The following is a 72,089-nucleotide window of genomic DNA, read 5'->3' on the forward strand; positions in this document are numbered from 1 at the left end:
TTGGTCTTTCGAAGAGCAGTACGATCTCGAAGGAAGAGCTATTTTTCATACTGTACGAAGGGGGACGTAAAGAATTTATGGTAAGGTCTGACGAAATAAGAAGTATATGTAGCAGATCCTCGTTTGTGACTGTTCTTGAAGGTTTCGGAGTGAAAGTACAGCGATAACTTTTAATCCCTTTGCTTCTGGCTTGAGCTTCCTTCGGTAATTAGTCTGTAGGCAGTTCGTGAACGAGTACTTTGTAAATAGATGGAGGCGAGCAAAAATGAAAATAATCTTTTAGGTGAATTTTGACTATTTGATGGCAATAACAGTTTCTCAGCTAGAAGAGCTTGAGTTAAATTATTTTAGTCACGTATTGGGAATTTTATTCCTCTCTACGATACCTTGAGTACAATCAATCGCAAAGTACACTGATCCCCGGTTATACGAGGCAATTTTTCTTAGACTGGAAGGAATGAAATCATCCCCACCATTGTTTCAGTTTCTTCGATCTATGTTTCCAGTTAAAAAATTGGTCCATTTCTATACGTTTTCCTTGTAACAATAAATCCTAACACGACCTTGTTCGGACGTTTTTTATTCTATGTAATTTAAAGATTTTTTACACATGATGCGAGTAACATAAAATTCTCATTCTACAGTTCTCAAGATATACCGATCGATACAAGAATTTATATTTTCAGCAGTAAATGATTTTCATCTTGCGCGCGAATTTTATCGCTTTTAAGTCACCAAACCTCGGATAATGTGAATCTCATTGGTCGTTGCTCTGTCTCGCTCACTCTCGACAAATCCCATTCACTTTTCTCGTCGAACGATACACACGAGGCTCTATTTCGACTCGAAATAAAAAAAGTCAAGTCATCAAATAAAAATGCTGCCCTTCTCTATTATATGCAATCGGTTGGTTCAACTTTATTGCATATAATCTAGGACTACTGTACACCACCTTTACGAGATTTGCCTTAAAAATTATTAACCAGACTAACCGAAGTGACGCAATGGTTTGCACCGATCTGTTCACGTACAAACGTAATGAAAATAAACTAACGAAAATACGATCGCGAGAGAAGATGGCCATCTGCAAAAATTGTACAGCGATCAATGCTCTCTACTCAAGAATCGAGAATAAAAAAAATTCGCGTGTTCGATTCTAAGCCAGCTTGAAAATATTTATTCCTTTCATGAATTTCACTTTGGTTGCTTTTATTCGACAGTCGTGGATTACTCTGTACTTTCCCTCTTTCTATTGACCGTGTACCATCTTTCTTCATTAATTTTTCATCATTTTCGTTACGTTTCCAGAGGGTGTTTCAAAATTGGATGATAGCGTTGACGTTATTTTTAAACGAATTTTTCTCGTTGCGAGTCGTTTCATTCTAGCATAGTCCGAGCAAACTCATTTTAAATAGTACTAACCTTAAAACGTAGGAACCGTTTAGTATAAAGAAGTTATAGAGTATTAGAGATTTCCAATCACTCAATAGTTATTTTGGAAGAATTTGTTTGGATATTTGCAATTCAAATAATCCATACGCGGTTTCGAATGACAAAACGCGTAATCTATTGCTCACAATTTATCCAGATTGCCGTCGCCCGTTAGAATACCGCATTGTTGATTAGAATGCTTAGTTTCAGTGATAATGATCTTCGTGCAAATTAGCGCTAGGATTAAGGAGTTTGCGAATGCGAACATTGTCTGCCGCGTGGGAAACAACCTATCTGATTAAACTTCGATTTCCCAGTGGATGCTATGGACTGCGAACTATATTTAAAAATGTATTAATCCCGTGACACGACCTAATAAAGTGCGACATCGTTGCAAACCAGCTTGTCAATTATGGAAACCAAAGTACAAACGTGTCACTTTTTGTTGGTGTAACTTTTATTTGAGACGATTTCATGCAGATAAAAGGTTCGTATCAACTGTTTGTTAACTCACTTTCATAATTGTAAGTATACTAAGCGATTGCAAAAGATCTGTTCTCAGAAGAAGATCAGAAAATGAACTGTACGTGTACACACTAACATAAATTTACGACCATATGTACACGAAATACAATCATTTCTCGATAATGGAAAGAAAATCAAATACAGAGTTGTTCAGTTACCTGAGGAATTTTCGTTTCGGTAATGAAAAGTAAAATTTGAAGATTTTTTATATCCTTGTACGAGTATTACTAATGAAACTAACTTTTAATTAGGTCTAATTAAAATCACTCCGAATATAGGTGTGTTTAAACTTATTTTTATCAGGAACATCTTACCAATCCAATGACAGTATTTACACGAAATCACAATAACAAAATATAAAAATTAAAATTTTCATCAGTGAGAAGAAACGTGAACAGTGATGGGGATAATTTCGTATCAGATATCTGGACAAAAGTTGTTTGTATTGTCCATAGGTTACTAGAATTAATGCCCACCTAGTAAAAGGTTTGAAGTTTACTGTTAAAAAGAAACTTATAAAGCAAACAGTATGTGCATGAAATATTTTTCTTGTCTTTTCTTGATACCATCACCAAATGACGAAACGAATTTTTTAAAAGACATTCAGGAATAAGTATGTACTAGACAAGTTAAAAACCATAAAAGTCTCAGGCTATTAAATATATAGCGTCTGTCTTATTAGAGAAAATTATAGCATATCTTCAATATATGATTCATTCCCTAAAGAAGATGCCGTTCAATTATTTCGAACGGTAAATATTCATTTGGATTATATAACCTCTGAACTACGTTTACAGTATTATTATCATAAAAACGATTAGATTTGTAACATTTATTACTTGACGTTGAAGTAGAACAGATTCTTCCATTTATCGATGTCCATATATATACATACACATGTCATAAATTCCAAAACTGTTTAAAGTACTAAATAACATAAATATACACAATTTTTAGAAACTTGATATGCTTATGGTACTTCTATTAGCCATTGTATTTTATTTTATCGTATCGTTGAAATAATAAGTCCTTAAGTATATTTTGCAATTTATGAAATACAGATAGAAGTACTGCTACGTCTGAGAAGTTGTGGTCACCACATTTTTGGCGAGTAATTGAATATTCCATTTACATTGTGGTCAACGATCATTGTCTGTATACTTAAATACATTGCAATATGAAAACAATGTATTTTTAAGTATCATAATTTTTCATTAAGTATCCAATTCGTTATTTGGCAATATTATAATTATAGTAATCAAATTCTGGTCAGATTCATTCATTCTCCAATTCCATTTTTCTAAAAATGTCGCTAATTCCACGAAATTAAGGAATAATAGATCTTTCGACATCGTAAAACTCGATTTTCTGAATTTGTATCTTTGAACTACTTGGATTCTTTCTTTTTAAAATATATGTTTAATGTGCCTCTAGATGGTTATTAGCGACGATAGTTTAATACTTGAGTTGACGATAAGAAAGTGTTTGAACATTCCATACTATGAAAATAATATATTTTGTAATATACTGTGATCTGTGTAGTTTTTTATTCGGAGATATACTTCGTATATTTATTTTACAAACACACTCACACACACACACACACAAATGCGCGTGCGCGTGCGCGTGTATATACACATATGTGTTTTGCTCTATAACTTTTTGCAGTGTCGATGACTTCCGCCGATACAACTGCCAACCTCATCTGGCAAGCGTATGTACGTTATATTTCGCCACAAATAATGAGTCATTAGCGATCGTGTTCTTGACCATTAAATATCATCGCGCCACATACGAAACAGAAAGGAGCGTTCGTTTATTTCTGTGAGATTTTTATCTGTGACGTTTTCACTCGATTAAACATAAAATTCCCCTGAGTGCAGAAATTGATGAATTTATCTTACACGAACTATCTCTGCATAATTGATAAAAATGCGGACGATTATCTTGTGAACATATATCGTTACTTCGAAATACAAATCTTTTAGATCGACACATCGCCCTTTAATGAAAAAATATTATTCAATTCTTCGAAGTTTTCATTACGAAATATATATTTAAATCGAGTAAGGCTTTGCGAATGTCTGAAAAAAATTTTCCCTTTTTGTTGTATAAAAACCAGGTCTAGCTCTACGAACTAATATTTAACTCGTTTCTTAACAAGTAACAGTATTGTATTAATAACTTGAAAAATACACATTAGTAGTTTAAAGTTCAAGGAATAGATTTCTACTTTTAACGACAGAGCGATGTTCTCTTTTTTACGATTAAATATGAATCCGTGTAGATTGACGAACCGATAAAGTTAACCGACGATTATTCTACGGCGAGAGAATTAGACGAATTATGCTACTATTTTTTCACGAGCCGTTGTAAATGATGTCTTGAGAGGAAGACATGAACCGTAATTAAAAAAAAATGTGCGGTGAAAGTTAAGTGAGAAAATTTTCCGGTCAATTACCTTCTAATCGACGTATTTAGAAGTTCGTCAGGTTTTTTCAAACTTTGAGTTTCAAGGAAAATCGTCTTTATGCCATACTTAAAGATGAACGCGCTAATATATTTTTAATGTCAGCGTGGCAATTTTAATTTCATGGGGACTGACGAGAGCTGAAGTTCCCAGGTGTTACATCTCTGGTTTCACTTGATTTATAAACATGATTATAGCATTAATATTTATGCGGGTATTATTATTATTATTATTATTATTATTATTATTATTATTATTATTAATGCAGCAATGGATCACGAATTCCTGAGAATTTCGAGGTTTCTCACGCTGAAAATTGCAGGCCAACGAATTTCTTAATTTTTAAGAATTTCGTTTACCAAAATACTGACATCAATTCGCATAAAACTCATAAAACAAATAATGAACAACATAGAGAAAAAATATTGAAATTCCTATACCGACACACGATACTGAAGTTAATATTGCAAGTGTTACAATGTAACGTTTTTGAGTACTACTCACTTCAAATTTACGAACACATCGGAAATATGTAAATCTACTATTTCATAATAATAATAAAATCGAAATTTTTAGGCGATAGTAAGAAACTTGTCAATATTTAGATATTGCTTATACTTTTAGTTTGGTATTTAAATTACTACATGAACAATCATTCGCTCGTAATAAAACAACAAGATTTTCCACATCTCGTGTAAAAAGTTCATTAATCGTAACTTCAAAAATTTTCAAAAATTTCATCACGGTAGCAGCTCTTTAATATTCAATTGATTAAAAAATATATATATATATATAATACTTATCAGTGACAAAAACGAAATAAATGATAGAAGTAACGTAGTGTACAAAATTAATTTTAAACAATGGAACGAGTCATGTATAAGCTAGATAGGAAAATAAGTTAAAAAAGAAGTTTCTTAAACGCAAATATTTTCAAATCAGATAATTAACGCTAGAAAAATTAGTCAAATTTTAATTTTGATAAAATAGACAAGGAGGAGAACTTTTAAAAATTATTTTCGAATGCTTTTAATAACAAAATAAATCATAGTGTTATACGTTAGAGTCTACATGCCACAGTTTATAGAATACGAAACTTAGGATAAGAACTTTCGGGTTTACTTTATATTTAGAATTAAAATAAAACGGAAATATTAATCAAATGAAGCATTTTATGAGTAGTGAGCGTAGAAATTGGGTAAATTTCTGACTAGTTATATCTGACTATAAATTCTACCTAAGCTATACGAAGCAATCTCGAAGGAATCGCAGTTGGGTCGCTTATCATTAGTAACCTCCATTCTACATTCTTTTCTCGAAAATACGAGAAACGAGGTTCTTAGGACAGTATGAACGCGACCGTGAAATAATTCACACACTCTGGTTTATAAAGTTTAATTGTGAGGAGCGTACAACTGTTGTCCAATTATTGGCGAATGAATTATTACCACAATACTTGTCGATACATATGAAATTAGTTTCTTATTTCATAAAAAATTTTTGAATGTGACTTAAAAGAAAAAGTAATCGAAATAAAATACATTTTGTTCACAATTAATATATTAATGAAACATCCAATAATCGGTACTTTTGTTTCTAAGTTTGATACGTAGGTGAGAGTGATAACAAGTTTACGAAGCAGAATTTAAGTGACAATTCGTAATTTAACCTTTAAGTAAGTAGGCGCGCTCATGATTGTAACGTAAATAGGTTTCGGAGTTTGTCATGTTCTCAAATTATTTTTTTTCAAAATATTAAAGAATGTAATTTTTACCTTATTTTTGGATGTATGTAGTGTCTGTAATTCTTTTCGAATTAATTAAAAAATAGTAAATCTGTGTTAAATAACAGTACATTATGTGTACCAGTGAGAGCCTACTAGAACTCAGCGCGTCTACTTTAGAATTAATAAATAGAGTTAGTAAAAGAATTCAATCAAGTAGTGGATCGAATTCAAGTAATGGTAAATTAAAATTTTAATATTCGAAGATTGCAAATGTCTACATATATTTGAAGATCATTTTCTGATGCTTTTAAGTTTTAATGACTTTATTGCATAATTCCTATGTACAATTCATATTTTCAACTTTACAATGCAACGAGAAGACTATCTGTTACAGTAGTATCTATTATAATAGCTGTAATTATATGAAAACAATATTTTATAAGAATGCGATGAGTCGAAAAATACAGAAGAGAACGCATTAGAGTTAAAAAAGAGAGAATTCTTACCAAAGCATAACTTCAGCGGTGAATCGGTCATGTTTTGGGCTTGTTTTTCGGTATATGAAAAATTTCCAAGATCTTATATTTAATGACAACAACAAGTACTCTTCTTTGACATTGATCTGCACGTTGAACCCAATTGAGCATTTATGGAAAAGGTTAGTTGAGCGAATATTTGCCAAAATCGTCGGTTTGAAAACGTACAAGAACTACGAATCACAATTATCGAAGCTTGAAAATAGCATTGAAAAAAATACAATTAAAACTCTTCAAGAAAGTATAAAAAAAACATAGTTTCTTATTTCATAAAAAATTTTTGAATGTGACTTAAAAGAAAAAGTAATCGAAATAAAATACATTTTGTTCACAATTAATATATCAATGAAACATCCAATAATCGGTACTTTTGTTTCCAAGTTTGATACGTAGGTTAAATTTTTCTTCACATCGACTTTCTTGGCATTATGTAAGACGACAGAACGAAATTCTATTACATTTCTTCACCTGAAGCACGGAACGTTTAAACTTCAGAGGGTTGGTATATTTTTGTGATACGCAGTGTGTAATCACCGAGAGCGGAATTTCACCGTTAATGATGATGACGAAGAGCTCATCGCGATCTAGGTGAAATGGTGTCTGTTCATCTCCGAGGGGACTGGCCTACGCGACGGGTTACAGGTACTGATCGATGTTAACGTTAATTGCACGCAAACGTACTTACGTGGCTGCGGAAATGCGGCGCGTACTCGCGGACCTCAACCGCATTCCCGCTAAACCGAGCCAATTTTCTAAACTCGTTACATATCGACGGTAATAAATTGTAACCAGCTTGTTTCATGGCTGAATATCATTTAGCCAATTAGCGAATTCGTTTCTTTTCTTTTCTATTTCGTTTTTATCCATAAGCCACGCACACCGAGTATTTGCGCCGATCGTTTCCGATACCGGTTCGACGAGTCCGACAGTCCTATCGTGACATCATTTTTGCGTTCCCAGTCACTGAGATCCTGGTTTTAATCCGTATCGAGATACCCGAAGCGTACATTAGCGATCGATTCCTAGTCTCTGACCCGTTAGAAGGAAGGGATGTAGATTCTCGATGTATTTTCATCGTGCGAATATTATCTTGCCCTTTGGCTTTTCCTTGGTGTATTTGTAACGTTGTATAGCAGGACGAAGAATTTCTATAGAATTTTAAAGCAATTTTTGTAGAGATACAACAAAAATTTACTGTGTTAGGTGGAACCAATAACAGTAAAAAAGTCTAAATAAATTCTAAATTCTAAAGTCTAAATTCTCCATGTATTTTCATCGTGCGAATATTATCTTGCCCTTTGGCTTTTCCTTGGTGTATTTGTAACGTTGTATAGCAGGACGAAGAATTTCTATAGAATTTTAAAGCAATTTTTTTAGAGAAACAACAAAAATTTACTGTGTTAGGTGGAACCAATAATAATAAAAAAGTCTAAATAAATTCTAAATTCTAAAGTCTAAATTCTCGATGTATTTTCATCGTGCGAATATTATCTTGCCCTTTGGCTTTTCCTTGGTGTATTTGTAACGTTGTATAGCAGGACGAAGAATTTCTATAGAATTTTAAAGCAATTTTTTTAGAGAAACAACAAAAATTTACTGTGTTAGGTGGAACCAATAACAGTAAAAAAGTCTAAATAAATTCTAAATTCTAAAGTCTAAATTCTCGATGTATTTTCATCGTGCGAATATTATCTTGCCCTTTGGCTTTTCCTTGGTGTATTTGTAACGTTGTATAGCAGAACGAAGAATTTCTATAGAATTTTAAAGCAATTTTTGTAGAGATACAACAAAAATTTACTGTGTTAGGTGGAACCAATAACAGTAAAAAAGTCTAAATAAATTCTAAATTCTAAAGTCTAAATTCTCGATGTATTTTCATCGTGCGAATATTATCTTGCCCTTTGGCTTTTCCTTGGTGTATTTGTAACGTTGTATAGCAGAACGAAGAATTTCTATAGAATTTTAAAGCAATTTTTTTAGAGAAACAACAAAAATTTACTGTGTTAGGTGGAACCAATAATAATAAAAAAGTCTAAATATTGGCTTCTCCAGAGTAGTAGTATATTTCTTTGGTTAAATAGATACTTTAATCTTTATAAATTTGAAAGTTTTGGCTCGTGGTTACGGATTCTCCTTGGGAGTTTATGATTAGTAGAGAAACAACAAAAATTTACTGTATTAGGTGGAACCAATAATAATAAAAAAGTCTAAATATTGGCTTCCCCATAGTAGTAGTATATTTCTTTGGTTAAATAGATACTTTAATCTTTATAAATTTGAAAGTTTTGGCTCGTGGTTACGGATTCTCCTTGGGAGTTTATGATTTGGGTTAGGATATACGCATTCAACGCAAAAAAAAAAGGAATTTGTTACTCGTTTTAAAACAAATTGAATGGAGAACAAATAATTTTTTTATAAATTGAAGTTTATAAGAATTAAATTGTTTGTTTGTCGAAAACGTACATACATTGTTCTACAGAGCTCAATGAAATGTTTTAGTTCTTTTTTAATGATGCTTGTATTCCAGATTAATCGTAATCGATTGGAGATATGTAAATATATAATAATATGCATATAATAAATTATACGCAAAGTAAGAAGGAACTGTGTATTTAATACATCAACATTTTGATAGACATCGTTAATAATGGTTTAATAGCTCTCTAGTTTTATACGAAGAGAATGACTCATAAAACAAACTAATTGATCTTGGTAGCACTATTAAAGTGTAAGTTAGTTAATTAAATAATAAAGGTTAAGACATCGATTGCCAAGATGATTACTGGTTATCAGTGTTTCAAACTTACGTCTCTTTGAAGCGTATACAATAATAAACCTTGATACCTGTAAATTTTTAAATAATGTTACCGTCATTAAGAGTGCTGTACAATATCAATTACATCGTTGAATTATTGAATATTTCCACTTTTTACATTATAATTTAAATAAGTCTCGAGGAGATCCCTAGGTGTGGAAAACTGATAGTCAACGTATTAATGGTATAGTAATTTACATAAACAATATGAAAAATAATTATTACTTATTGCGAGTGTAAAATAGCTGGAGTTAAATAACAAAATCGCTTTTTCATTCGAACTGCCTAAATCATTGAGTGTATTTTAGAAACATAATAATATACTTTATTTGTACCGATTTTTCATAAATTGGTACATTTCTAAGGCCTTGTTCCAATTTGTACCATTTACTTTGCACAAATAAATGGAAGTCTCTACTCGAAATCGTCTTCAATCGTTGTTCTCGTGCGTGTCATTCGTGCCAGGATTTTATCTTTGTCATGCCCCATTGCAATAATAGAGTTGAATGAATGGGGAAGTGTCCTCACGTTACGACCATGGATGTGTAAGATAATTGCAACAGCTTGCTAATTGGATATTCGAGATACTCGTATAAGCGTCATCTGTTTAATTATCGCAATGTAACCATGATTTACGCGACACGTCTACGGATAGGTGTGTATTCCCGCGATGAAAAGTGAAAACTGAAAAGTGAAAACTGAAGAATGAAAAGTGAATACGCAAAACGTATCGTGGTACCAGATCCAACAGCGTGATCTATGAAAACTGTTTCCCCTTTGCTAACTAAACGTATGATTAATGTCTATGTTACTAACGAAGCAGTAATGTTGCCTGTTGTAAGAGACTGACAGACATTTATGAAATTTAAATTTTTAAGTATTCTACAAAAAATAACGCCAGACCCTCGATTTTAGCATGTATTTAAGGAATGATTCATATATTAGATTGTTCAATAAGTTTTGTCGTTTTCTCCATTATAAAAAAATACTATGACGCTTCGACTTTGAACAACTGTAAACATACGAACGAGTCGACAGATCTACATGAAACTTCGCACATGTTCATCAAACAGTAGTATCATCTTTAGAAAAGTAAAACGACGAACTTTAATAGCTCCATTTCTTATCGAACGACAAAACTTATTCAGCAGCCTATTATGTATACCGAAAATGAAATACGGTAAGATTTCGATAAATATAACTTTAACGATTGTCTGAAACAACGTTGGATGTTAACAGGTTACAGGGGTAATCATTTTCAAGTGAAAGATGGATTGAACGTGGTAGATCAGTTCCATGGATGGTTTTCTTGATCATCCGATTCAAATCCTCTTAAATTTTTTCCTACGAGGACATTTTTAAATTTATGATATCTTCACCGTTAAATAACATAGATGAATTACACGAGCGAATAGATGTCTGCCGAAAGGTGCAAACAAAACTAGGGATTTTTTAAATAATTTGAAATTCTTCTGCACGAAGGTGCGAAGTGTGTGCAGAAATAAGAGAACACTTAAAAAACTTTTAGTAAATATCAACTGAAGAAATAGTTAGGTAACCGTTTGTGTTGATTCTAAGCGGGAAGTGTGTTACTAGATATAACGTACAATGTTTCCAAATAAAAATGCGATACGTTGCAAGTGGTGGTTTATATTGTAAATTGAAAAAAAAGATAGCAGTTGCCAACGTGTTCGCAGAAAAGCCAAGACGTTTCAAAAGTTAATTAGCAACGAAAGAAGATGGACTTCTGTTTCTTTCTCCTTCTGACGTATCAGCTCACTTTACAAGAGATGTCTTAAAATGAACAGTGTAAAATAAATATTATTTTCTTTCTTCTAATGGCTGCTCATATGGAAGTAAAAAAAAATTAAATCGCGTAGTTGGACTTAGTCGCTAAAAATAAATCGTCTTATGAAAAGTTAAGTGAAAGCACCCTGTACGTGAACTTAACACGAACACAGATTTGTTCCAACTAGTAAATAATGTTAAATAATAGACACCTTGGGGCGACGCAAAACCAGGTCAACTTTTATTATCGCATGCATTTGTGTAACGACTCGGTTTACAGACAAAATAATTAGATGAAATGAAAGTTAATGGGATTGCGTTTGCCATAACTCGACGGTGATTTTCGTAGAAATGAATATGTAACGTAACCCAGCGTGGTCAACGGCTTGGTGTATTGTCCGAGATACTATGTAATTATGTGCAAATTTATGACTCACCGTGAACCTTGGGTTTAGGATAACGGAATTACCACGCGTAGCGGCAGTACTCTGTAAAAAATAGTGTTCGACTCCTTATACAGGGCGTACGAAACGTACGAGAGTTTGAGAAGTAACTGTAATGTGTGTGATTGACTTTCAAATGATTTACGTTTTACGAGAGTGGGTTTGAATACCTATATCAAACAAGGTTTGAGCAATTAGCGTGATAGGCTATATTTAAAGTGATTTTTTATATCAATTTTTGACCAACGAAGATCATGTTTAATATTTTAAACGATTTAGACAATTTCGTTGAAAAATTAAATAAATGAGATTCATTGTTATTACGAACAACGTTGAATGCTATTAAATAAAATTTTGTAATTGGACATCCGATAAAAATTATTAAGGATAAAGCTAATATAGTAAAATCGATAAGTTGTAACAGACAGTTTGTTATTTCTATTTAATGTTTCGTAGTCGTAACAAGCCATTTGTTATTTCTATTTAATGTTTCTGGCCAACAGTTTATGGTAATATTTTTAAAACTATCGAAAAAGGATACTTTAAATTACAAAATAGAGAAACATAAATTAGATAGTGAAGAACTATCGTATTTTACTTATTTAGATAAGTAAAAACCTGTTGGGTGTTATGAGAGGTTAGCAATCATATATATAGGTAACAGAACAAGCATTGTTTAAATATATTTTACTTAAACGTTCCGATCATAATATGTTTCACTTCTTTTCGGTAAATTGATATAATTTTAATCCCATGTATCGCAAAATACTCAATACAAGCGTAAGTGGACTTTATAGAGTAATATTAATAAAATTCGAGCATAGAAAAGAAAAATATGCGAACCAATACTAATATTCAAAATCCTCCTGAATCGTAATGAATACATCTTAATATTAATGTTGCGTCTAATACATTAGTGGGTAATATTTCTATTAATATTCAACTTATCCCATATGTAGGAAAAAAAGGAAAGAATTGTACGATAGAATTTGAATGTAGATAAAAATAGAATGCAAAACAACTATATAAGAGTTACAGAAATGAACAATTAATAAATAAACGAGAAATAAGAAGCAAATAAATGACAGTTACTGCAATTAATAAAATTGGCTGCTTGTCTGTGCGCGACACATGCTCATCTAAAATGTTGTAATGGTACCAACAAGTCGTTTACTCTTATTCGGTATCAATTAGTGACGTGATAAATAAACTACGTTTGAACAATGATTGCTTTGTTACGTATGCGATCGTTAATTAGAAACAATAAATGGACGTTATTAATTTGGTAAAAATATTATTACATTAAAAGACACGAACGGAAAAAGTGTCACAACAATTGTTGAATAGCTCTGAAAGGAAAATGGGTGAAAGTTCAATAGGTACTTTATTTCAAAGTTTCGTTTCAAGTTAAAAACTTCATCCCTCCGAACTATGGAGAGAAACAATTCCGACACTGGTTTTTGGTATATTATCTAATCGTTGAAAGAAGTGTAAGTTGTATATTCGTCGCAAACGCGAGCTACATAAGCACTGCACAGGAGTGGAGTTTTTCATCGAGTCGAGAATGACACAAATTACTCGTACAAGGAACTCGCCTTCGATCGCGTCCATTTACGTAATTCTTCCATTAGAAGCGTGGCAAACATTTTTACGGAAAGAACAATGATCTACGAGAAGGTAGGTGAACAACTGGAATTCCCCGCTGGCCTACAAAAAGTTCCGCGTTTGAAGTGCTTGATGGAGGCCCGCGCGAGTAGACGTAGGAGGCGCAACAATTAAAGACTTCATTCGTGAAACATTGTTGCACCGCAATGTCGACGAGAACACGTGGTTATCTGCACGTGTGCGGTCGCGAGACATACGGGGAAAACTACACAGTGTACGGTAGTCGGTGTTCAATTATTTCGTTTCGTGGCTTTCACACGGTGGGTATCCAGAATCGAGAAAGTAGCGATTCGCTACTGGTTTTCGATGTGTCATTGCGATCGTCTATGAGAATTTCACTGCGAACGAGGTGATTCCTACAAAGAATTCGTGCGTAGTTTCTTCGGATATTGCATCCTGGCCGATTTAGTTTTACCACGTTCGCTGACAACTTTATTGATTCAGTTGTTCATAATACATATTCACTGCACGCCGAGGACACTGATTCTTGAAGAAGATTTTAAACGTCTTACTATAATAAGTGGCTCTAGATTTATGATTAGGCCTTTAACGGTTTAAGGCATGGAATACCGAAGATTAATAAATGTTGCTAATAATTTATACATATTATGTATAAATATGTATAATAGTAACGATTTAATTACTGATATATTATTAAAGCTGAATTTTCTAGTTATTTTAACGTTGTTGATTCAATTAACGAAGTCTTAGGATTTCCGAAGCGATTCTCGGTGGATTTTCAAAATTATTATTTTTTTGGAATATCGTGTCATGACATGCAATAGAAAGTTAGTTACTTTTTGGAAAAACTTCACCAGAAATTATTAATATTTGTTGCAAAGGTCCTATCGTAATTGTGGACAGATACCACAAGAATTTTGAACGTAGATTACGACTAATCTATTGTATCTTTCTGTAACAATTAATCGCATAGTATAATGTCCACAAATTTTTGAATTAACTCACTTCCTTGTGCAATTTTTCAGATAAATCTATATATATATATATATATATATATATTCAACTAATGATACAATAATCTAGTCAATACGATAGAGCAAAGTAATCGTGAGTTTTGTCAAATGTATCATTATACAGATATGTCATTAACATTTCTTTAAATTTAAATTATTTTAAATATTACCGTTCAATTGTCAATGAACATTATATATTATTATACAATATGTCATGAAAGAAAGTTCCTATTATAACAAAAGAAAAGTCGTTATTTTAAAAGACTCATAGAGGACGAGTTTATCGTTCAACAGGATAATGCATTTCTGTAAACGTTTTAGAATAGCTTCCACGAAACTCCAACCTGTTGTCGATAAAAAATATATGGATAATTTTAAAATTGAAAATCACAGCAAATAAACTACACAATTTGAAGAAGTTAACTTAATTCCAAAAACCACTTAATTTCTATTAGAAACAAAGTGGCAATTATTTACAATAGACGAATGTAAAAAATACACGCTTTCTGTACCCGATAAATTGGCCAAAATGTCTTTAAACAATGGACGTTATTGTGGATATTAATTTGTTGATAAAGAAACATGTTTACTTATTTTTGTAATATGCTATCTGGACATTAGTTACGTTTTTATTGTTTCTGCAAAGAGATTCTAAATTATTGAAAGTTTCAGTAACATATTTGTTGAAATATCATTACAAAGTGTAAATAAATTTTCGTTCGTTTGTATAAAATTAGATACATACTTTACTTCTACTAAAAAGTGAATTGTTCAACTTTTGTTACACACTGTACATGTATAATATTTATTTTAGTTTTCCTTCGCGCATTAACGAGCACTACAAACGATCTTTTCATAAATGTTTAATTTTAATTTTCATCGCATTTCCGTCGAATCGTTCAAAAGAAATATAACGATCGATATCGAAATCAATTAATCTATGAAAGAATTTCAAAAACGTATATCAATCCCGAATACAAGTCGTCGTTTAGTCTTTTAGCAAAACTCGATGCCTCTTGTGTTTTTCAAAAATAAAAGAACTGCATTTTTTTCTCCAGTGAAAAATGTTTCGACGAAATTTCAACGGGACAGGTAACTTTCTCGCGCTGTAAAATTATTGTTTAATCGAAGAGATTTGTTACTCGCAACTTCCGAGCCAAGAGCGATTCGTATCCACAGTGTCGAATCGACAGTCGCGATTTTTTAGTGGAACGTCGATGCTCGATTCGAACCAGACAAGAATTTCACTAGTCCTCTCGTGGAATTTCGATGGCATCGGCTTAGTAATCCACGCAGGCTTTCGAGTCTGGTTCTGAATACAATTTCATGTCCGGCCAATGATTTTTGGATGGTTAGTCTGGCAAGGGTCAACGATCCTCTTCCTAATGCAAGAATGCCATCCGACACATTCGTAATTGCGAGCCATATGATATAACACGATGCTAATAGATTATTCAAATTATTCCTCAAGGCAATTAGACGCGGAGATGAATTCGATCTTTACATAACACCAAGATTAAAAATACTTGATACAATTTTCAACATTTAACGTCTTTAAAAATAGTAAATTCTTTATTTATTTACTTCCAATTCTAATTCGATATAAAACTGGAAGTTTAAATATTATTAATGCAATAGTTACGAACTGAAGATATTCAAAATTGTATTTTTATGTTATATAAAATATATTTTGTATAATACAACGTCCGAAGTTGTGTCAGTAGATGAGAAATACTAATTGTATAATATAATCTGTCGTTCGAACTTATGATCTTTGTTTCTTAAATGAAATCTAAAACATCTCAGAAGGAGTATGCTTCAAAATCGTTAATCTAATATTTAGGAAACAGCGATCTTGAAAGTAATAAATCCTTTACTTAGGATATAGATCATTTACAATTTTAAATTTATTTTAAATTTAATTAAATTCATATTTATAAAGTAGCAAGTGTATTTGTTTTTGTAACGTTTAGCAAACAAAAAGGTAGAAATTTGTTAATTGATTATTAGATAAAAAATAAGTTCGGAAATCAGTAATCTTATTTTAAACGAGTGATAACATCAAACAATTATTGACGTAATACTATATTAATGTAGATGAAATAGTATTCTAAAAAGCAAATAAATATACAAAGTGTTTAAGAAAAGAGTTCAGAATATTCAGGGCAGCTAGTACTCGACAAATGGAGAAAAAAAATTCTAATAAACATAGATTGAAAGGTTCGAATTATACTATAAACAATTTTCTGTTTCGGAAGACTACTATTTCTACTATTTCTCTATGGATATTCATAAACAGTTTACCACATGTCCTCCTATTTCCACACACTCTTTTCATCTTTCCATGAGAAAATTTCAAACTCTTTAAAGAATCCTTGAATTTGTTCCAATCACGTGTATTTCACCTATGTTACTTACCAATCAAGAGTACAACATACATTTAAGGAATTCAACTATGGAATGTAAACTACCACGTGCAATCTATCTGTCATTGAAATTTCAATTTAAATACTGCTAAGTACTAAATGAAAAATGAGTTGGAATACCGTCGTGCATTAACTATAGATTCAAGCTAAAAAACAGTTACTAAACAAGATAGTGCGAGCAATCGATGTTGTTAAAAGATTGCAGTAGCATGTTCATTAGGAATTAAAATGTTGCACCTAATAATCGGTTTGATAAAATAACAGGTTCTGGTAACTGATCGTCTACAATGTCTACCCAAATATATGTTCGTTAAAAAACGATTTATCTGAATAACTGCGCAAGGATTTTCTTCTGCTCGCACGTAGTTATTATGAAAATTTATGATGTCGTCTCTTATGTACGCAGTTATGTCGGCGAGTAAAATATGTGAAATAAACCATGAATTTACTACACGCTTTGCGAGAATCTACTACGAAAACTCTGCTCTGGTTGGATAATCCAATGGAGCGAAGGTCTGTACTTGAACATGGTACGAGTATGGCAACCGATCGTGAAGAATTCTCCACAGAAGAGAATGATTCGTTTCTATCGCTGTTTAAATTCCTCTTGCCCTTGTTACTGTAAAATTATGCAAAATGAGCAAAATTAAAAGATGTATCAATTAGACATGGTCTGTTTAATTATCTCCCATTTAATCATGTCCCATCGTGTAACTTGTGTCGAATTGTTTCAATTTTTCACGATAGGTTGAGAAATATCCCACCATGCACATCATTATTAAAAAGATAGGACATTTTTCAATCCATTACGTCCTACAGACTTAATACTAGAACTACTTAAGGTGAACGTATTACTAGTTGTATTAGACCATAAATGTATGGTTGACGTTAGATAGGGAAAGGGCAAATTAATATACGAGTACCATTAGTTGTCTATTTTGATAATTGTTCACAAATATTGTAGACAAAGTCACCGTTAATAACTAAATAATTTTAAAAAGAAGTTTGAAATAAGTCAAATTGATCCCCTTTGGTACTTTTACTGTTAAGGTACGAAGTTCCTTATCTGGAGTTGAAACAGACCTTTTCCTTTAGAAACATTTTTATCTCAATGAAAAGATTTACCTCAATGTCGTGCTTCAAATGAACCTAATAGAGACATTGAGAAAGTGTCTTAGACAATTTATGAGATATTTCTCAACTCGCCCAATTTCATAGTTAACATACTCTGAAACCTTTACGATAGCTCCTTACAATTGTTAACACACATGCGACCTCAATTTATCAAATATGGTGTATTAGAATTTGTAATTTTAAAATATGTCATCTCTCAAGTTTGTTTCATTACGATAATGCTGTTTTCCTTTTTCCATTCGCAGATACAAACGAATTTGAGAATTTTAGCCAAAGCATGCTCGAAAAGACTGTATATGTTTAAATTATTATAATATTTCCTTCATTACGTATCAATTTTGAAAGACACGTTCATACAGAAATAAAAGCTTCGTAATTGGATAAAAATTCGTAGTACTTTAAAAACGTAACGAAGCCCTATTTCAATCCGAATAGTTTACTAATTTAATTACACGTCATTTTCTATGACTCAAGGAACTCTTGAAAATATCGGTACAAACAATTCTTAAATTTTAACCGATGAAAGTCTCTTCTGTACCATCTAATGAATACAAGTTTCTCAGTTCTAAAGCAAGTAATCAATTTTAAATAAAACATTCGGCAATAAACTGTAATTAATATACGGAATAAACAAATTGAATTTTATTCGACAAAAAAAAATAATAATAATAATTCTACTAAACCTAAGAGATATTCAAACCCGGACACGGCATTTTCACAATACCTTTTCCGCTTTGTTCAAGTTTGGATAATTCAGAAATTTACTACGAGTATCATCGTTTCTTTCTCTCAAACATAACTCAATCGTGTGTGTGTTTTTTCTATAAGTTATTGTCCATAGAAATCTGAAAATAATCCTAAAGCAGGGAATCAAAATATACGCTTCTTCTTAGATCACACTTTTCTTCTTAATTTTATATCTATCGAAATATTTATGCTAAAGTTTAAAATATCTGACCTTAAAAAATTGTGTCTCATTGCTGTAAAACGACGATGAATGCGGAATGAAACGAAAACGTCCATCGATACGAAACGTCGAAGATTTATAATTCCAAACGTAACTGGTTACGTAGATGCATGTAACACGTCCTTGTATACGTTCCATTGGGAGCTCGATAAATTATTAGAGCAATTTTATTACCCCGGAGAGCGCAAAGAAAGAGAAACCTATAGCGATCCGGTTACTTCATTACGAACATTCCGTGACTTATATCCGAGAAAAATCTGGGGAGTGTATATATCCGCTAAACGTTTTAATTGAGACACCTGTCCGATCCTCGCGCCGCTTAATTACGAAATGAATAGCGAAATCATGGAAAGGATTCCGGAAATAACGAATTCGAACGGCGGACTACTTGCCGCTCCTCCCAGGGGAAAGTAGTACGTAGGTTGTTACGAATACGCGTGCATGCACATCAATCATCGACTTTTTTTTTTTTCCTTCCTCTCTCCCCTAGCATGGCACGTATCAGTGAATTCGAAAATAAGAAACTAAAAATATCCAAAAACAGGGAAGAAACAGTTTAATCGAATACTTTCCGGTTTTTGTAAACTCTCCCCGGAGAAGAAAGTAATTTCGCACGACGAAAGAGACTTCTTTGTTTCCTGTTCTTCTTTCTGTTAGTTCCAGTTTTCTTTTTTTTTTTATCGCGAGACACGTATCTCTTCAATTAGTCACGCTAATTGAAATTTGTAAATATTTATGTTCAGAATCTTAAAACATATTTGGATGCAAGGAACGTTTCCAACTTAACATCTTGTCGTACAATCACGTGTCCGACTCGTTTCTTTCAATGCACCATACAGCTAGTTAAGAACTGGAATAACCAAATTGACGTTGCGTTTGTTCGTTTTATTTAAATATATTAGTTGCATGCTGGAGTCGGCACTTTTTTGCCACCTCGACGTATACGAATATATCGAACAAAAATGAAAAAGTATGCGAATTATTCGTTTAAAATCTGTTTGTCACGTTCATAGTCGATCATCGATACAAGAATAGTTCAAATAATATTATGTTTAAGCCTCGTGCTTCGATTTAAGCCTCCTTCGATCAAATGGATAATTTAAAAATACAGAAAATATCACAAGAGACGAAAGTAGAACGAGAAAGTTGTAGAAAAATATAAATGAACGATCGATCTAGTTACTTGCTATAAGAAAAGTTAAAAAATAATAGTCCAATATACTGAAATTGTAAGTTAGAAGTTTTTGTTAAATCTATAAGATAGATTAATAGTCACGAACATTGAAACAAAGATTTTTTCCTTTTCGTAGAAATATGGTCGTGTATAAATACTTGAGTTCTTCTTGCCTATTACAAAAGTGCAACATTTAATAATCATATGTCACATGTGAAAGTAAAATGCAATGTCATAAATTCAATAGGAAAAGAGCGATAATCGTGGAAGAACTTCGTCGTTTTGATTACAGTTATCGAGTATATAGCAAGACTAGAAATTAACGTAGAAATATTATTGTAAAATACTCGTTCGAGTTTAGGTGAAAGCGAGCAAAATTATAACCGATAAGAGTTATATTACTGTTTAGCCGGAACTGATACAATTTTAATATTTTGCTTCTACTTTTCGACTTTCGCGTAGTAAATAATTCAAAGCATCGATAATTCGTAGTTTTACATTTTTACATAACTGGTTCGCCCTGTACTACTCTCTCCTTTCGTTATATCTTTTATATTTTAAAACTATCAATTTTATCGCCAACCACCCAAAACGTTTAAATATAGTAGTTCCATTTAAACTATGCTCGCACCAAGCATTATCATTTTTATATCGACGTTTGATAGTATACATTCGAAAAATTACTCGTGATTTAATCACACGAAAAGAGATTAAATAATTTGTAATGCTCGACTTTATCCAATAAGAAGAGAAGTGAAATTTTACCCGACATCTAAAAGGGATCCTTTATAATTTATAAAAGGAACTTGCTGCACCCGATTGTATTTGCCATCGGTATGTTACAATTCGTCCAGATGATTTGGTATTATTTACTGTAACGGGCGGTACAATTCCATAATGACGATAACGAACAAAAGAATTTCGTGCAAACCCGAGAGACATCGACTCGTGACGAAATCGAGATTCCTGCGAAATTCGAGCGTCGATCAAAGAGAGAGATTTCGCCTTCGCTTAAGTTAATTGCCCGGTGGAATTCGGTCGTTGCGAAAATATTTTCGGAAATCGTGGAAACTTTCGCGCGAGAAGCCCAGCCCGCGATCGAGTCGATTAAAAAATAAATACCGTGGCGTGGAATATCGCGAGAGGGGTACAGGAAACCGGCGAGACCGGCAAGACCAGCGTTCCAGGCCCTCGTCCAAGGGGAAAGCAGGTTTGCACACGCATGTTACATTGTCCGTGTGTGTACAATGTACTGGCTAATGAGCGTAATGATTCCGTGGAATGTGCGTCTAAGCTGCTATCTGCGCTTCGACGCGTGCACGTAAGGTTCTTCGCGCGAATCGACGAGCATGCGGTAACAGTGACAGCTGGTTATGTTCAAGTGTCAAGCATTCACCATTAACTGATTTTTAATTCGTGGTGGAACGAAACGATGAGAAACGGGTTAACAAATGCGTGATATCTCTTTATGTTTTACATTATCGGGCCGTTTCGTAAGTCTGCGTGTTTTTGCTCGTGTAAATAACCGTATTCGATACCGATACGCAAAGAATGTTAATCGCCCACGAAGTGACCATCTTTTGCGCGATTCCATCTTATCGTTAAATTAAATTATCGATGTTTCTTTCGTGGCAAGTGATCGGTATTTACAGAAACTCGGGCAACGTCAATTCCAATAATGATTTCGATTTTCAAACGATTGTCTCGATTTTGGAACACACTGGAACCTCCATTATCCGATCTAATAGATCGACCGAATTTTCGGATAATGAAATAATAAGAAAAAGTACGAATAAATAGTAGAAATGAACGATTCCCTTAAAGGATCAGGAATCCTACATTTTTTTGGCTTCTGAATTCTAAGAGATATTTTTAAAACGCTTACGTGCACAGAACTAGGTACCATTTACGCTTCGAAGCACCTAAGCTCTTTCGTTAACTCGATAAAGATATTTTTAATACCGGTAATTGCATCATTCCCGATATCGTTGACGCTATTATTCATATTAAACATTTGTATTGATCGTTTCGCATCATTATGAAAGAATATTTCGATACGAAGAAGATTATTCTGTAAGAGTACATTCTATTTGAATATTTCGATAATAGAGGTTTATATAATGGAGGTATCACTGTTAATTTTGTTGCTGCTCATAACAGACTGCAGAGTTTTCTTTTATCGCGTTCAAAAATCAGAGTATGCTTAATACAAATTTTTCTTGCTTTCACCGCTGATTGAAAAATATTAACTGTATTGCTTAAACTCGCTTTAATCAATGGTAGAAGACTAAATGGAACAGTCTTAAAAATAAATCAGTGGTTAACGTCTTACGATTTGAAATTGCGTATTTTTACATTGGGCTAAAAGTTCGTACAATTAAATACGCAAAGTTTATAAAAAAATACTTTCGTTTATAACGAAGAATTAAAAAGGACACATTTTACACGTAGCTTTTTTAATCTTATCGCGTTAACGTGTTCACTGATACATCGCGCATACGTTCTGTCGCTTAAAAATTTAGAGTACTCTTTATTTTGAAAATAAATGAACCTTTTTCGTAGATACACAAACAATTCAAATTGAAAATCGTAATTGTCTATCTCTCTTTTTGAACTTCTTCGAAGAAGTGGAAATTTACCGACATAAATTCTTATTCAATAGAGGAAGGTTATTGCTACTTAACTACAGTAACAGTATTGAAATTAAAACAACTGGATCATCGACGAAGGCGTGTTCGAAGAAAGTAATTGAATTCGATATTTCCTTCTCCCTCGAGAAAGTGTAGTTTGTAAACTTCTCGTGTTTTTCTACAGATTACTCAGGATATAAAATCTTTATCGTATATCGTACCTAAGTAACGTCCTCTTGGTACAAAAGAGCAAAATTTAACGCAAAAATCGTATATGGGTAAAGAAATTGAATTTTTACAAAACCCAAAACGTGCTGCTCGAAACTTTTAAACATATCGCGATTACTGCAGCCTGATTTCTTAAGGTAACGCTGCATTTTGCAACGTTTCCTGGTTTACACGCTAATATTACGTATCTCGCTAATTCTAAAGAAAAGTGACATACTGTATGTTTACCTGTATTCCATCTTAATCGAACTAACCGTATTTAAAAATAAAATTTTCGAATCGTAATAACAAATGCGCACGACGCTTCGAGGTTTAAGATTAATCCAGACACGAGTTTCGAACACAACGAATAACACGGTTTAATTGAAAATTAATATTCCCCGATAATTGAATGTTTGCGAAGGTAATACGTATATGTCGTTTAAAATGAATGTGACTTTCTTTTCGCGTTTTTGCTTTCACGCTGGCTCGCGTGCAGTGGCAATGCTGTTATTACTCGATTACGAAATTAATGATTACATCTGATCCATCCATTCGAGTGTCCCATCGAAGAATTAACTTCGCGCCGTAAGTTAAAGTATTCGTATTATCCGCCTCTCGCCTCGTCCCGTGCTTTATCGGTTTGTAATTCACGAAAGTATCGCCTCGGAAAATAAATCGAACTCTTAAAACAGGGCCGAAAATTACGTTGTGATTTATAAAAGTCCGAAGCGTTGCGAAACAACGAGCGTAATCGCTTTGGCAATGAGAATCTTAATTGCTGTAATATCGAGCCAATTGCGTTCCGTGTCCAAGTTTCATTTGTACCATTAACGTTCCGTGATTCTTTTTCTTCTGCGAGTGATTATGTAACTTTTATCTACCTTGTAGTTTTAAACAAGCCTGGCAAGAAAGATACAATTCGTCACAATCGCGCGAGAATTTTATACAGACGACACGATTCGACACACGACGTTTGCCTGTGAACGAATAAAGCGCTTGTTCCGTTTTGATGAACGTTTGCAATTTTAACAAGCTCGGTGGTTTATAAGCTCGTGGAGGATCGATGATACCATTCAATTGGATTTCGAGAGATCGATACAAAATTCGATCGGATGTACCGAACAACCTTACATTGAACGTACATATCTGGTCTTAGCCAGTGATTATTTCAATGATTAATCGTCTCTGATTAATCTCCAAGAATTTCAGAACCATGTACACTATCGCTCCAAAACTTGAAGCACCCTTCGATCTTCGAAACGGATAAATCTTTTTTCGTATATATTTTCATCCGTCTTGTTATAAATTTTAGTTTCATTTAATCCTGATGTCCAATACCAGCCTGAATCATTGCATTGCTCGAAAACTATTATTCTTTCCTTAAACCACGATAATAGTAACTAAGATCGTCTATGATCCTTCGTCATTTCGTTCCTACATTTATATACTTTTCTATACTACAAAACATATTTATTACTTTTGGATAATAAGTATAAATTTAACACGTTTATTTATTTTTGAGAAGTTAAGACAGTTAGTCCTTCAGGTTTATTATATGTATATATAACTCTCGTTTATTTGATAATTTAGGATGAAAACAGTATTGCGTTTCTCGAGGAATTAGAAGAAATTTATTTCAGTTTTGTGTTTCGATATCAACCGCCCGAGATAATAGGTTTGGAAAACTTTCAATCATTTTCCACGAGCTTTTGAGTAATTCTGTTTTCATTTTTGTTTATCTTCCTGGTTCTGAAACAAGAAAATATTATTACATTGAAAAATATAAGATTACTTTCCTCCTCGTCCTTATTAAACATTTTGTTTATGCGAGTATGTTTTACGCTTTCACAAAGACCGATTCTCATACTTTTAGTCTCCGGTATAATTAGAGCGTCGGAGCATCCCACGATAACAAAACTGTTTCAAATGAAACGGTGGAACGTTCGTTTAAGAATGTCTAATATTCTCAGAAATTGAAACAGTTACACAATTGATGCATAACGTACGAAGTGTGCAAAAAAAAAACTCGATATTCGATGTTCTCTGAACTCTACGTAACCATGTACAAATGTGTATACATAACTGTTCGAGATGATTCAGTTTATCGTCGCTTAAACAATATTTGACCGAAAGAATTCTAAATTCCTTTATTCAAATCTTCGTACTTGTTAAACTCCTCGAAGAAAAGCTGGACAAGTTGGAGAAAAACGAAACGCTAATATTTATCGAGCGCGCGGTGCTAAATGTTGTCGTTCGTAATCGCTCAGTTGTATATTTACACGGCAGAGCTGAAACTTCGCATCGGCAACGTATCGTTAATCGATCCCGACCGCGACGAGCGTAAACGAAAATCCGTGTACCCCTTTTTAAAAGCGGCTGGAATCGATTCATTCCGCTGAAACTTTCTCTCCAACTCGCTCGCCAGGAGCGATTAATATTTGCTCGCGAAATGGGACGTGCGCTCGAATCCGGTGTACAGAGAATGCAGAAATCGAACAAAAGAGGTTGAACAGGAATTTCGACTTTCGCGCGTAATGATCCCGTCATAAATTAACCGAAACGATCGCAGGGACCTTCGACGAAAGAAAGGACCCAACGATTCCTCGAAACAAGGTAAGCAGGTCGCGTGATTCGAAGTAACGCGAACCCTTGCCGCAGACAACGTTCGGAGAAAAAAGTTTTAGTCCACTTTTCACCGCGCGTACTACCAATGCCAGTATGCCTCCATTTTACATCGCGACGACCGATACAGCTGGCCTTTTTCTCCACGCGCATTCAAATCACCCGCATCGTTTATCGCCCGCGATTCTTCCCATTAAATGAAATTAATTCCCAAACGGGTACTTATCAAGCGTCGACTGCTATAATTTTCCACACGATGCAAAATTTCCATCGTATACGTGTTCTCGTGATTATGTTGGGCGGTACAGAAAATTTACGGTTCTGTTCTATTAATTAGGAAGCGTGTACGAGTTCAAGTTTTCGAATAGAAATTGCATCAAGAATTGTATTCCGTGCTCGATCGTGTGGTATCTGTATCAACTTTCAATCGATTCCAAGCTCCGATTACTTACAGAATGAAAATACGAATTTTACAAAGTATAAAAAGAAAAGTTTGAAATTGAAAAAGAATTTTATATACCTACTTGCTTCCGGATTACGGAGGTGTAATCAATTTACAGCTGAAAAACCTGTCAATTTCAGGTTTCGAAAGCTCGCCGATTTCGAAATTTCGAAAGATCTGATTTCGAAGATTCGACGAACGCAGAATCCGATTCGATAACGAGTTGTACCCGAGTTTCAGAGTTTGATGCTTGTTGAAATTGATTAGAAATGATCGTTAATCCGACGAGAAAATTTAAATCGCGAGAGAAAGGCCGTTAGACACCATCGAATTGTACGTTTTCCAATTACTAGAATCGATCGAACGAGTTGAAAATAAAAGTCTGTGTTAGTGGAACGTTCGTTCGGTGCTGTAAATTTATCTCTAGCGGTGGATCGGTATTCGTAATACGTTGTTCTTCGCAGATTGGGCGTTGGTGATAGGTTTTCGTTCCTCGAGCTAATATCCAGGTGTAATAGTTTCTTATTCGAGTTAAGGAACTCGAAAGAGCAAGAACAAAGACACGTATCGACGGTGGACTATCATAGAAACCGTTCTCTAGTATCAGCTTTTAAAGAGTTTACCTGGCGGAGAAACCTTTCGTGAAACCATTGTCTACATTTACCCTGCGCCGGCTCGGTTGATCATCGACGATGACCTCGTCTGACTCGCGGGGTCATCGCAGCTATGCGCAAACGTTTCTATAGAAGCCACGTAGGTCGAAAAGTTCGATACAAACAATCAGATATTAGTGTCATCGGAACGATATATGTATTTCCGGAAATTTCCAACACACTCGTACAAACTATCTCGAGGATTTTAATCGTAACAGTTAACAGTTCCTTTTTTTTTTTAATTGGAAGCATTTTCCGATTAGAAATCGCTTAGATTTGGAGCATTCTTAAGAAGTAGATCAGTTTACCTCTTGGAGTAAAATTGCTAAAATTATTTAAGAATTCATTGTGATCTCAGTGAGTAACGGTACGGGAACTTAATTTCTTAAGTAGTAGTAATCGTTTGTTAATATTGAATAAATCAACCGATCGGTGGTTCTGAATATTACTTTTCGATACTCGAACGTAGCGATCGAGCTCAAAAAACAGGTTTGCGAATAATTATTAAACAATTGATCCGATAAGAGGCACAATGTATTACTCGTTACCAAAGATCGATAATCGTACTCATTTGAAAGTATAAAGTTTCGTTTGTTTTGTTTTCTGTTCTGTGAGAAACGTTTACGCTTCCAGTTACTTATTTTTTATTTCCTGTACGTCTAACGAGTTTGACGGGAAAATTAGTCGCTCGATAACTTGAATAGTTGGTATTGGATAAGGTAGTTTAAAATTCATAAATAATGCAAGCAACAAAGCTACCTCGGTATTTTGATACGCGTTATTTCTAAATATCGCCTATAAACTCTGAAATGTATCACTTATTCGATGAGTATGAATGTTAACGATGACGATTCTGAATAAATATTACAACTTACAAGACACGAGTATCGCGCGCTATAATGTTCCTACGAATCATTGAAATTCCGTTTACCGCGAACTCTAATAAAAAGGCGGTAGGTACCCATAAATTCGACCATCGAATAGAACGAAAACGATCGTTGGTGTTTCGAATCTCGTTGCCTCGAACAAGACTTAACGAACCCGTGTACACGGTATCGAGTAAACTTTATACAACGCCTTACTCCGTAATGTAAACGACTCGTCGGAACGCTATTTGATTAATTTCCAAATGAAAACCGGAATTCCCAGGAAGCGTTGCCCAGAGTTCAGCAACTTTCGAATCAGTCACCGACGGACCATTCTCAACGGTGGGTGCTATTTCTTCGTGCGAACTGAATTCCAACATCCTTCGCGCGAACCGATCAACGTGTCAAGAGACTATTGACCCACAAAGAAGTCGGATGATTCACCATGGAACGGGATGGGAACGCGAGCGCCTCTAATAATAATCAAAAACCACGCGACGGTTAGGTGAAAGCACATCGTAGCGTGATCGCGTTCCAGAGGATACGGGACCGACTTCCCTTGGATTTCCATGCCTAGAGATAAATGCGTGAACTCTCGGTCTCTTGCTCATAGCCTACATATAGCGACGTTAATGGACGAACACGTGACACAAGGCCGTACGATCACCTTGGTGCCCCACACGCCTCCCGAGACGCCTCGTCGTCCTTTTTCCGACCGACGGAATAGCGGAACTTGCCATTTTACAGTTAGCCAGCAGCCGGCGAGTACACCGGCCAATGCCGAGTCCGTCAGTGACTGTCGACGACTGAGCGTATTCGTGTTGTCGACCTTCGACTGCCAACCAATCGTCAAATTCGTTGGTCGCGACAGCGACATGGCTACTCGGATTATTCGAAGACTCGAGTAACAGGACGACACACGAGAGAACAGAAATTATCCAGTTTCTACGCGCCGAGTAATTTCTATGGCAATGAGAATAGAAGTATTTGTCACTGAGTTTTGTCAGGGATTCGTTGGAAGACTCCTCGCTGAGGATTTTCCAGCTGGTCTTTCCAGACTAGCAATAAACGGTTTCTCATGTCTGTAACAACCTGTACGAAAGGGCAAATAATTAAAATTTTGACGAATTTGAACAATTATCCAGGTACGCTGAAGTTTGAATATTTAGCTTAAAAAATTATACTATATTTCACACAGTATCCAATAAATGCTTATTTACTTAAAATTTTGATGAATTTGAACAATTATCCAGGTACGCTGAAGTTTGAATATTTAGCTTAAAAAATTATACTATATTTCACACAGTACCCAATAAATGCTTATTTACTGCGACATTTCAAATTGTTGTTTGGTTGTTGCTATGTAAGTTTATTAAATTACATACAGACGAGGGAATTTGCACAATAATAGAGACTGTTTAAGAATAACAAAAACTGCAAGGACTTGTCAATAAAATACATTAATTGTCCGATATTGTAAAAGTCATTTTCAATAAGCATAACTGCGTCTAAGGTAATGTATTGCTACTAGATCAATCTTGTAACAATTCGAAACAAAACGCATTTGTTACTGTAATCCATCTATTTTCATCAAACATCCCTATTAAACCATTCATATTCTACATACTCGAATATTAAAAATAAGTCACACGATGTTAATGGACATTGGACTGTTTGGTTATTTAGCTCGAGTAATATCTAACAAATACATAAATTTCTGGATAACTGAAACGATTTTTCCTTAGATACCTAACAAAGAATTATCCCAATTGCTTTTTACTCAATGCACGTCATTCGTATTGATCTTCATAAGAATATTATCAAGGAATTGTTTAAGCTTTTCCAATAGAGATGTCTAAACATGACCTTATTCGAACTATTTTTAATCTCTTGGCTCGTAGAAGATTTGTAATAAATACAAATGATTAAATGTAACACATTTTACCTTTACAATTTATGTTCACCTCTCAAATAATTATTATTAATTCTCTTAAGTTATTCTATCTGCATATTTGGCTTTTAGGTAAAAAGTATCGGTGTATTATAATTTTATATGATTTCGAGGATGACTAGATATTAATTGAAAATATTGAAATTAATCTTAAACATCTCGTTTAGTTAAAGACAATATCAAAATAAATGCTCAGCGATTGATGAAGACATTTTTTAATCTTCACTCGAGCAATTATCGCGTCAACAAAACTATATAAAGACTTTAATTCTCATTAATGGATAATTCGAAATAGACGCGTGTCTTATTTCTCTTGATTGCGGTCATTGAACGTAGGTAATGCTAGTTTCACTCGCTGTTACTCTATCTCGCTTGCTCTCAGTGTATTCAGTTCACTTTCTTTGCAGAACGGTATGTGTTTAGCTCTATCTTTACATGAAATTAAAAAATTCGCTCCTTGGAACAAAAACTCCTTGGAATAATTGAAATTCTGAAAATTCTACTTCTTTACAATTATCCGAGGATTACTGTACCTATAGATGGATCTACACACCAAGATGCCAACAATCCTGACAGATGAAGAATATATGTTTACGATGCAAAATTGCATCATGTCTGTACTCAGAGTTATATGAACGACTCTCACGTTGGATGAACAGCATTTTGTTATTATCGGTCACAACGCTACTCGGTCTAGGCCATTCGAGGATGTTCCTATCGAATAACTCAATTTTTCGCATCGTTAAAACGTATTATTCATTGGCTAATCTTCTTGTTGAATCAGGCATTTATTTGTATTTGTATAAAAATGTTCGATCGTAAACCTGTTCGTAATCAATTTTAATACGAATAATCGATTGAATCATCGAGAAGATTATCCTATTTTAAATGTCTTCTCACACGTCTAAATTTGTTGTAGATATTATTCGTCTCAATGCGCTGTCCAATTAGAAGAATTAACTAGATTAGTAGTAACAGATGTCTTGTGTTTTCATTTAGGCATATTTTTACAATTAAAAATCTGCACGTTCAAGGAACAGTCCGAATCAACGAGCGATTGGTTCACGCCAGGTCGTGTAATTTCTTGTGTGATAATCTACAAATTCTTGTTGCCAACCGCGTTTTTTTAGAAACTACTGCTGAAACGTATTAAATTGTGAGAAAATAAACGGTCTGCGAGTTTCTTTTTCGGATTCCAACATTCACACAGACTAATTCACGTTAATTAAGGTTAAGATTTATGAATAACGAGTTCTAGAAACAGGACATTGGCACAATTATTTTTAGGCAGCTTGCATCTCATTAAATTAACGGTGAAGAGAAGTCATTGTAGTGGATCTAGAGTTGATTCGAAATTTACTGTATTATTGAACACAATGAATGTACATTTTTTTAAAAAAATCAATATTACGAGATGCTTTAAGTTTGGACAGAATCGTAGGATATTTTCAACTACATTGTAGTAATAAATATACGCTGTTTTGTAGGAACAAAGAAAGACTAGTTGTGGAAGATTAGTTAAGAAGAGGGTGGTATCATGAATAATTTTGTAAAATAATTTTTACAATCTTACAGGTCTTACAAAGACGAAATTCCTACCTAAATTGAAACATTAACATTGAGAACAACTATCATCAGTATCTGTTAAACATTTGAAATAATGAAAAGTGTACCAGTAACTGATCATTGTTACACCATTGTTATATCATTGTTCTACCGCATTGTGCCTTTGAGATTAATCATCGTCTGCCGATGCAAACTGATTCGAAGGAATCAGCCATAACAAAACAGATAACGTAAGACTGTCAAAACAATCTTTGATCTAGCCTACGTATCTCTTCGTGCAAATCCTCATTCTACGACCAGGCCCTTTTTTGTTATCGAATAATATGAAGAACCCTTCGAAAACCACGAGTGTCAATTTTTAAGTCATGTTCAAGAGTTACACGCAAGTGCGAAAATCCTTGTCAGTCGGTTTATTATAATATTATAAAACCTCGGTAAAGTGCCAAGGAATCGATAAGCGTTCTTTTCAACCTTCTCTCCTGCACAACACCACGATGAGTAAGGGAAAGAAAATTTAAAACTCTATTAGACGGTAGATGATACTTCTCGAAAAGGAAGATCTCGAAAATAGTCGCTATAGTCGACAGAAACATATGCCGCTTATTTTATTACACCGCCAAAGCAAAATAGATTAAAAACCGCAGTTAACATCCTACAGAAATATTACCAGATCTTGATAAACCAATAAGTATTAGAATTGTTCAACGTCGTTTAAATGAATCCGGCTTAAACGGACAAATTAGACGAAAGAAACTGTTTATTTCAGAAGAGAGGCAAGCTAGCATTGATTTTGCAAAAACTTATATAAAGTGAACACGAGAACAACGGTTAAAAGTGATCTTATTTACAAATGAATTTAAATTTAATAGAGTCGGATCCGACGGCGAACATATGTTAGACGTCGTGTTGGAGAAAAGTATGGCGGATCGGTAATTGTGTTTATAAGTGGTGTTTGATGGTGTATCGACCGATATGTTTTCTTAAACATCGTGAAGAAGATATTATTACGATACGCAGAAGCGTATCTACCAAATGACTAGATTTACCAGGCAAATAATAACCTAGGATATACTGCACCTGTCGTTAAAACATTTCTAATTAAAAAAAAATATTAATATACTCAAATGGCTGGTACAATCTCCCGACCTGAATCCCATTAAGATGTTGCGAAGAATTGCATAACTTTGTACAAGAAGCATGGAAATCAATACATGTAGACAGGTACATAAGATTAATTGATTTTATGTCACGGAAATGTGCCGTTATTTTACAGCAAAAAGGCTTAGCAAAAAAAAAAGAAATTAAAAATATCAACTGTAATATTATATAAGAATTTTAACTGGAATAAATAAATTTCTCAGATTTACGTAAGTAAATGTCCACATCAAAAATCATTCGTTAACGTTAAGTATTTATAAATTAGTTGAATTCTTGGAATAAATAAAAATTAACTAATAACAATTATTAATTACAATTTCTCACACCAAGATATATACGGTTTGTTTTTATTAAAATTCATTTTTTAATTAATGTCTCGTTATCAATATTTGTCAATATTTTGCTATATAATTTTTTGCAAAAGTTAAGAATAATTTGAATTATAGAGGATTCGTGAAAATTTTGTTATGAAAACAAAATTGAGAAAAGCAAACTTTTTTTAATATTTAAATACACACACATGTAAATTATATATAAGAATATAAGTGAGGGCACAATTGCGTATCTACGATTCCGTCTAACTCAAGAATTCACTATGTATACGTGTATCCAAGAAATATTCATAGTCGTTTTTCTTGAAAACAAGACCTTTCGTATCAAATAAATATATTTTGTACTTTCAATTCATTCTGTTAAGTAGAATAATCGCCACATTTTCACTTACACTATCGAGCACCTTATATATACACATCCACAGTTTCACTTTCAGCTAAAACTCCTCGAGTTTTCTACGAGTTTGTTTCCACTTTGTATTTCCAATTTGAGAAAATCTATTTAATAGTAAAGATAAGGAAAATTGTACAAAGAAAAGAACGTTACGCGTTCTACTTTCAACACCCTTGTCGACTACCGGAGCTGTATAATTACCGAGAGTTCATTAATACGTACTTTCGTTGATAAAGATCTCGATCTTCGTTCAGCACAAGACGATTAATATTTCGAAATCGGGTGTCGAACAGTTTACTTTAGAAATTGTGTATTAATGGCGAATTAACGCAAGAATTACGTATAGTACGTGCCCTCGCGATTATGACATTTACGTTCTATGGTTAAACGTTAATCGTCCAACTTTCCCAATTTCAACGGCAAATTATTGAAGAATTACGGCGAGTTGCACAAAGAAACACCGCAAGAAGCGAATTATCAATGAATAAAGAAGATCCGGTTGGCAATTCGTGCGGAATTTTCCATCGGGTTTAATTATACCGGACCGTTAAATGCCTGACTCGCGGCAAAACCGTAGCTGGCTTTCTTTAATAGGTCCAGTCGCATTCCGCGTTTAAGTGCGTAATGAATGAAATCACTCGCCGTTAATTGATCCAGTTTTAATTTTCCTATTGCCGTGCCCTTTCCTCGATCTACCGATACTTTTCTGTCGTGAAACTACTTTTCAACGCTACCGTATCGTTAATTCCGTACACTTTCCTTCCTTTTTGATAATTTTGTCAATAACACGAACGAAGGAAGCACTTTCCTTCCTTTTTGATAATTTTGTCAATAACACGAACGAAGGAAGCACTATAATTGTGGCCTACCAGACAAATGTCGATCGATCAACCATCGAAATATTTATATACACTTTAACGACGTTTTTATAATAATCAAATACCGATGGATTAGTTTTTATTGGGAAATTTTTAATGTATTGCTTATCACACGTCATCTACAATCAATTTCGTTAAGTTTCGTAAAAGTACCTTTGCGTCTGGGTACTATTGTTTCATTCCTTAATTGTATATTTTGACAAATGATTGTCATAACGGGTAACCAATCCTTTTGTAAGAGACTAGGTCAGTGTTTAAGAGTTACCTTGTGAATAAAATTAATCACGTAACAGAGAACTGGACGTTTAAATAATTTCTTTTTTTCTGTGTTCGTTGATCGTGCTGAAATAGTTTCTCGGATTCGTCTTTTCTCTATTCTTCGATATAGACTAAAACAAAAATGTAATATTTCGTTTAGAAAACATCAGATCAGTTTGTTACGACTGAAAAATAGAAGAAATAACTTTTTCCATTCCGTGACCTGATTTTACGTGAAAAATATCTAGAAAGATCGTTTTCCTCGTACCTTTTATCCCTTCACTAATTATTTCGAACATATTTATACTTAAATATACACACATACTCTGTACATAGAAATAATAACGCGAAACATGGAGAATACAGTATACGTCATAAATTTGCATAATGTTCGCACCAGGATTAAATTATCCGTGCAATTCAACGTCTGGTTCAAATTATTCTTTTTATACATTTTAGATTATTCGGACAGCCCGAAAGTCGTGTAGGTGGTCGACGGGGATGATACCTTGAATAAACGTGCGCGTTTACGGACAGTTTAACTTTGGTTCAATTTGACGAGAGAATTCGCGCACGGTGAGAAAATTCGGTCTTCCGTCGCCGTGTTTTTGCCACTTTCACTAATTCCATGGTTTCTGCTCTTACTTTCGGCGGGGAGAACGAGCGTCTCGACGTCGTAAAATGCGCGTGACGAAGAAGTTAATGATAAAACCCGATCACCTGTTGTTTCGCAATGAGTTCAAGAAACCTGACCGTTTTACGACGCAAAAGCTGACAACGTGAAAAATCGGTCGACCTCTCCAGTTCCTTGGAACCCGAACGGGGGAGGTAGGAAAAAAATATTCGCAGCCGGTAGGATTCGAACCTACGCTCCCAGAGGGAATCTGATTTCGAGTCAGACGCCTTAACCACTCGGCCACGGCTGCTCACCCCTTGTAGCTTGGCTGCGCACTGAGGGTGAGCTAGGGGAAGCAACCCCTATCGTGAATTTTTTCCCAAAAATTCAATACTTTCAGTCGTCGAAAATAATTGATAAATAAAATTGGTAATTGCTTCTCTTGTTTCTGCATGTATCGAGAGTACGTGAAAATGTGTTGGAAATTATTTGATAATCTCGAGCGATAAAGTTTTGCGTTAAAATTTGTTTACTGTAAACCCGACGTTTCGATTACCGGAGAGTATGGCCTTCTTCGGGGGTATAAAACAATTTTATCCAGAGAAGAAACGGAGTAGTATAATCGAAAAGTCGCGTATAAATATTAATCCGGGATAGATAACGAATAAAATCTATATTTATCAATCCTGTATCACCTTCTGTTTAACCTAATTTAAAATTTTGAACGTCTTCGAAACAACAGAAGAATGTATCACTGATTACAAATTCTAAATCGAATATATTTTAACCAAAAAAGGAACAAATATTTCCAAGTCAAAAAATAGAATCTTCGCCTAAAGCAAACACTGATGTCAGAAATTTTATTATCAAAGAAAGAAAAGTATACAAGCATCAGTGTTTTGTTAAATGTCCTCATCTTTGAAATAAAATCTTAACGAGTTTATAATCAATTCGAAGTTTATTTACCAGACATGTTGCAACAAATGTGTCTGTCATCGATACCGTCGCAACAAACTTATGAACAACGAAAACAGCGTCTATAAAAAGCTGTTTGTTAAGCAAACAGACTAAGGTCTGGGAAGAAAGAAAATTTAATGGCCAGAGTGGTTTTTGACTGCAGAGAATTAATCGATAGGATCTGCCAACCATCCGAAATAGCAGACAGTGAACGATTTGTAAATCTGAATATATCAGCCGACTTCCCTGTATCACCTTGTAACGGCGGATCTAGTGTGAAATGATCGACATTTCATCTGTGGGCCGCCAGGTAAAAAGTTATAACAGTTTTTGTGTCATCTTCATATTTCTTCCTAATGTTATTTAAAGCAAACTACCTGCCAAATTATTATGAACAGTATATACACATTTGTCGAATTGAACGAAACAGCGGAATTGATCGAACGATTTAATATTTTCATAGACTCTCTTGTAAATTTTTCTCGACACAAGACTGTCAATTTTGTAGTATCGATATATTTCCCTTATTCACAATCAGTTTTCTAAGCTTGGATCAATTTTTTAATCGTATTAGGAAAGGAAATGGTCCTTTGAAGTAATTATTTTCGAACACCGACAAGTCTAGAAGAGTTATTGACGTTTTCACAACTCAACAATTACGGAAGTTTCGACATTCGAGTTGCTTTTTCAGAATGGAAAAAGTTCGCTTTTATAAATCAGAATTGTTTTTTTCATCCATTTCCACAATTGTTTATTTTCAATGGAATAACGTTGAAACGGACGTAGTAGTTAGATCAAACAGCAAACAACGACGAATCGATGTCTTGAGTCTGGATTGTATTGTACCTTGGGAAAAGTTAACAAAAACTCGTTAATTTTGCAATTCCTTTAAATGTCTCACTACTTGTTGTAATGAAATTTGAAATTCGAAGATTCGCACGAAGATCTTATAATATTTGGTATTTAAGCAGTACGTATTATAAAACTGAAAACAAAAAGAGGAAAAGATGATATTATAAATTGTTACTTCGAACCTGTTTTAAAATTCGTTGAAATGTTATACCTTCAGGTGTGAAACTAATGACTAATCACATAGGTGTGAACTATGTTTATTAAGACTTCTTTGTTTCTCAATAAAAAACATACTCTTGAAAAAGCGGTGTTTTAACAATGATGACGATGTATTGAAGATATTTACCAAATAATTTAATACACAATAATTTCTAAGACATACTAATATTTATATATATCTTGTATGCATAACTTCAGAATCTATATTATACAATAACGGATTAATCTTTCATTTTGGACATTAAACAAACTATAATAAAGAGATCTCTCTCTGTAAGAGAAGAAAGAAAATAGTATGAGTCAAATAACGCCATGTCTGCATGTAGTAGACTAAACAGATCAAGATGCATTACCTTGCCAGTGTTTTTCCAAAGAAAAGAGCAGGATCGTCTTTCTAAATTGTCAATTTAGACAAATGAAACGAATCGATCGTTCCATGAATAGATTTATCATCAGAGTTTAACAATTCCAACGCATCATTTATCAGAGACGAAGAAATTTTCTTTCTTTTCAACAAGGCACCTTTCGACAAACTTGAAAACCATTGGATTAAATCGTGAAAGGGTCGAGCGTGTATCTACAATGTTTATTTCTAGTATATCTACATTTTGCACGTACACACGAATGCTCTGGACACCGACCGATTCATAATGTTCGCAGTTCGTATTTTCGTCATGAATTTTACGCACCGAAGTCGAAAACACTCGTTCCGCTGAAGATTTCTTTCAACGATTGAATCGACTCCACTTTGTGAACGAAGACGAAAAAACGTGGTGAGCATCATTCGATGCGCCGATGGCGTTCGGAACCATCGGCACATGATTCATACCGGCAACACGCGGGTGAACCTTATAAATCGCAACGAGTCTCGCAACTCCATGACGGCTCGTTACTCGAAGACCGGTCATTGGGGAAAATAAGGTCGTGGGAAACACAGGACGAGGGAAAAAAATGACGCCAATAGGAAAGAGTGGACGAGCGAGAGAAAAGAGTAGAAAAGATCATAGTAATGCGATCGATATGCGGAAAGAAAGTGACGATAAGAAGGAAATTCGACAAAGCACAAAGAAAAATTTCCTACGAAGAAACAAATAATGTGAAGTAAATTACATTGGTAAGTTCTACAATTTACTAGAGATGTTGTCTGGCAATAACAATAGAAGGATACTAGATTTTAGGAATTATACCTAATTACAACAAAAATGTCTTTCGTGGACATTACGAAATGGAAGATACGAAAAGGATTATGCGTAAAAATTAATTTTAAGTGGAAAGGAAGAATATCAGAATTTGCCTTAAATTGTAATTCGAATGTGTGTATATAAATCCAAATTGAGAAGAAATGTAGTTTGTTAGGAAAATATAAATACAGTTGTATTCTATAAAGGGATGTATTTAGTTTCTTTGATACTGAGAGGAGAAATTGCGGCGATATAAACTTCTTCGGTAAATTAACGAAGAAATGTCCTTTCTTAAGAAAATATGAATACAGTCTTGTATTTTATAAAGAGGTGTGTCTACTTTCTTTGGTACTGAGAGGAAAAATTGTGGCGGTATAAACGGTAGTTGAACGAGACGATTACTTCTTGCGGAAAGACTGTTCTTGTGGAACAAATGTAATAACTCACTAAGTAGTGCCGTGCAATTATTACAATGTGAAAAGCGCACAACTTGAAAAGTGTTTTGGTATCGACGAACAAAATATCTACTCTTATTACGCAAGAATTATTATTTAAATTTATTATAAATTCTAATCGAATTGACACTTTTATTTTCATAAACTTTTGTTGTCCGTTTTTATTGGAAGATGTCATATCGGAAATTTCATTCGAATCGATTAAACGAAATCTGTTAAAAAGGTTCCATATCTGTTTCAAACCCTGATAGAAAGTTTCCATTGAATGTCATACCGAAACAAAGGAAAGTATCACTAACCGAGTAAAACTTTCCTACTATATTCTATAATTATACATTTGCAAGTGTATTCTTACCATTTCTTATAACCATACAATACCATAATTCGTATACAATATTTCCTCGCTGATTGATCGAATTGTTCCCCTCGATAATTGAACGATAGTCAATACCACCACTGTTTTTATTTTCTCAGTGTGTATTCCTAACAAATATTTTTATGTTTATATTGTTCACTGTGTATTATCGATAAATGTACAAGCTTCGGATGAAAATGTGTATTCGCGAACAAAAATCTTCACCTTCCCTTCGTAACCGAACCTTCATTCGCGATCAATTAACGAGGATGTACTTATTCACGGTTACCGATGATCTTTACTCGTGCACATTTGATTAAAGAGGCACGTAACCGCTACAAATCTCTACACGAAATACCCCCTTGGTTCAAACATCGAGTACTAATTTGTACGACTACTTCGTAAAACTACTTTCCTAATGGGGATAGAAAACCATGGTTCGTATCAATGTCGTTTTAATTTCGCTCGTTACGACTATCCCGTTTCTACTATCTACGAGTTATAGGAATGATAAGTTGCCGCAAAGAGTCGGCTATGCGTACAAGTCTTGCCGCGTTCGCAACGACACGATCCGCGGAGAAACGAAAGAAAATGGAAACACCCGTTACATATCGGCACGCATGCCGTTGCACTCCACGCGGCAAGGACGCAATCTGGAACAGCCGTAAACGGACTTGACTATTTGAGAGATTGCTGATTGTAACTGGTTGCTGACCGGCTTGTTGCCTCGCCGGCTCACACATCCGGATTCTACAGGAATAAGTACATAATGATACTACGAGGAAGTGCACTCTGTTTCTCTTTCGTTCACTCTCCTCGACGTTTCTGCGCGTTACACCACCTCTTTCCCTTTTTCTTCTCGTCGCTATAATCCTGCTCGATATCCGGTGTCCTTCCATGGACATCCTGCACTCACGTCCAGAATGAAAAATACCGGTGATTCGTTAGATGAAATAACCTATCCCGGCCGTGGGTTAACGGTGATTTACAGATAATATGCAAATGCATGCGAGAGACGTAAATCATTTGTTAATGTCGAGCGATGAATATCGATCGCGACGGATGTTTGGGGACAACCGTTCGCGGATGTTGTGATACTTGTTTAGATTCCAGTTACGGTAGCTTGCGCGTTGTTTGTATAATGTCAACGCTCTTCCGATGGTTCCATAATATTTACGCAACGTACAGTTCTACTTGCGTATCTTTAACTTACTAAATTTTAATTTACCACTTGTCTTTACGTGTCTGTAACGTGTCCAGTACTTAACAGTTTACTGCTTCAAATTGTATATGATTTATACCGCATACAGTAATTACACTTTACTCGATTATTATACCGTCAGATTTCCATGTTACATTCTCTGAGAAAACTGGATAATTTTTAGCCCGTTGGTATCGAGTTTACTCAAAAAGACGATACTTGTAACTGAGAAGCAGTATTATGCATTCATAAACTGCACTTTTAATCAAGTGGACGATCAACTCGTTGAATTTGATTTCGATTAACTTCAACTGTAATTGAAAACTCGGATTTCAGTTGCAATTAAACAATTAATCAGTAGATTTCAATCGCGCAAGACAATTCTTTCTTATCGTTAATAATGGACAAACAAGACAAAAACTATTTTTTCTTTCTGTTCGCCTCTTCGAATCGATGTTAAGTTTATGTATCTTCGATTATTTAACCCTTGTCCACTGTTGAAACAATTGCTACCATGGAATTGTTGGGTTCAAATTGACCCGTATCAAAAATATATTATAACATTTAAATAAATTCTATCTTCGTTCATAATAAGTGATTTATTACAAATACGAAACAAAATTCATATTATTTACATATCATGCTTTTATAAAGTATAAATAATTCTTTATTAATATACAAGGTCGTGATTGATTTTTTCTCATTACAGAGAATTTAAACTGAATCTAAGTGTTAATTTAAAACTAAATTATAATAAATATAAACTAAGATTTATTCATACATTTTTTACAAACAATTACTGAATGTTTTTGCATGTGCGACGTTTATGTATCGAGCAAACTATACTTGTCTTCTTATTAGCACCAAAGGACTTACAGAACAACGATATTCTCTATTACTTATTTTTGGTTTTGCAGCTACAAGATATATATCTAGATGTAAATGGTACTTATAATACATTATCTTTCTATAGATTTTGATCTGTTTACGACAAAAATTCATATTTTGGTAGCACAATCCTATTACGAATGTCAGGTTTTGTAAAATCGTGACTAAAGTTATTTAGAAATTACACAAACAAATTTTGCATTACTCTAATTTGGAATTATTTCTGTCTATACGATATAGATGTGGAGAACCGATACACGGAGCATATGATAAAACCAAATCATTGGCCAATGATTTTTCCGACGATAGTAGGTGTACATCTATTCCTACCAATTAATTTAAAGTATTCTCAGCCCCTTTAGTAGAATTATAACGTGTAATAACTTCTGGTTTTTGGTTCACCGTGGTAGACAGTTTCTTTATTATTGTGCATTGTTCTTTATAGTGTAAATGGCACATAAAATTTGTACTATATTTAACATTCAACAGTCGACAACACTACTATTGTAGCTTTGATTTATCTCCTGATGTCTGTTTTACGCTTGAATTGTATTATAAATTGCTTAAGAAATGAACTAAATAATGCACCTAACCAAGAATAAATGTTTATTCTTTTAAGAAACAAGTAAAATCTTTGTTCGGATCACATTAATACTGAAAAGTTCGGAAAAATTATTTAATACTGAAGTTCGATTTCGGATCAAATTAATCCAAACAGTGAATAAAGGTTAATAAGTGAACGATGTTTTTCTTTTCTGGGGAAGACACTGAAACTAGTACAAGAAAGAAAACAGAAGCATATTTATGTACAATGTAGATAACCAAGAAGTGTTCCGGTACAATAATCAAGATAAACAAAGTTCTATGAATCTTCAAGTACACGGAACAAACAAATGTTAATCCTACCGCAACTCCCCAGTTTATACTTAGAATCTCTGTTTTATTTTTACATAAGCAATTATTGCTTTCTTCGTAATTTCTGAAAATAATTAATTCTATAGCTCCTTTCTTTTAGTTCATTCATTATTATGTAAAACAATTCGAAGATAAAATTCATACATGTAAATCATTTTCAACGAGACTAATTAATTTGAAAATCTTCAGTGTCATCTGCAACGTGATTCCATTTATGAAAGCTACAATAATCTACGATTTAAAGTTTTGTTCTACTATCGAATAATAATTTTTGTCGACTGTTTTTATTAAACCTTTCTATTCGAGCGTAAAATAAATCTGACACACTTTCCTCACGGACAAGCAACGGTATATTTTTTTATAGCTGGATCAAAAGAATTTCGGTAACGGAAGCAACGCATACCGTTAAATTAATGGAATGATTCTCCTTGTGTGTTTTTCATTTACTAAATTTTCATTTCACACTTACCCTTACGTTTTTATAATGTATTTAATTGTTCTTAATCTTCGTACATTTACAAGTATATTTTTCTCGGCCCTTTAATGGGTAATCATTCTCGACTATTGCAAAAGGTCAAAGTACAGCATAAAGAAGAGCAAAGAGATTGATGAAGATACTGAACTCTTAACGAGGTTTAAGGTGTACAGAGTGTAAGGTATTACATCTGAATATTTTCAAAAATATTAGAGATATAAAAAATGTTATTAGATAAAATTGAAAAGTTATATGGCACATTTTTTTACTTACTTTACTTTCTACGTACATGAATGTATCAAGAATATTTCAAGGTCATTAAATTCGTCCAAGTATGGACCACACTTGTGTATATTAAAAAACATACAATTCCGTTCGAAGAAAAGTTGATGACCTTGAAATCTCCTTGATACCTTCGGACACAAAAGAGCCAGTTCAGTCGAAATGTATACTCCCTAAAACATTTCAACATTGTCTAACAACATTTTTTTATATCATCAACATTTTTAAAAATATTCAGTTGTAACACTCTATACATACACATTTGCACATGTATGTATAGTACATCTTAATAGATGTGTCTTCAACCGTCAGTGGAATGAACAAAGAGACGAAGAGAGAAATAAGAGTTGATCGCGGTAAAAATAAATCCAAGAAGGAAGAGCCGAATTGATTCCGGAAGTTAAGTTGCGAAAACTTGATTACCCTGGTAAAAGGGACGCGAGGAAAGAGGGTAAAGAAACTGTTGCTATCGAGATCAAACTGGATAAGATTATCGCGATGATTGCTTGCGCGATTCGCTCAAAAGCGAGAAGAAATATTTGAACACGCATAATTGCTCAACATATCGATAGAAGATAGAAATTGAGACATTTCGAACTAGAATTTTACAATAAAATACAACACCTTCGTATTGCAAATACAGTAATATTCGAGTCGAATCTTTGTAGTAGTTTTGAATATATGAAAATAAATACAATCAAAGAGGCTACAAAAATATCGATATAAAATATTTTTTTGAATGCAAAATGAAAAAAAACATTTACATTCTTAATGAATTTAATAATTTTTTATACATATGTACGTAAAGTGAGAAATTAATTTCAGTAATAATCTAATAAAAATATAATAACTTATTTAATGCGTATGATTAAGAGAGGTATAATTAGTTGCAATGACGTCAAGTTAGTAGACATATTTGGAAAGAGGAAAATTTTGTCACCAACAATGATTATTGACATAAAACAAAATGAAAAATGAAAATGGCTGATTGCCTATGCTTCGTGGACTCGACAATGATACAAAAATTATGTTGTCATGGATGTCACAACGGATAGATACATTTCACAAAATTTAAACATAAAAATGTAATATATTATAGTTCATCTTCCCCTCGCATGTCAACTGCATGCATAGATTTGGTACAGAGTCAATTTAATCCATGTTATGATCGCAGAAAATAGATTTATCAATTTCATGGAAAGGTCAATGAATGCAAGTTTATTGGAGAGAGAACTAAATTCGTAATCGATGGCTTTCCAAAAGAATATTCTTTTTCATCGTTCGCGTACATGATGAGCTATTAACATGTCATCACGTGTTATTAATCGTTCTTCGTATTAATTGCACGTCAATTATCGTTAATTTCTCTTTCAACATAAAAATTTGTGGAACAATTTGTAGAGGTAGAGAGTGTTTAAGGAAGAGTTCCTCGGTGAAAAGACAGGCACGATGAATTATTAAACATGAATTTCATGTACATTAATTGTAACTTAGTTAACAGGTGGTTATCTTTCATGGAAAAATATTTATTTTACGCAGATAATTCGCAAAGGTTTGCCAACTGATAACTGTAACGGTACACTTGGCTTGAAAATTCATCGTATAAAATTTGGACGAGACATTTTTCTCATCAAAGACGTATAAACAATTGCTTATCCCTAAACAGCTTTAAGCGATTATTAATAAACTTTAATTCTAGATAAAGAAAATTTTCATGTAAATGTTACACATACTTAAAAATTTTCCATATTAGATCAATACGAACAAATTGCAAATTAGAATTAAAATGCTCTTAACACTTTAATGGGGATATTCCACATGAAATAGTGTACTTATTATAAGAACCAATATATATTACTTCGAAAAATTTTAAATAGACATTTCTGATTACACTACTTATACCATGTAGCGATCTTGCTCACTCACATTGCAATTTTCAAGTTTTGTACACTTTCACAAGAAAGTAGCTACGGTACTGAAATAATATTTCAAAAGATTTCAACCTTGTTCTATACGCTGATAGCAATGTTTCTACTTTTTGTATAAAATTAAGAAAATATTGAATACTTTGATTTGGCACATTTTTCCCAAGTAAAAATATTTATATAATGTAACACAATTAACGCGGTAGAAAACTTAAATAATAAAACCAAACACGATTTCGTACAAAATATACAAAGGATGTACTCAGAACTTAACAATGGAAACAAATTTATAATGCAGAGGAATAAAAAAGCTGACAAGGCCGCTAAACAAGTAATATACCTCCGGGTAAACGAAATTGAAAAACCCATTTCTTACCAGAATCTTACCATTACGTTAAGTATAACGACGAAAAAAGATTGAAACAAAATCTGGACCATGATAAAGAAGACTAAAATACACGAGATCGTACAAGATTCCTATCAACAAATACCTATGCATAGCATAACTGTAGAAGAAATAGTCACATTGCCACAGCTAAAAGCAGAATACTGTAGAATGATATACGAATGTCTACTGAAGAAAACAGAATCACCAAGCTATAATTTATGTAACGTAAAACTGATAACCAACTACCTTCTATTTGAGTGCAAAATGTTCCACATCCAAAAAAAAGCAGAAAAAAAACCCAACCTTGGCCCTAACATAACTCGATCATATAATGAACTCTTTACAATGTCTGATAGACATTAAATTGATTTAAAAGACATAATTCACTGCAGGCGTTGCTAGATCGTTGACCTAGAGGTCAACTATGCGACGTTAAACTTGAAGAAAAAAAGTATCAGACATTTGAAAACAGAGTAACAATCTGAATTTATAAGAATACTATCTGAATACTAAGAATTTTTGTAATAGTTCTCTACAAAGTAGTCACATGCTCCAACATTTCTGTTACTTCTGAAAACATCGCTAGAAGTCTTCAGGTAAGAAGATATCTAACGCATGCATCGTATTCATTTTAATAACCTCAACATCGTCAAATCATCTTCAAATAGGAAAAAGTAACAGAGAACAAAATTTGTGAAATATAAAGATTATCAAATGAATTTGTTTCACGCTCGAGATTGCAAAATTAAAACCTCTTGAATAATTAAACGGCGATTAGCAAAGATTTTTCACAAACTTGAGAGACTTTGAAGGATTCTGACCCTCTTTAAATATTTTAGCGAATTTATAACCGTGTCTAACCCAGTTTTAATTCAAAATTTGCGGTATCATCTTTCTTCACTGACACTTCAAACACGATAAAACTTGAACACTTTCTGTTCGATACTGACAAACGTACGGGGAGCATCATTTTAAAGAACAATGGACCCTACGTATCCACCACTATCTGCTATCGATAGCAATTACGTGTAAAAATTAGTTTTTGCGAGAGAATAATATTCTTAGTCTTCTTTCACGAAAGCTTGTGCTCTTGGCCGAATGAAGTCCAACACGTTGAATACCACGGCGAACCGGCCGTTTCTATCAAACTCTTATAAAGAATAAACCTCAATGATTTTAAACTTTTGAATAAGAGTGACTTCGATTCACCAACGAAAATACACGTGAAGTTTCACACGGATAAGAACTGCAGAAGCCTCGTATCTAAACAAGTAGCATGTAAATAAAATTCGTTGAGCGATTTGTCTTAATGGCTGGTATCCCCAGGGAAACGCGGTGCTGCGATAATGATCACGACACGGTCGTTGCACGCGTATAATTACGGTGGTCACGTCTCGTAAATCGAATGACCATTAATTTCGTATAAACGGTCGATTTAAAAGTGAATCGCCGGGGGAAAAAAAAAAAGTGTAACGAGTCGAGGCCGCTGTTCCTTATCTCGCCTATTGCCGTGAATCGTAACGCTGAACCTTTGACATTCACTTTCTAACGGAACTAACGCGCACCGATGCCGAAAACTAACCTAAAAATATGCAAACCGAGTTTACCCAAGCGAAGGGGGAGCAGAAAAATCAGGCTCAAGGAAGTGTGTAGATGGAAAAGTTGAGGCAGTTTGTCGACTACCACCTTGCCTTTCAGATACCGAACGGTTCGGTAACTGTAAACTTGTCTCGTTGCTCGCAGTTCCTTATCGATAGCAAACGCGTGCGCGTTTCCGAGCTCGGAATGTTTTGTACATGCCGCTGGAATCGCTATGTACCAGTTAAATTACTCATTTATTTGATCACGATTAACGAGCAGAAACCCATAATATCGGAATGCTGTGGAATTTTTTCTTATAAAATTAAATCGAAACTACCATATTTGTATATTAAATACTGCAAGGTATGCTTGTCGATAATATCAATGAGTAAAGATTAATCGAGCAGTGTTAAGCAAGCGTCATTATTCTGAGAACGAAATAACACGAATTTACGATTTATAATAGAAGAGAATGCGTGCCAATACTCTTCGAAGACAACCCAGAGAGCACAAAAAATAACACGTACATTATAAAAAGTTGGAAAGAAATTAAAAACATAAATCAAAATAAGTAAAATCGATACAAACTCTCATTAGGTGAAAATATATGTTGAATGTGATTCGAACGCACAAACTGCCATTACATAGAGGGAAAATTATTTGTACATAATTAGCATTATGCTTATTGTTTTGATCATTTATATAATTCATTAGACTTAATGGATAGAAAACTAATTATCTAAATGTTCACAGAAGAGATTCAAACTTATTTGCCAAAACTTGGTTCGATGAAGGATATATTTGTTAATTCTTAAAAAGTAAATATTTCCTATTGGTAAAAATGTGCTACGTTAACTTCTAGAAAATTGATACCGACGAATAATAAGCTCCTTGATCTCAGATTCAAGTGTTTTCGTAATCATCGAACTCTTTGAAGGTATTTTTGGGAATTGCTCGATAACTGATTTTTCTCTGAGAAAATTATTCAGTCTTTTAAGAATAAAAGAAAGAGATACAGTCAATATGGTGGATTGATTTTCAGACTCGCCATCGATACATCACGTCCAAGTCTTGACTCTCGCTCAACTTTTAAGTAACGCGACAGTATCGCTATTCTTTCGATTCAATATCGCGACTGTAAATATTATCCGTCACGGTACTCAGAGTAGAAGGAAAGGAGTTTGGTAAGTAAGGCGCAAACTATCTGTCGCGGGAGAAAATATTTCGTGTCCAGAAACACGCCGCGGATGCAGCTTCACGCATGAATGTAAAGTGAACGTGCCCGAGGACTAAAACGCGGCCCACCCGTTAGATTCGCATTCTTACCGAGTACGCGAGTCCTAGTTTTCTGACTCTCACCCACAACAGCGTTGAGAGCAGATTCCAGAACAGAATATATACCGTATCCTGTCTATCCTATCCTATCCATCTGTCTGCGATCGTTGGAAGCCGAGCTGGAACGTACATATCACGTGTACCCATCGTATCTTTCGAAAGTATCCTGAACGATTCATCGTGTCTTCGTAGACAAGCGTTATCAGTCGTTTGTTCGATGCAATGGTTCGGATGATGAAGCAATATCTGGAAGAAATATTAGTGCTGCAGGGATTCCTGTCGGATTTCGCCGCGACTTGGACCTGTTACGAATAAACATTTACATTGTTCACGATCGGAACCGATTTCTCTGAAACGAAACAGAGTAAAAATGAACATTTGTAAATGTAATTAACGAAAAAGGTACTCGTCGAAGACCTTGAACACGGGCTGAAAAGTAAAAAGAGTCTTATGCTTTTATCTCGCGCAAGGTTTAAAGAAAATATTACAATTCCTTTTCGTTTCCATCGTCGAAGTTTTCTCTTCTTAAACGGCAACCAGAGTGTCCAAATAAATCCTAATTCACGAACGATAAATTCCACGAACATCGTGAGTGGGATGTACGTTCCGTGTTCAACTTATTTAGTTTCTGCGAAACTTTTTACACAGTATGAGGTCCAACGATTCTCGCGATGGAGAATGACATCGCATTTATTAACAACGCTGTTCGTTAATGGTGGAATATTAGAAACTTGTTTCTCACTTGTCGTTGCATCGTTGGAACGATCTAGGCGTACTTTTCTTAGATCTGCAGAGGAATCCGTGCGCGTGTAGCCAGGATTCGATGATGTCGCGGTCGGTTATCGAATGATGTCAAGTCGAACATGTGTGGCTTAATTGCCGAATTCGTTATTATTAGCAAACAAGACTATTAATACAGGTCGTTAGCAATAAAATGAGGCAATAAAAATTCTAATAGTCAAACTCGTGCAACTTCAGGTTCCGAAGAATGTGGCTGATAGTTATTTATATATAAAACGAGAGATAACTTCTAAAATTAGATGTTTCGAGTTAACGAAAGAAACATATTTTTGCATGTTGGAGGAAGCCAAACATTATTCTCTAAACTTTGACAAATTTACACAAACCTGTTGCTCCGTTTAAAATCAATCGATAAAGCGAATAATAGAGTATTCGTTGATATTCGCAATACGGAACATCTTCGGTTGAATAGAACTTCTTTTAAAGACATCGACGTCAAATGTGCAAACATTATTTTACCACACGATGAAAACTAAGTTACTCGGTATACATGTATTAAAAAGAAGTTGCCGATTATTTTCCTTTATTTCAAATCACACATGCTTGGACAATTACCGCACGAGTAAGTCGTATCCGATTCTTACCTAACCTTAAAATACTAGATCGAAAGAAAATAGATGTTAAATGTCCAAAAAGTTCAAGAACTTCTGGTTTCCCGAGGAGTACGTCTAAAAGTGCTCTACACAGTCCGATAATAATCTCTTATTCGCTTCTTAAGAGTCGAAAACTCATCGTTCAACAATCTAATGGCGCAATTCTTCCTTCTTGAAAATCAATCATACTAAGGCTCCGCGGGTCTGACTAGCTACTTGAGAAAGATGAAAGAAACAATCCCTTACTCTCGCTGAACAGACCAATAATGATAGCAGAAGCATGGTCGCAGTCTTGAGCACACGGCAGAAGTAACAACCACCGTTACTCACTCTTACTTCTAGCTGAAACGAACGGTTCCCGATCGGATCGCTTGTCTATCCGTCCATCGTAGCACACTTTCGCAACGCAGGATGTGTGCGAGATGCCGGCGGGCTCGATTCAATTGAAATTCAATTACAAAGCTATTTTCGAGCCTCGGCTGGCCTGGATCGGACGAATGTCCTGCGCAGGACCGAGATTCCCCGGCTTTAATACCGCGAGAAAGGCATAGCTGGAGGAGAAAGTATTCTTCTATTCCGCTCGTAGAATAGTCTGGTGCTGGTCTGCTCGATAGACGAGCCAATGGTCGTAGCAATTTCTATCGTAAACCGAGGACACATTTTTCGAACGAGCCACGAAGCCATTTTTCTTCCTAGTTTCTCCTGGGAAATGCATCTCGAACGATTGAAAAAATCTTCACTCGTTATTCGTTCAATACATCTCATATTTTCCATTTCCGTGACTAGACACGATACTTTCCTTGCTGGAATTTGTGTTTTCTTGTGATAAAAATTAAGTAGTTTGTCACTGGGAAAACAACAAACAAGTGTTCTCGAATATTCTGAATTTTACAGGGACGAAAAGAAGTCAGAGTTTTAAAAAACCAAATCTGTAGATTGTGTCGATGTACCAGAAGATCTTACTGTTTTTTGATTTATGTCTAGTTAACATTTAGGTAAATTCGTTTAAATGTAAATTCAAGTCAAATTGAAAGTTTCCGTTGAAATGCGCGTAATATTACGCAAACTCGATCTTAGAAATCTTTTCGAATGAAACTCGTGAAGTTTTTTTCCAAAATTGTCTAATAGTTCATCATTGATTTTGGTTTGTTCTAATTTTGTACTAATTTTATGACTCGAACACAATAACAATTAACTGTTGTCTGTTTAAAATGTATCGATACTTTTGACATCACCCTATTGTGAGAAATTCTCTTAGTAAGTTGAAAGAATAAAAGAAAGTAACTAGCGAAAGAAAAAAAATTCATAGACGGTCAATTTTACACCGACGTATAGTAGGTAGTTACTTTCAAATACGTAATAACACAAAACGCGAAAGAAGAGCAAATGCAACGGTCCAGTGGATGAAATAAGTGCCCGAGATGAAAGCTCCGAGCATGAAGACAATTGCATACAACTCGCGATATTAAAACTTTTCCTCTTTACGGGCTTCTGTCCTTTCTGGTTTTACCAAACAAATTTCATCCATCTAGAATTGAATATCCTGGTAACAGATGAACACTCTTGAATAAACATCAAACGGAGAAAATTATTATTGTCGTTAAAAGTGCTCGAATACGAAAAGAAAAAATTCGACTCGAAAGTAAAGCTGGGACTATTGAAATATTATATTTCATAGTTATTCTAATGCTACAAATGAATTTCAAATATTTGAGTAATCGAATATTACTATTAAAATAAGAAACTATTCGTACGTTCAGACTAGTCGAAGAACATTAACGATGCGTTATAAATATTACATTTTATCACGTCAGACATGTGGATTACTCATTGCATCGATAATTTAAATGTATATAAATCTATACAAATATTATACACATTCCTTAATACAATCGAAATAAAACGGGGGAGAAATTTTCTTCCGTGGCAAAATTTACAAAATTCTTTTTAATATTCCTGCTATTTCTGCTCACACACCGAAAGAGTCTTTTATACAATTGAAAAAATAGTGGCCGCAAAAAGAATTACAACCAAAAATGGTAAACATATTTGTTTTTCTTTATCAAAATAAATACGTTGCATAATGTCTTAAACGAAAATCAGTTTTAAAAGAAAACAATGAAGTATTCTCAAAGAATATTATTTATAGCCCGTGTCACATTATTTGAATACCACGAATATCCAAATACTTGATTTAACGTGTAAAATGTTCGAATAATCAAATATTCGAGTCGTATTTAAATTTTGTTCCTGGAATATTTGAATCGCTAATATATTTGAATATTCATCGAATATTTGAAGCACCAAAGTATTTCGATTATATTCGCCGAATGTATGAGTTGTTGTTGAAGTGTTTCAATTATATTTGCTGAATATACGAATCTAAAAAATTTTACTCGACGAGTAGTCTGAGAACTGTTCGAAAGCACACGATTAACCGAATGTAAGGCTCGCTAGCGTCAAGGTTCGTTGAGTTTCATTCGTTGATTAAATTCAATCTTCGTACATCAATTTTCGATGAAGAACAACGGGATCCGAGGCATTCTAGGTGCGGTGCCGGTTGTATTCACCGGCCGTTTCTATTCGAATCTCGTGCTGGCGAGCAATTCTATACGTTCTTACACCTGGGGCATCCCTCGTAAGACGAATGCCCGAATATTCCCTCGATTCACCGTTTCGTGCCGGGAATAAAATCAATTTCCATACACGCATTAGACCCAAATGGATGAAAGAATCCTCGACGTTCGATGATCGTGATAGAGACCAGACATTTTTTCACGCGTTGAAAACCAACAGTAACACTACGTAAACCAATGGCTTCCTAACTCTTTGAAAAGCGTTTTACCAAAAACAAAATAATATTCTTGTACTCCAAATTTATAAACAAAGAATTTCGTGTACGTTTAATTTAATCGATTTAAGATTAAATTGTTTTCATCGATTTTCATCAGTCGAATTTTTCACTTATCGAGTATAGGAGATCAGTTAAAGGAAACTCGTGATGAATTAAGTACTTGCAAAACACTCGTGTACTAATAAATAAAATTCTGGCAAATATTGTTTGATTTCATAGAAAATCTAGTTTGGGGACGTTTTTTAGTTTCAAGTGAAAAAGATGTCTAAGATATTTCAAGATCAATTATGTTTGCAAAATGTAACAATAGGTATATTTTTTTTTATTTAACTTCTGATACAAGCTTCTGAAACAAATATACTTGCCCACAGTTTAACATCATCCAAGGTCACTAAAGAACAATTATAGTAATCTAGAACGACAATACATGCTCTAAAGCAATCTCTCGATTTAAAGAATTTTGCACTTACAGTAGAATAGTCTCGATGACTGATTTATTTATAAAATTTTCTATAAAACCGAAAAAGAATATAATTATATTATATTAAGAAAATTCGCTACGTTCCTTAGCTTGGATATAGCATTTGATGGATTCCTTAAATACAAGTTAAAAATACTTTTTTTAAGCAAGTAAAAATCCTTATGACTCATAATATCATTATGGTTCGTATAACGTATTACGTACGAGCGTAATGTTTATATTATTATTTGTGCGTGACATAGATAGATATAATGCATCGTTCTGTTACTATCTTTATGAGAACCAATTTTACATGCACTTATTTTAGACTTCCTTGCTTTACACGATTTTGATATCTAAACTCGTGCAACATTAGCCTTCCAATATTAATTATCTTTTCTTTCCCAATGCGTTAGAACATTCCTTTGTAATTTCATACGCGAGTTGCTTATTTGAACAGCCAGTTCGCAGCTTTCTTATTTCTTCCACAACTGTTAACGTATTCCCATATCTGTGACAAATACTTTAAACACGAGTCAGACTTATCAATATTTTTCATCGTAACAAAGCTACTTTTTTATTTTGCAACGTTATCGTTGAGAGTCTCAGTATTTCAATACTTTCTTCGCGATCAAAGACGTGGATAGATATGGAAATTGAATCTTAATCGATACAATTACTAGATGCGTCTTTCATCCTCTCTTTTTTAATGAACAAGAATAGAACTAACTTTACACAGAGTGGCAATTCACATTTAGCATGAGACAGAGGAGAGAATCGGTGTAAGACTAGTTAAAAATACCACACATAATATTAACGAACACCAAAGGAAGAGATGAAACTATCATTCAGAATGCAAACATTTTAATTGTGAAAAAGTGTTCCGATATCGATAGTCGTTAAAGATTAATTGATTATATCCACGTTTCAGAATTGTTTCATGTCGCGATATATATATATATATATATGAGCTTAGTGATAAAACTATATTTTTCATCCTTCGATTTGATAAATTTCAGCGATGATAAGTTTGATAAGTTTTCAGCGATTAGTTCTTTGTAGAAATTCATCATAATGAAATATTACTCGACAAAAGTTTAATACTTTAATTAGTTAAGAAGATTGTAACAGGACTCGAAAAATTCTTTATATATTTTAACACTGTATCTACCTGGATTAAAACCTCAAAGTTGTTTTTCTCGAAACAACATTTTTAAAATTTGAATATGTTACAGAAATAACCTTGGGTTATCCAGTCAATTCCAATCAGTCCATAATTTGGAAAATTACTTCTTTCGATCTGTTTAAAAAAAAGGAAAGAGGCTATTGTACTATTCTTTTTAATTTTTTTAATTTAGATTTCACAGTAGTTGACTCAATAGTAACATTGATCTACACTAATCTGTAATCTTTATCTCTCAGATTAACGGTATACTTGAAATTGTGCATATTACTGAAGCAGATAATTTTTTTTCGTCACTTATTATACTGTAAAATACAATGATAAATTGTTTTGGAAAAATAATACAAATCTTATTAAACTATATTACACAATACGTATATCTACTAATTTTCAATTCAGTTTCAATCCAATTATTTGATCATAGAAAGAAAGAAGTGGTATATGACTACATAGTTTCTTTATAGTTAAAGAAACTTTCAATTTTTCATCAAAAATTCAAAACTAACCCCTTAAATTATATGGTATTTTATAAAATGTAAATACAGCTTCAAAGATGGTAGTAGTACGTAAAGATAACAAAAAAGTTCTTATAAATACTTGTTCCGTATAATGCTATTTTTAAAGTTCAGTCATTTTAATATTATCATTGTTGTTATTTATTCTGAAGCGAACCGCAAGTGCAGAAACCTATTGTCGGCAACTTGACGCATTTAATGGAGAGTCGATAAGAAACGACCAGCATTGGTGAACCGGAACAAGTTTTATTCCGCCATGATAATGCATGATCGCACACTGCATAAGCAACACTTCAGAAAATTAAAAAGATAACTAAGAAGTTATTTATATTCTTAGTCGCCAAACGTCGCACCAAATAATTACCATTTATTTAATAGTTTACAAAATTATCGAATAATTGGAAAGTAATTTTTGAATAAACACAAAATCGAGAACACAGGTTTCAAATGGTATTTAAAATATGACTACAAAATAGCACAATGTCGTCAATAATGAAAGAAAATATATACGTAATAAATTAATTTTTCATTATTTGAATAGAACTCTCTAAAGGATACCCATGAATTTATATACACATTTATGGGTGTAATTTGATAAATTTATTAGTATAACTCAGCATTAGTTGATATTCTTCTATTATTTTCCGTTATTATATCTAGAGCAGTATTCTTTCAAGCTATTTTAGTTACAAAACACATTTCTTCTGAATACTTTTGTGGCTATTTAGTTTTTACAAAATATATAATTAATTCTCGGACACATTTTATTTTTGGAAACAAAATTGGAGTAAACATATACAAATTATAAAGCATATATAACTTATAAAGTTAATACAAAATTAAAAGTACATTCTATCTAAAAAAAGTGACAAACAGTTAGATATGGAAATTTATTCGCATAACAGTAAACGATGAATTATGATTTCGAAATTCTACATTCGAATTTTGAAATATCTTAGCTTGCGTGAAGAATCTTTTAACGAAGCTGTTACTTTTCATTCGATAAGATACTCTTTACCAAAATGGAGTGAAATTGAGAAACCCTGCCGATCTTGCAACATTCAAACTACACGAATATACACCTACGTTATTTTTATGTCTTTGGAAAGAATTTTATTTTTGAAAATACTTTTCAATAAAACTATTTTATAGAATCACCGATGCAGGAAATCAATGTGTTGAATAAATAAAATGTCCAAAGGTTTACATAATTTCGGCCTTAAATAAGAGTAGTATTGAATAATAGCTCTACCAACCAGACAAAATGACTGGTTTCAACTGTTTTTACAAAGAAATTTATTAAAAATTTCATAGGATATCTTCGAAAAACGTTACGACTTATTTTATTCTATACATTTATTCAATCTCATAAGTTCCTCTTTTTCCTCGATCATCGATTTTCCTGAGCCACGTATGAGGAATACCTTAGTATACCAAAACCAATCTAGTGTTAATATTTCCAAAGTTGTTCATTAAGTTTTGCCGTTTCTTCCGTTGTAAAAAAATACTATGACACTTGAACTTTGAACAACAGTTTTATCCCCTTTCGAATAAAATCATTCGGATCGTTATTGAATCACCGTGTGTATATTCCATAGGTTTCCACGTAACGTAGCTACCTAAACCGTGCCACGATAGGATTTTTGTCGAACGTAAAGGCGGTAGGCAACGCGTCGAGGGCGTCGAACGACACGCGATTTACATGAAAAGAACGCGTGACAAGGAACAGCGTGTACGCAATCGCCAGGCCGACACGCGCCTGAATTATGCGGCATGGCCGATACTGAATAGAAAAACGGTGGAAAAATGAACGAGATTCGAGCCTCGCTCGACTAGCCAGCGATTGAAAGTTGCCGCGAATTTTTTTCTCCATTAATTATATTCCCCGGCAAGGCCTGTTTGTGCCACTGCATTCCAGGCATCGGTAATGCGGTGCTTTGGCGCGCGTACGACTCGTGGATTTTTATCCTGGCCGAAAACGAGTCGCGTCGGTTAAAAGGACGCTCGGAGACACCTGCGACGTCTTGAATCTGACGCCAGGGTAAGATCGTCTCCACGAAGCGATTCGATGTCGAACGACCGGTCATTGACGAAGCGCGAGGTGCTCGTCTTGCACGGGACCTTTCACTCGCGAGGAGATTACGTCCACCTGGACAACTTTACACAGAGATTTATAGACACCTCGATTTATAAAGTTACCAATTTGCCACCTGCCCGCCGCTCGGTCGCGCGTTCTCGAGAAGAATAGCAAAGTCCAGAGCCGGCGTGACATTTGGTGACTCGATTTACCTTTTTTCCCTTCTCGAATCAACTTTATCTTTTCATCGATTAAAACCTGCCTTAACCGCCACGATATTACGTATGTGGCGTATATCACGTTCAAACGCGATATTACCTACCTAACTTGATCTTACGTACTTTATTTAAAACAGAAATAGAAGATTTTTCGAAAAGATAGTTTCTCGTGCAAATTTATAAATGTTTGCGCGGAAAGTATCAAAAAGTAAGAAAAGGCGTTTATTTATTTACGATGATAGATTTTATTCCGTTTTTATAGTTGAGACGCTGTTAAAGGAATGAATGACACATGCTGAGTTTAGGTTACGGTTAAAGAGACGAATGATCTATATTTTCGAAAATGTTGTAACGTGGTGCACACTGCTCTTCTTCCATTAACCGTGATACTTTATTCGAGGATGTTACAAGATCTGGATTGCGTTAAATACATCGATAGCTATAATTTTGCAAAGATAACACAGTCACAGTTGAGCGACTTTGAGCTGAAAATTGACGAAATTTAATGTCTCGAAAATTCGTTGAACGTTGCAGGTTTGCAGGGGGACTCAAGATCGATCGATCCTTCTTGTGCTCCTTTCTGGTCCTTCAGGATGAAAACAACAATTTGAAGGTTAATGCGTGTACTTCTATTCCTCTAGATACTTAAAAAATAATGATAGATTATATGTAACAAAATTTGTATCACAAATTTTTATTACCAAATTTTATTACATTCGCCCTGATGAACCAACAAATGGACAAACAATGCATTCTTCTACAAACTTCCAACATTAGACAGAAAATCAGAATTTTCGACGTAACAAAATTCCCTTATGAATAAGAGCCTGGTACAAAGGATTTTTATGCCAGATAGTTTATGGACAGAGATGGCTAATTTGTTTTTCTCAAGATATTGAACTATGTGTCACCGTAAGTACATATTTCCGTTGAGCTTGATTTATCTGACGTCATCAGCATGGTTCTGTTTTGTGTACGTTTATTAAGGACTTGAGTACAGCTGGGAAATATCAGCTAATTATCTTTGGAAAAAGAGAACCGTGCCGCTTTCAATGGCAATTGACGCATCGTAAACCCATACCCAGCGGAAAAGGGTCGACGATATATGAACGAGTTCCTTCAAGATAGGGGACTCTTGCACAATGTCTTTAAACAGTCTGTACACAGGAGGAATACTAAGTTGTTCAATAAGTTTTGCCGTTTCTTCCGTTGTAAAAAAATACTATGGCACTTCGACTTTGAACAACTGTAAATATACGAACGAGTCGACAGATCTACATGAAACTTCACACATGTTCATCAAACAGTAGTTTGATCTTTAGAAAAATATAACGACGAACCTAATAGCTCCATTTCTTATCGAACGACGAAACTTATTGAGCAACCTACTACATCAGGCCTATACGTGTTATACATTTTGAAAACGACCCTAAATTTACAACTAATAAATCCTATACAACCCTAAAAGGGAAATTAGACCCTAGACAGATCATCGCTATAAAATCGACTTATAACTATTGGAGACAGATTCTTCTAATTCCTTGAACAGAACGAATATAGAACTTCTCAACGTTTAAAATATTTGTTACGTTTGTTTTTCCCGTAAAATTCGGAAAATTCAAAACGATAAAGTACAGAAAATTCGTCAGAGTTTAATCTTAAAGAGTTATTAAGTTGATAATTATGATATTCAAATTGATCGCCACGTATCACCATCGCTTCTTTTATTTCTAATAAGGGGTAAATGTGATTAAAGAGACAATTAAATTTTAGGTATTCTTAAAATCGGTTAAGAATAATCTTTAGAAGTGTTTAATACAAGAATATCGATTGTTTGCATCAAAATACATATATTACTGACCAAGGTCCAAAATAAGGGATTGAAGATGTTTAATCGACAGATTAGATAATATTGTACTTAGAATCACCTGCATCAAAAAAGTCATTTAATCGTTCCTAGTCTAGATTATTGAAATTTCGTAACATTTGATATCATTATCTTCGAATTTCAATTTCTTCGAAGAAATTCTCCTAAATTATCCGTTTACCTCAAAATGAATTTGTATAATGTACCAAACGATAATACGAATATACTAATCAGCAAGAAATTAAGTAATGACTTTAACATTCTCATAAATTAAGAAAGACAGGTTAAAGAAAAATTGTATAAACCAAGGAGATGAATTTGTATCTCCCGACCCAAAAATATCCTCAATGCTACACCTTAATCGTATTTCGTATTCTGTTTCTATTCGAGAAAGGAATGTCAGTAAAATACACTAATTTTGAGAAAGTACGTCGTACTACCATAAGTGTGTATGCGTGATATGCGATCGATAGAACGAGACTGCTCGAATTGATTATCGACGACTCCAGTGAATTTATGGTAACACAGTAAATCTTCTTGACGCCAGTATACATAGAAAAAACATGATGAATGACTCTGTCGTAACAAGAACCATCGAAACAGTCGCTCGAAAACCGGGTAAATGATAATTTCGTTAATGCTTATCAAATCGTCATTAAGACGAAAGATTGAAGGATTTCTGTCACGAGTAGATAGAGGTAGACAAATGTTGTTCCAATAAAACCAACGTATTAGCGATCGATTCAAGACACATTCGATTGGACGGTTAAATTTTCAATTTGTTCATTGTGAAATATTCATCGTATAATTCGGATTATAATTTTTATTCAACGAACAACGCATAAAATGTTGCGTACCTTTTGATTGTTATCCGAAACTTTTATCCAGATAAAAATGTTGCTCGTCTCTGCGAGGAGGTATGTCGATTTTTCGCAAATCTACGAGAGATTTATGCTTCTCGACTCTGGCCCGTTGAACGTGTCCTGTTAAAAGCGAAAAAGTATGTCGATGGCGGTAACTAGCCGACAGAGATTATATCCGCGGAGCCAGGACCTAGCAGAAGATTTATGGCCCTGGTTTTATCCTGTGGCTGCTTGGAAAAACGATCTGTGCGATATGTTCGACGCTCGAAGAGGTGTGGATTACTTCCACGTGAACAGGTTGCCACGAGATATATACAACTGGGTTTTGCCCTATATTCGGTAATCCTATTCGGCGTGTCCTTTTAAAAAGAGTCGGGTCTAGCGAAGTGGACTTTCGTAGAGAACGACGATTAAACGAATCCGAAACGAATTAAATCGAGGAACCGTGAACAGTTTTCGAAACACGTTATTCGCGTTAACAGTTTGCGATGAGATTAGAGTTTCACTTCTACGTCGTGATATTTCGCGACTTGATTTCCCTTTCTTCTCTCTCGAATCGAGTTTGCCTTATTATCGATCCTGTTAAGACCTACCTCAACCTCTGAAGACACGTTACATATAATTATGTTTATGTAAACTTTGTACAATCGTGACATTACATGACTGGATTTCGTATGTTTCATTTCGTGTCGTGTGTAAGTATAAAAATGTAAATTTTCTTTGCAAAATAGTTCCCCGTACAGTTTCAGAAACACGTTTTAACATGCGTTAATAAATTTTTGAACGTTGAACAGCTGCAGGCTACGATATTGAGGACGTCGAATCGAATTGTGTTCATAACACGTATTAGACAGTCTCGCTACTTTTTCCATGGATTTTTACAGAATTTTACTTCCACTTGCAGTGATCGACAGCAGCGAAATAACTATTTAAAACGAACCGTAAAGTCACTCCTGTTCTGTTAGACCGAACAGTCGATACGTTCGCACATCTTTAACTGTTCGTTTTATTATCTATACGATTCGATTGCGTGTTATCGAGCGAGAAACAAATTACAGAGGAGAAGCAGAGCAACGCGTGTTTAAGGAAAAATATAGACATACTGTTCTGCATAAAAGTGTAATTGATTTTGATTAAATTGACTTTGTCCGCGAGTATTTTCGTTGCAGGCTTATTTTAGCGATGTGTAATTATTTATCATTTACTGCTCAGCGATTTGGGAGCCTGTAATATACTTGGCGCCAGGAAGCTCCTATCATCAATATAACTTGCTTACGAATGACTCGACAGTTTGTTGGATTTAGTGAGCCAGTTTTGTGTCGATTACTCAAAATAACCTTTCTCAGCGGGTATGGAAAGAAAGTATCTGATTCTCCACGGTGGGGAAAGAAAAACGCAAACAACACGAAGTATTCGAATTCGGTATACAACAAATGCACCAAATTTTACGTTAACCCAATCATCGATACGTTCAATCTGTTTCGTTAATATGGTAATTAACAGTTCCGTGAAAGCAGCATGTTTTTCATTTTTAGTAAACTTTGTATTTAAACTTTATCGATACTGGCAACACTTTAATCATTATTTTAATGAAAAATGAACATTTCGGGCGTGAAATCAACATAATTGTCCCGGTAATTGAATTTTCGACAAATTTATGAACAATTTTATCTTAATTTGATAAATGAATGTTAAGAAGACATTGCTTTTTCCATTACACAATGGTGACTTGTTCTTTAAGAATTTAAATATAAAATAAAGATTATTTTCTCGTATTATAATATAGGCAAACAATAATACACAGAACTTTTTGTTATCACGGAGAGTGAAGATTGTTCAATGTATTGTTCAAATAAGAAGAAACACTTCGGTTACAGTTCTTTCCAGTGCTGAAATAAACATGGCTGTTTTTAAAGTAATTTTTAAGGTAAGAGAAACGAAAATTGAAAGAAAATACGAAGTTTGAAACGAGCTTAGAAAACTCGTACTCAAGAAGATACAAAATCACAAAATGTAACAACATAGCGATCGAAACATCTTAATGAGTCTAACGTCATACTAGTATTAACGCCATTGCAATTCAGAGAACAGAATAATGCAATCCAATTTAGGTCAATAAGTTTAATAGAGTTCCGATAGTTTATTTGTTGCCTTGGGCGAAATTGCGAGTACAGTACTAAAGAGCGAAATGTTAATTTTATTCAAATATTGAATTAATTCCTAGAAAACTATAATTACATTTCTCAGTTGCTCTATGAGTGTTAACATAATATCGCTGCGGAAGAATAAAATATATTTTTTAGCAAAGACTTGTAAATTGTAGTAAAAAATTTTCTTATTTACTCTTTACTCCAATTTTGCAGTACAGTCGAAAGAATACGCCAAACGAAAACGTTCGAATCTCAAGTAATACTTTTTAACAAATTGAAATTTTTATCGATTCTCGTAGACTATTTTTAATTATTTTATGATTATTTCGTACGCATCTTCAAGCATTCCTGAATGTCACATCCAGAGACGGGCAATTATTCTTTAACGAATAAAAAAAAAATGACAATGTTCGTGTAGTTTCTAAAAATTCTAACGTGATTCAATCCTGATCCTTAGGACACGATAAACCCACTCTAATTAGAAAATTCCGATAGCGCAATAGGAAAATATGTACTTACATCCTACGCGTACAAAAACATTTACATTATTTGTACTTTTAATGCGTGTACGTACGAAACATTTATATTAAACGTTCCTAACTCGAAACGAATAAATAAGTGTCGGCGCGAAGACGATTCATCGAGTCCGATTCATGAAACTCTCGCTCTCCTCGACACTCCGGTTCGTATGTTCGTTGCATTTCCTATTTCCGCGTACTCTTGATCGTTTTTGTGGAACACGACCCGTACAGTCCACGACATATGGAAACTGCTTGTATCGCAGAGAATCTCGATGTTATCGTTATCGATCGGTTGCCATTAACTCGGAGCGACGACTGACCGATAGAATTGCACTTAACACGCCGCGTGAAAAGTGAAAGAGCTTTAGGGGCGTCCGTGACTTTTAGCTGCACAGCTGCTCGAAACGGCAGAAACCGCGATGACAATGTTTTTTATCATCGTGTTGGACGTATCGCGTTATCGGACGTTTGAACTGGGATCCTGTCAGCAATTCATAATTCTGCTGGAAATGAACGATGGGCAGAGAGTCGGCTGACCGAACGACCTTAAATTAGCGTTTAAATAAACGTTGGATAGTATCGCGGCAGTGTAATGCAATAATCAGTTTGCAGCTGTCAAAGCCTTCTCACTCTGGATTTCAAAAGAGCATCGGACACTGAGTGAAAACTTCTTAAGATACACGTGATTAAGAATTGATAATTACTGCAATCTTTCTACGCACTACGAGTACAATGGGTATTGTAGAGATAGGCTAACTGACATAGTTTTGGGTATTGTAGAGATAGGCTAACATAGTATAGAGGATTGGCTATCCAAAGGCAATATTCGACAAACTAATAATTGGGTCGTAATTTTTGGCTAATCGAATCGTACTATAAAGAAATGTGCAATTCTGTATCGTTCCTTTCAGTATGTCGAATAACGTAACGTTGCAAGAAGACTCGTAGGTATTAAAAGTGTAACGTACCAACCCTTCCAACTAAACGCTTTCATTCCCACGCAATGTTTTTTTATTTCATTCAAAATTTACGTCACTCGAATTTCGGTACTTTTTTGTTTGAGATTGATATCATTTAAGACTTAAAATCAGAATCGAACCGATGAAAGACAAGAAATTTAGCAGGCGTCAAGTTGCTGGTGTAATTTTATACTGTTTCTTTGAGTATAACAAGCAACGTAACGTTGCAAGAAAATTGATGTTAAAATTGTAACGTACCAACCTTTCCAAATAAATCCTTTCATTCCTACGTGACGTTTCTTTACGTTATTCAAAATATACGTCGCTTATTTACCAAAGAAGACTATCGTTGTTATCGATTGGTTTTATTATTTTGCAAGCGTTATTTCAAATCCTTTAATTTTTACTTGAACTCTGCGTCATTCGAACCTGCGTCACCAAACCTGATTCATATTACAAACCACAATTTCCTAAACCTTGCACTGCCTTATCATTCACACTTATTGCAAAACCGTGGAAAACTCAAGCAGCTCTTGCCGGAGTGTCATTCAACCGGTTTATATATCGTTACCGTATCAATCATTCGTGTATCCTTATCAGATGATTTTTTCGACACATAATCTTTGATTCGATAGAAGGTAATATTATTTCAACGTAACGAAAAGACGATTATTTTCATAGCATTGTAATGATATCGATAATTAGGTAGTTACTCGGTATTAAATATTAACAAAGTATCGGTTAATATTAGGCAGTATTAATAAAGTAATAACGTTAGATAAATTCCTCCAATGAAATATATGTATACATGTTCGTTTCAGTCTCAACAATGTATAATCTTTCACTTAACAAACCTCAGTCTGTCTTTTGTCGTAACCACTGTATTTCGAGATATCGTGATTTATGAAATAAAATTGATTTTCTTACAAATATTTAGTATCTGTTAACATTTGCTAGATATTCATTTGTTCGAAAAATTTCACGTAATAAAGTACTTACGAGCGTAAAAGTGACGTAACGAACAAATAACCTAACATTTGCAAAGAAACGTACACGAACCGATTTTATAACTAATTAAATTGGATTTGATCGTTCTTCGCGAGATTTCAATTTATTCAACCTATGGTAGTCACGATCGAACCGGTTAATAATGGTCACACTGTACAACTATTTAACACATCTCGTTAATTTTATTCCACATATATTCCAGAGAAAAAGAACTCAGCGTTCGAGCAAAGAGATAAGATATGGAAAAATTATAAAGGTGAACAATTTGAAGGATCATTTGTGTCGTTCATAATTTCGAATACGTCTTGAAGAATTCATTAAGCAATCCCGTGATATCGAATCAACTTAATCGCGCAGTATTTTTCTGCAACATTATTAGCTTGCGTCATATTTTAGATTCTAGTATATCGGGTGACTCACCCCGTGTACAGTGGAAGAAAAAAATGTATCGAGCGGCAGCGAACCGCGATACGCGTTTCTCCCATATTTACAAGTTAGATCCCGCTGGTATATTCTCACGATTTTGCGTGCCCGACATTCAAAGCGAGAAAGCGCACGTATTACGATCACGAGAATTCGTGATTCGCGTTGAGCGGAAGGAAAGCCAAAGAAACCAGGGAAAAAAGAAGGAAAGGACCATACGGGATCAGGATCTCACCTAGTAACAGAGATGCTAAAGAAAATTTGTCTTCCGACGTATTTCATTTATTTACACTTGGTATATTAAACAATTTTCTAACACAAGGACGACGTTTCTAGGAATTTGGAGTATTACTTAATCCCATCGTTTTCAAATTTCTCAGCTCTTCAATAATGATGATACACGCGGTATACGGATACCTTTGTTCACATTCTAAATTATTTTCAACGTTGTAATACAGAAAGAATCACCGCTTTTCCGATTAAATATTCCAAATAAAATTATTCAATAATAAATCGACATACGTACGCGAAACAATTAGATGTCGTGGGTCTCTATCAGTCTGAATTTTTGATTCTTTGGAACAAAATGATTCGTCCTTGAAGAAGTTAAAGCTTCTTGATACGATTCTTCTTGATACTGTTTTTGTAAGTTAAAAGTTATTACCAGCAATATACGTTTATTGTTACACTCGAAAGGAATATTGTCTTATAACGAGGAAAGCCGAATTAACGATAACATAGATTTCAAACAATTTTGATATAAAAAATATACAAAGGACAGTGACATACTTTTTTCATATAATTACTGCACATCGCGTTTATAGAATTCTAAACTTAGATACGGATGTAAGCTTACGTTTACTCACGGAAACGGTACTGCCTCAGTTATCGGAAAAGGAATTCAATTAAAGTTTACAATGATTATAAACGTTACGATTGCGACCTCATATTTATCAGAACTTTTTCTTCATTCCAAGGAATAGAATACACCTGTAAATATTTCGACACCACATTCGAATCATCCTCTACACGATAATAAAACTCGAAACAAATTTCTAACTTACACGATAGAACGATGGAACTTGAACAAACGTTGAATACTTTTACGAACGGAATCTCTAATTATTTTCAACAGTGTACAATGTTCCGAGTTTAGTATTGTTAACAAATTTTTCCTGTAGATTCCAAAAATGTACACCATCGCTTCTCGGTTGCGGAATTAAAGAAACGGTCGTATAGTAGGAAATACGCAGAGAGTGCAGAGTATTGTGCACCGTGCAAAATCTATAAATTATTAGCTTAATGTAAGTGTGCATCCACGAACGCGTGACTCTAACAACGTCTCGCGAATAGATCCTTCGGCAGTGAATTACAGGTTACAGCGCGTGGCAAATGGAATTCCTTTCGCAGATATGAAAAGCGTTTTATGTAGGCTAACACACTGGGCGAATTTTACCTGAACACACACGGCCGGGAAAATGCGATAAATTTCCCTCGACACTTTCAAATACACGCTCGAGCTCGTCTTTTCACTGGCTACGAATTTTACTATCCTCGAATAAAATGCATTCGATGCGCGTAACGGCGCAATCGGGATATTAGAAGGATATCCAAGTAGCGAAATAAACCGTGAAAACGATCCAATTATGGACACGTCGGATGGTAATAAAATGCAATAGCGATTCTTTCACGCGAAACCGTTTTTATAACGGTTTTTGATAATCGTCGAAGCACACACCTCTTTTTAACGCGACACGAGAAACGTCGATTTATTATACGCAATTAAGGGTATTTAAGGGTATTTATATTGAAACATGTACACCGATTATAAATACTCGTCTCGTCGATGTGTGACGAAACCGATTATTATTGTAACGAGACTCGAAGGAACGCGTGAAATCAATATCGTTTGATTAATTGGTTCAACGAGTCGAATTTTCGGCAACGAGCGAGCCGTGTAAATTCGTCGCCGCGCGGCACGGATCGTCGAGATTAAGACGGGCCCGAAATAATAAGCGGCCGAGGGTAACAACTCGAGGAAAAAAGTCGATGGCATAAAGCGGCCGGGAATGGACCGGAATCCGCCCTCGCCCGGGGCGCAATTTCTCCCAACCGATTCAGGTCGAAGCCTCGTGAGTAAAGAAGAGGTGAGAGGAACAACAGCGGAGGGGGCAACCCGATGCTACGTGGGGGACGAAGACAGAGTGAAATAAGAAGGAAAAGAAAAAAGTGAGAGGAACAGAAGGGTAAGAAGAGGCCAACGGTGACGAAGGGAAAGGCGAGGAAAAGGAAACGAGCCGAGCAAAACTTGAGCGAAAAACGCGAAAGGGAAACGTCGAAGCTTGATTATATTTCTTGTTTCAGAAACCAGAAACCAGAGAGACCATCGAACGATATTATCGAGCAAATAAACATCTTACCGATTGTACCGCGATATGTGTGCACGGTAAGTAGCGTTTGCTTTTGTGTAAAAACGATCTGTCGCGCTGTGACGTTTGCAAAATTAATACAATAGCGAAAGACATCGTATCTTGTTCCCAATCAGGGAACTAGTTGAATTTTTCTGTATTCGAATGTATAATCGGTATACTCGAGTATTGAAATATTTTCCGCGTTATTTCTTTAAAGTTTGTTCAGATTTAAGGTATCGCGCGACATTTCTATTTTGGTGAAGAAAAATTAATTAAGTTTGTTTATTTTTCGGCTGTGAGCAGCTACAAATCATCGCGATACTGTGTCGTAGAGTACACTGATGTAACACACGATTACGAAAACGAGGCAAAGTATTTGCGTACGTTTATGTACAACTGCGTTTGTATGTGTTTACAAACGAGCAGCTTATCGATCATCTTTTAAGAATCATCAATTTCACTGGTCGAAACGGTTCATTTGTGCGCGTGATCCGATAATCGAACGATACCAAGATGTAATACTTAAATGCACCATCGATATTCGTATAATTCGAATAGAGCAAATATATGAACACTTTCGTATTTGAATTATATAATACACGAACAGGTTCTTATATGTGTAATAATGTACGAATAATGATAGTCGAATACTCAAATATTCAAAATTGATTCGTAATATTCGAATAGTGCCAATCTTATTCCGAATCAACTTGTACAACAATTTCAATTACATCAAGATGTCCAGAGTACCAACTTTTCGAAACGAAATGTATCTATCGTATAAAATAAAACAAAAGAATAATAACATGTCTTTATTGGATGCAGATACAGAGCAGTAACTGAGAGAAGAAAGCAAAAAGAGAAATAACAACAACGTGGAGAACTAACGTTAGATATAATGTAAAGTGTTAAAAAAGAAAATTTATATTGCCAATGAGCGTACGAAAAATATGCTGAATTAAAAATGATACGAAACAGGCTAACAGCAGAAATCAGTATTACGATTTATAAATAATCATAACGAATTTGTAAAAACGATAATTTTTTATTTTTTTTTTTAAGAGATAAACGATGTATGTGCTACAGCATAGTGTATCGTATAATTCGGGATATTCGGTTGGCCGATTCAACACATTTTTATCGTACATAGAAACATGCGTGCATCGCATTAAGTAAAATTACTTCAAATGTAGCGTGTTCTGTGGCGTGCAGTGTTCCAACTGAACGGTGCGAACGTGTTAAAGATCGCAAACGATGAGCTATTTCTAATGTCAGCAAGCGTCGAGTCATAGTGGTATTTAACAGAGTATGTGAACGAGCCACGAAATTCTGACAAGTGATGAAGAGGTACAGCCGGATCAAAATCAAGCCTCGTAGGGGTTGAGTGATTGGGATGCATCCGACAGTTTGAGCGAAGCAATGCTGAGGGGTGTGCAATTTAGGATTAAATCGTAGAAACTGATTCGGGCATTGCGTGTCGCCACTAACTGTTTTCAGCGATCGATGCGTCGTCGAACGGTTAATAAAAGACTGAACGAAGAAGAGGAAATCTGCAGAGAAGAATCGAAGAAACGAAGAAATATTTTTATACATAAGCTGGGAAAAAATGACTTACCATTCGTATCGTACGCTCGTAAAATATAAAAAAGTAATTTTACGGAAACTTTTTCAACCGACTGTATGTCATAATCCAACACATCACCGTCCAATTTGCATCGATCCTCGACTTTAGTCACGAAAGGACGTGGTACTGCATCAATGGCTGCGATGTATTAACCCATCGTAATGCATATAATTAGTTTGCGTGTACGTTTAGTTAATTTCTTTCGTAAAAATAGTAAACTTCCAGCCACTTTAAAATTGTGAAACGAGTATTCTGAAAAGAGTTATTTATTTCTTAAAATCTATCGTCGGAGCACCGTCGCGACATAGTATAGATAATATCAAAAATCTGCTGTTTAAAATGTTCACCATTCTCCTCAGTGGCGACATTGTCGTAAAAGAATCATCCCCGAGACATTTGAAAGATTTCCAAGCGTTCGATTCATCGAACGCTGTGCACGAGTTAACCCAAGGAGTTAACCCGAAGAGCAACGAAATGAGAGGATAAAGGAGTAAAGAATTCACCGGCGAAAAACATTGAAGAAACGAAGGAAAATATTCGGCGGGCGAAAAGAAGTATAAAAGACATGCGCGCGGCAAGGTAGAAAGGCTCCGAGGAAGATGGACGAGTGCAGTAGGAAACACGAGAGAGACTCTGCGATGAAAAATGAAACAAACGGTGCCTGATTACGAGAAGAGCCCACCGTGTGCCGATCGTGCGCGCACGTATATATCTTCATTTCGCAACGATGCGAGGTATGGTTATCCGATATACGAGGCAATACCGGCGCATAAAATGCGGCCGGTCCGGGACATGCAGCGAAAGATTTACAATGGCTTCGAATACCCGCGCCAGTCCTCTCTTTTCCCTTGTTTCTCCTTTTTATTGCGTGCACTTTTTTTGGGGCTTCTTGCGGTTTCGAAACGCTCGTCTTCGAGACCTCTTCTCGGTCTCGCTATTAGATTCCGGGAGCAATGTCGATCGAACCTTCGCCGATGTTCTCTTGTAACCGAGAAACGCGCAGAAGAGAAAGAGAGAGAGAGAGAGAGGATACGGGTAACAGTAGTTACGAGGGACTGCGTCTTTGCAGGTGAACTGCCGCGCGAGATCACGATTCACGTGCGCCAATTTTAGCTATCCCGTTCGGTGCGTGGACTCGCTTCATCTCGCAACGTTCTACTTCGTGACTTTTTCTTTCCGCGTCGAACGAAAGGGTACGAGCGATTTGGTTCGCGTGTGCGGGACGTTTTCGTTGAACGTTACGCGCGGAATTTGCGAAGCGATGATCTTTGAATGGAAACGAAGAAAACACCGAGCGATTGTAACATTATGTATAGATCTTGGTTTCCCGTTAGCCCTAAACGTGAATCAACTCGGATAGATCGAACGAGTTACAGCTCGTTAGATTGTACGTATGCACGTGTATCGTGATGTTTATATCGATTGCACATCTTCTGTTACATTTACGAGGAAGGTTCGGTAACTGGTAAAAATTTCAACAATTGGCAACTTTCCGGAAGTGTAATTCGAATTAATGCCGATCCTGTAACTATTTTTCGTTTGGAAAATTAACTCGAACCAATTGTGAGTTTCCATGCCTTTCATGAATGTCTGTAAAATTGCAAACGATATCGAAAAATGATCCAATTCGACGCTTCGTGATCTTTGATGTTCTATAATACGACGAACAAAAACTTTTGAGGAAAATTGACGTTTTTAAATTTATTAGTCAACCGAATTGGACGGATTTATTTAACTGCGAAAAAGCATTTTCCTTTCGAAATAGTAATTGAAAATTTGTGAGATCTTTTTAATAAGTTTTATTATTGCGCAAACAAGATATCGTGTACGCGAATTGCGACTGTAAACGAATACAGTAGAAGGTTATTGTTTGTATTGTAACTTTATAGATGACTGATTTTCCGTGTTACACGCGTATTGTTCATTTACGCTCTTTTTACATTACTTTTCATTTTGTGCGCGAGATTGAAACTATCGACGCTATGAATCATCAAATTGTTGTGGAAAAGTGATTATGTAGTATTTGAATTACACCGTTTGAATCAGTCAAATAACACATAAGCATTTGCACAGTTTTCTATTTAATTTTTCATAAAATTATCATAAAATCATAAAATTATTTAAAAATGTACGTTATATACGAAGAACTAGGCAAAGGAAGAATATAAAGTACAATTATTACAACAATTTACTGCGATACATAGAAAAGTGAATATTGATTATTATTCTTGAGCAAAAAGACAATGCTTACGTAGATGCAACAAGTGTTCAAAAGTGTTTTTCTCGATAACGGAAGATCGTCATATATCGTGAGAGATGCTTTCACGTGTTTCTAAAATACACATTCTACGCAAAAGAAAATCTAATTCAAACGTAAAACTGGTCTTCGTGAAGAAGAATACAAATTCAAAATATGAAAGTGTCCCTGCAACGAACAACAAGAAGCAATGTAGCGAAGAAAAATGGAGTCGAATCCCGATCCTTTCGCGAATGGTATCAAATTAATCCTTCCAGTCCTTTAGCCAGCGCGTGACAGACACGTGGAGAACAAGAGGAACATGTAAAAATTGATACCACGATTTCATAGCAGACGGCGGTCGAAATCGACTAGGTAATCCTAGACAGTGCAAGGTGAGCATTACGTCTCCATCGGTTAAGCAACACTCCGTCTACTGTAATTTCAAGATCTCTAATCGTCTGTAGCCGTCTAGCTCCGAGAAACATTAATCCTGCCGCGTATTAACGATCCCCCGATAGCTACAATTTATTAAGACCTCCATCCTCGATGCGAAAATCATATCGTAATCGTTTCGTTCATTTTTCGTGAACCGGAGGACGCTGAAGATTTGCACAGACCGCCAACGTAGAGTTCGACGATTTTCTCGTAATGCAACTTTAATGAATCGGCACCAATAAAGAGAAGATCGAATTAAAGTGAAATACAGCGATACGTTTTTATGCTTCGGATTAATTATCAATTATCATAGTTACTTTCTTATTCCTATCATTCGTGAGTTTTATAAATGATAGGACGAATCTTCGTGTGAACTTTCTTTCGATTTCTGCATGCTCGGTGCCATCTTGAATTCATGGTGCATTTTATGGAACACTTTATACAATGTAAATAAATCTCAGTCTTTCTTGAACGATCGGTTCAAGTCGTTTAAAAAATTCATCATTCCGGTTAGTCGGTTAGTGTTAAGTGTCATGGTTGATTAAACAATGTTTTCTTGAATTTGTAAACTAATTAAGACGTTGCCTGTTTTAAACGATGTAAGGTTCAATTTTCTCGAGTCGAAATATTTAAAAAATTTGCATTTCGATGGATTCAAAAACATTGAGGTATGCTATATAAAAGAAGTTTTTCAAGTTTTTACATTCTTGATCCTACGATATTTCCTAAATAAATGTTACAATTGAAAACTCGTTCTTGCTAGAAAAGATTTGAAGACACAATTTATACTTACGTCCGCTGCTCATCACGGGTCCGATTTACAATAACATTATCACAGACACAACCAATTACTCCTTCGAACTGTACGTTTGAAAATTAAACGGATTTGTGAAATGAAAAGTCACAGCCTCTAGTATCTACCAAATTATCATCATGACGAAGACAAATATTGAATAACCGTTAATCGATTTCTCTCCTAGCTTGCGAAATAGCAGTAAATTCTGTATCGTGTCACGTTCCCCACTGGAATATACGCACATGTTCTAATAATATGATAATTAGCTCATTCACGAGCTACGATCTGATAACTGTATTTGTAAAATGTATTTATGAAATTGTTAGCATTATCCGATTACCTCTGTTTCCTTTGAAGAAATTCAAATTAATAAACGTGTAAATTTCTTAGTCGCGATGGGCGTGAATAAATTTTATAAGTTTTCCTATGAGTT

The 72,089-nt window shown here is 34.6% G+C and overlaps 1 long non-coding RNA gene and 1 other non-coding gene across 2 annotated transcripts; one reads left to right on the top strand and one right to left on the bottom strand.

Annotated features, from left to right (window-relative positions):
* Positions 1 to 12,447: 12,447 nt before the first annotated feature.
* LOC143148512 (uncharacterized) lies at positions 12,448 to 17,464 on the top strand. The gene is made up of 2 exons (XR_012992497.1): positions 12,448 to 12,514; positions 17,206 to 17,464. It is a non-coding gene; the product is annotated as an uncharacterized LOC143148512 (long non-coding RNA).
* A 17,414-nt stretch (positions 17,465 to 34,878) lies between these two features.
* Positions 34,879 to 34,960, bottom strand: Trnas-cga (transfer RNA serine (anticodon CGA)). Its single transcript has one exon. It is a non-coding gene; the product is annotated as a tRNA-Ser (tRNA).
* Positions 34,961 to 72,089: the final 37,129 nt, after the last annotated feature.

Source organism: Ptiloglossa arizonensis, chromosome 6, assembly GCF_051014685.1.
Source record: "Ptiloglossa arizonensis isolate GNS036 chromosome 6, iyPtiAriz1_principal, whole genome shotgun sequence".
Classification (NCBI taxonomy): Eukaryota; Metazoa; Arthropoda; class Insecta; order Hymenoptera; family Colletidae; genus Ptiloglossa; species Ptiloglossa arizonensis.